At 40.5% G+C, this 72089-nt stretch overlaps 1 pseudogene; it reads right to left on the reverse strand.

Moving 5' to 3' along the window:
* Positions 1-21686: 21686 nt before the first annotated feature.
* On the reverse strand, positions 21687-22286 carry LOC114023463 (annotated as a pseudogene).
* Between the last annotated feature and the right edge of the window lie 49803 nt (positions 22287-72089).

Genomic DNA, 72089 nt, shown 5'->3' on the forward strand with positions numbered 1-72089 from the left:
TACAATGCTTCCATTAAGTAGTAAAAAAGAGAAAAGGCAACTAAGAGAAGGAGGCCAAGAAGGGGTAGGAAGAGAAGCAGGTGGAAAACCAAGAGAATGCAGTGTCATGCAAACCAAGAGAAGGGAGCTCATGGAGGAGGTAAGTGTCAAATGCTTCAGAGAGGTCAAGTCATATAAAATAACCAGGGGAAAAATGATGTCAACCAAAGCCAGGGCTTCTTAAACTTTTTTATTTCCTTGATCTCTCTGGCAATCTGGGGGAGCCTATGAACCCCTTCTTAAAATAATATTTTAAAGTGTATAAAATAAAGGGCAGCTAGCACCAGCCCCAGAGTCAGGAGGACCTGAATTCAAATCTGACTTACTAACTGTGTGACCCTGGGCAAGGCACTTAACCCGACTACCTCCAAAAAAGATGTATAAAATAAAATATGTAGGACTGCAAAAGAAACAAACTGTATGGAAATAAAGTGATCAAAACGTTTTTTAAAACAATTTCACAGATCCCTGGTTAAGAGCCCCTAATAAACAACAATGTCTTTGTTCAATTATTAAACCATTCCAAAAATATTTTGTTATCTTCAGTTTCATAAGAACATGTCAATCTTTCCACCTAAAATTAAGCCTTTTTTCAGCTCTGAAATTGGAATGTTATGATATATCTCTCATATCTTTCCATTTTCTTTCAGCGTTTCTCTTTTCATTACTGGAAGTAACTGACTTTCACTAGATGGCAGCATTAGATTATGAATATTAAAAAAAGTTTCCCAACTACTTTTTTGTAACTTGTAATAGCAATATTAATGCATTTTCCTCCCAGGCATATTTCACAATTATTTTTCATAGCATGTACATGAGAATGTTTGATTTTATTTTTTAAATTTCACCCAATTGCTCCAACTTTTTTTCCCCCAGACTAGTGAGTTATTTTAGACTTTCCACATTTTAATTGTCCTATTTTAAAATGTTTTTTTAAACCCTCCATTTTAACCTGCTTATCTTGAAGAGATTCCTCTGGAAATGTTCATGTATTAAAGTGATACTTGGAAGAGAGCTGTGACTCTCCATGGTACTTCCTAGCTGCCGATTCATGGGCTGGAGAACACAAATTTGGTTAATTCACAGAGGGAGAAAGATGCAGAAAGGATTCACAGAGGGAGAAGAGGTTCAATCTACACATAGTAAAATGATATTTCCAAATTTAAACAGAAAGACCATTTGTCATAATAGATGAGTCCATTCTATGGTCAAATCTAAGTGTCAAATACAAGTCAAATCAACTGGATTGTCTTTTTTAAAAATGTGTGTACACAGTCTGTCTCTGAAGGAACAGGTACATGGCAAGTAAACTCCAGGAAACAAAGAGTTATAGAATGATCCCAGTCAATCCTGGCTGGGCTTGGAAAAATCAGCAGCCCCGCCATCTCTGGAAGTCAAAATTCCCTTTGAAACACAGGAATCAAGAAAAGCAAAAGCAAACTGACCCAGAGAAAATAAACTCCTCTGGAGCAGCTTCAAAGAAACCAAAACTAAATCAGAGAAAGGCCTGCCCACTGACAAGGAGTGAGGGATTCAGAAGGCAGGTACAAGGTCTAAATAGGTCATCTTGAAGGGCTCAGAGGGAGACGTGGCTGTTCTACTTAGTCTGCTGGCCATTTTGATCAGAGGTATCAAACAAACAGAGTGAGTTATTGAGGTGCTAGCAGCCTACTGACATATGCTTTATTTCATCATCTCCGGTATTTTTTTCTAAAAATCAATTTCACAAGTTAAGGTTGGGAAAAGCATAGTTAAACAATAGCTTGCTTGAAAAAGATCTGAGGGTTTCAGTGGACTACATACTTAATGTGAGTCAGCAGTGTGATGTGGAAGTCAAAGAAGCTAAAGAAATCTTGGGCCTTATTAATTGAGGCATAGCTTCAAGAAACAGGGATGCGCGGAATCCAGACCTCACTTGCAGTATTTTGTACATGTCTGGGAAACATTTAAGAAGGAAGTTGAAAAGCTGGACAAGGTCCAGTGTGAAGACCCTTGAGTCCATGACATGTGGGGATTGGCCAAAAGAACTGGGAATGTTTAGCCTGGAGAAGAAATAACTCAGTGGGACATAACAGCAGGGTTTAGGGATTTGAAAGATTGTCACATGGAGGAGATATTAGATTTGTACTGTTTGGTTCCAGAGAGACAAATCAAGGCTTGAGGTTAAAAACAAAAACAAAAACAAAAAAATACAAACAAAAACCTCCAATAATTTCCTAACAATTAGAGCTATCCCTAACTATCAATTGGGGAATGACTGAACAAGTTCTAGTACATGAATGTGATGGAATACCATTGTAATGTAACAAATGATGAAGGGAAAAGTTTCAGAAAAACCTGGGAAGATATATAAGCTGATGCAAAGCGAAGTGAGCAGAACTAGGAGAACATTGTACACACAGTCAGTAATATTATAATCATAATCAACTGTGAATAACTACTCTGATCAATATAATGACCCATAATCTCAAAGGATTCATAATTTAAAAGAAACCCTATCTACCTCCAGAGAGAGAATTGATGGACTGCAAGTGCAAATTGAAGCATTTTTTCTTTATTTTTCTTGTGGTTTTTTTTTGGTAACATGGCTAATGTGAAAATAAGCTTTACATGACTTCATATATATATACATATAGGTATATAAGTATCTTATTTCTTGTCTTCTCATTGGGTGGGGGATAGAGAGAACTTGGAACTGAAAATAAATTTTTAAAACCTCCTCAAAATGAAAAAAGCACAATTAGAGTTACCCCAAAGAAGAATGATATGTTTTAGGAGAGAAACCTTCATTAGAGGTCTTCAAACAGAAGCTAGGGGTCCACTTGTTGGATATGGAGTCATGGAACCTAAGTTCAAATTCTGGCTCTTACCACTGTAAGACTGTGTGACCTTATCTGTGTGACCTTAGACAAGTAATCTAATTTCTCTGGGCCTCAGCTGTCTCATCTGTAAATGAGGGGCTTGGACTAAAGCAGTGGAGTCAAACTCAAATAGAAATAGGGCCCACTAACATAATAAGGATCCCTGCAGGCCATGGATTGACTTGCTTTAAAATGCAAAGTTACCTATGTTTCACTGTATTTTTATTTATTTTGTTCAATATTACCCACTTAAATTTTAATCTGGCATGGGCACACTCAATGCCCATATGACCATGTGTTTGACATCTCTGAGGTCCCTTCCAGCTCTCGATCTGTGAGCCTATGACCTAAGATGGGCAATGAATGGAGAGACAGCAGTTTGTCTGAAAAACATCTGGGTGTTTCCACAGACTGCAGTTTCAGCACAAGTAAACAGCATGACATGGCCACCAAAAAGGCTTGTCTCATCTTACTTTGCATTCCCAGAAGGGTGTTGGCCATGTCACACTGTGTGTGGTGGCTCCTTTCCTGGTCAGAGTACACATGCACTATCCCATCATACTGTATACCATTCTGGGTGCTGCGATATTCTAAGAACACTCTTGATTGGGTGGAAAGCTCCAGAGGAGAGCAATCAGAGGAGAGAAGGACCTCAAGCTCTTGCTCTATGAGGACTGTCTGAAGAAAGTGGAAAACCTAGAGAAGACAAGGGTGGAGTGACTGGACAAGGGAGTGAGAAACATGAATCATGCAGATCTTCCTAACCAAAAGGATTCTTTACCGCAGAAATTCCTCACCTTTTCTGTGCTATGGACTGCCCCTCACCCCATTGGCAGTCTGGGGGATTCCTTCTCAGTATCATGGCTTTAAATGCATAAAATAAAATACAAATGATCACAAAGGAAATCAATTATATTGAAATACTATTACCATTTTTTTTTAAGTTCACGGACTCCAGGTTAAAGACCTTTGCTTTATGCAGATTTAGGTTCTGGCTACAAACACAAGCCATGGTTGATGTTTTGGCTGGCATGACCAATTGAAGTAGTCAAAGAACTTATTTGTGTTTATCTTTTTTTGTTTGTTTGTTTTTGCTAGGCAATGGGGTTAAGTGACTTGCCCAGGGTCACACAGCTAGTGTCAAGTGTCTGAAGCCAAATTTGAACTCAGGTCCTCCTGACTCCAGGGCCGGTGCTCTATCCACTGTGCCACCTAGCTGTCCCCAACAACTTATTTGACTTTTTAAAGTAACCTGACTAGCTTTCAGCCTTGACAGGGCCCACTAGTGAAAACGTTTTGTGCCTAAGGACAGAATTCTGGGATAGATTGACTAAGTAAGATTTCCCTTAGACTTAGACCCTCACAATAATATCTAAAATTAAGGCCTAAGAAGTAGCTAAACCTATGATATGCTGAGGGCCTATCTACATGGTTGCCCTCCCCATTTGACTGGAGAAGAAAGTTAAAATAACGGCCAAGATTGTTTAGAAAACCCATCATGACGATAATTATATTAATAGCTGTGGACTCTGAGTTAATAATATGTGGACTGCATAGGCTTCCTAATGCCTCCTCCCCTAAGAATTCAGTGTCATCTTGATGGTTACAGAACATTTATTTTGAAATACAGCGATTGCTCATAATTTATACTGTAGAAATAATAAGATTTAATAAGCATTTATTACTGGCTAATTATTCTCCATAGCATGTAAACTGACACTGGAAATTGGAGCATCATGTGATCTAAGGATATGGAATCTGATCCCTCATTTGGTTAAATGGTAGCTACCACTCCTTTTTTACATCATGAAAACATCCATTTTTTATGACTGAGCTGTCTTCAATCAACTACAAATTTGTTAGTCACTTTGTTTTTCTTATTATATGAATCAAAGCAACCCAATCATGAGGGCTCATTAGACAAGCAAATATTCTGTGTATATTCAAGCAAGAAATGTGTCCATAAATCATGTTGATAGGTCAAAATTCTCTCTGGGGTCAAATATGCTTAATGAGCACTTCGGAGATTCATTGCACAATGAATCGGGTTACACTGGGGGGGACTCAACCCTCAAGCTAACAAATAGCAATGGATATCCAGTTCCTTGCCCCTTCTACTACTGTACCACCATCCCCACTAGCCTGTTTTTGAGTTTCTAAACCACCAAATAGTTTGTTTCTACATTGCATAGCAAAGTTATATTTGCAGACTAGAAATCAAGATTCAAAATCTAGGATATATTCATTGGCCATCATGAATGTCATGAAATGGGCTCAATGGTGGTGCCCTTCTCAATTGTGTACCACTGTGTCAGAAGATCCCAAGTAGTGACAATATTTTCTCTTGGTCTTCTGTTCCTACCATTTTGCAATTTGTTGGCTTATGCTTAAACTCGAGAAAGAGATGAAATATTTGTAGATCTTTTTTTGCTCCAAGGGTAGCAGCAGGTTTGGAAGTTGGAAGACTTAAATTGATGGAGGTTGGACCTGGTTGTAGATTTCACTTTCCTCCAAATGCCATATGTAATTGAAGCTGTTTATACCTGCCAGGCAGGTTGAGAGAAGAGGAGAAGGTTAAATATATTCAATCAGTTGGTTATTTTGAAACTCACCAATTAGTAACCAGTAGTTTGATTTCATTTGTTCCAAAGGAGACCATGAAGCAGTGGTTGGTACAGAACTAGGGGAAAAAAGTATTCAGATCCCTTGAGAATGGTAATGCAACATTCACTGCTGTCATCAGGATGTGGGCGTGCTTCAAATTGGCAATGAAGGAAAGTGAGAATGTTTTAAAATTAAAACCAACTTTAATTTAAAAGATAAAATGACAGCATTCCTGCAGCACTGTGCACTCAAGAAGTGGAATCAATGTTAAATTTCCATAATGATATGAAATGGTATTTAGAATAGCCATCAATTTAGAAAAACAATGGCCACTAAAATTATATTCAATGCATAATTTAAAATCTATGGCTATTTTTTTAAATCAATTAAAATTTTAAAAGATGACAGTATCCCCAAGCCTGGGGAATCCATAAAATGATTGCTTTTTTATATATGTACGCAGTTTTTGATATCCTACCAAACCCACATCTGTTTGTTCTTTTGAAAAATATCACTAGCCAACACTTTAACGTTCCAAGTTAATGCTCCAAGGAGCTGTGATTTTGTTAGTTAGGGCCCACCCTCCACTGATGTAGACTTTGATCCCCCTTCTAATTTAGTAGGTGGCCTTTGAGGTTTGCTGTGACCAATATATAGATAGATAGATAGATATAGATATATACACACATACATACATATATACATATATACACATACATATGTATATATACGTGTGTGTGTGTGTGTGTGTGTGTGTGTGTGTGTATATATATATATATATACACACACATATGTATGTATATATATCTCCAATAGCTAACCTGGTGGTGAGACTCTCTGAGGTTCCCCAGATGACAGACATAGAGTCTATTATATCACTAGACCCGCAACTGAAGCCTTTGCATCCTTGCAGTACCGGTCTGAGCTTGCACTCCACTGACATAACCTTTGAGAATCCAAGGTTACCTTCATGCCATGTGATGTAGCTTTTATAACTGGTAGCATGTACTTGATGAAAGAACAGGTCCAATCCAGTATAATCCAACCAGACTTTATTAAGTACCATCTAGTCCAACACATTACCTGAAGAGGACTCTTCACTACAACAGTGACAACAAGCAGTTAAGACCTCCAGTAAAGGGAAACCCGCGTCCTCTTGAGGCAGTCCATCTCACTTTAGAAGAGTTCATATTGTTGGGAGGTTTTTCTTGACATCAGGTCTAAAGTTGTCCCTCTGCAATTTCCCCCCAGTGCTCTTAGCTCTGTCCTCCAGGACAAAGAAAACCAAATGTAATTCCTTTTGCAGATGGCAGCCTTTCAAGTACTTGAAGACAGTCATCATGTTCCCCAGCTTTCTCTTCTCCAGGCTAAACATCCCTAGTTCCTTCAACTTATCCTCATATAGCCTGGATTCAGGGCTTTGCTTTCCAGCTTGTGAATGTCCCTTCTAAAGTATGGAGCCCAGAACTCAACAGCAGACACCGTGTACCAGATGTGGGTTTGACCAAAGCAGAGCACATCGGGACTTTTATCTCCTTGTTCTTGGAAGCAATACCTCTGTTAATGCAGACTGAGATCCCATTAGCTTTTTTCACTGCCACATCACAGCGCTTATACTGAGTTTGCAGTTCACTAAAACCCCCAGACCCTTTTGCAGAGAAACTGTCACATAACTGGGCCTTCCCCTTCTTGTACTCATGAAGTTGATTTCTTGAACTCAGTGCAAGGCTTGACATTTATCACTATTAAACGTCATCTTATTAGATTTTACCCCATTTTCCTAGCACTTTCTAGTTTATATTAAAGCCCTATTCTAAAATCCGTAGAAATGTGACTGAAAAGTTAGATTGCTAAGGATGGGGAAGAGAAACAAAGAGGCTGACAAATAGGAGTTAACACAGGCCTGCAAGGGAGGAATATCCTCCCAGGACCCAACAGAGAATAGCAAAGATGGGTATCACTCTGATTCAGTAGCCATTGTCGTCTCTTCTGAGCCATTTCCAATTTCAGTTTCATTTGTAGCTGAACTATGAGCGTTTAAAAGCAAGAATGTCTTAGAAGCAGAACTGCTGTCTGCCAAACTGACTTCCTTAAGGCTCTGAAAAGTGGTCCCATCTTTAGAGATTTCTAATCTAGTGACTCCAGACTGAAAAGTAATTATACTCTTTCTTCATGCAATTTGAATTCACTGATTTGAATGTGATTTATATTTCAGAATCGACTTTTTATCTTGCCTCAAGATAACCATTGTCCTTTGTTTCCAGAAAATCTTTTTCATTATTTTATTGGCAGGTCTAGTTTATCCTTGACACACACATGAAACGTGCATTACTCTTTCAAGGAATTATGGACATGCCTCCTTGTCATCTAGTTTGCAAAAGGAGTGAAAAGACAAGCATTTGAATTATTGCCTGGTGGTGTATTTCACCTTGTGTGCATTTGAGGTTGATATCATTCTTGCTGATCATTTAAATGAATTAAGTTTTTATTTGCTCACTCTGCTATGTTTAAAAAAGATGTACTGGCAACTTCAATCAGTCTTCTAAGGTATTTTTAAAAACCCCAATACTCCCAGATAACTCTGAAAAATCAAGCAATATATTTATTGATGGAATGAAAACATCTGGCTCTGATGATTTTCTACTTGTGATCAATTCTGAGCAAAGGCTGTTGACTGCATCAGAGCAGATAAAAATAACAGGTATAAATTTCCCTGAGGTTTTGTAAGTTGAAGAAATTGTACTATCACATACCAACTCTCATTTCCATTTATTTTGGAATTGTTCTAGAAAGAAAATCAATAGCTTAAATAAAAATAAGATATAAATAGCTGACTTTAGAATAATTACAAAGTCTAGGAAGTTCATTTGTTATTGACTTATAAGCATATATACATAGTCAGTGAATCTCAGAATTTCAGGGTTTGGTTGGAAGACGTTCAGCTGCCATCTAGTCTAGCCCATACATGGAATAACAGCCCTACTGTACCTCTAGACGGGTGGTCATCTAGTCTCTTCTAAACACTTCTCCTGAGGGGAATCCTACTGTTTCCTGAGGCAGCCCACTACACTTTCAGAAAGCTCTAATTGTTAGGAACTTTTCCTCTGACAACAAGCCTAAAGTTGTATCTTTGCAACTTTCACCCGATGTTTTTGCTTCTATACTCTCAGGTCAAATGGAGCAATTCTAACCTTTCTTCCAAATGACAACCTTTCAAATAAGACAACTTTCTCTTCTCCAGGTTAAACATTCCTAGTCCCTTTGATTAATCCTCATGTAGAATGAACTCAAAGGCTCTTCACCATCCTGGCTGACCTGCTCTGGATGCTGGCCACTTTATCAACATCCTTTCTAAACTGCGGTGCACAGAACTTAACATGGTTCCTACTCCAAATAAGATCTGATAAAACCAAGTTTTAGGGGAACTATTGTTACCTTATTCCTGGAAACTGTGTCTATGTTAATTCAAACCAAGATCACGTTAGTTTTTTTGGCTGCCACATCATACTACTGACTCACATTGAGCTTACAGTCAACTAAAACTCCCACATCTTTTTCAAAATGCTATCTAACCATACCTCCCCTCCCATCTTGTAGTTGCAAAGTTGATTTGTTTTACCCAAATGTAAGATTTTACCCTTATTTCTACTGAATTTCATCTTGTTAGATTCATCCTAGTGCTCTAGTCTGTCAATATCCTTTTGGATCCTGACTCTATCATTCAATACGCCAGCTGTCCTTCCTAGCTTGGTATAATCTGCAGATTTGATAAGTATACCAATCTTGCCTTCACCCACGTCACTGATAAAAATGTTAAAAAGAATAAGTCCAAGGATAGATCCTTGGCTATTTCCACGAGGATCTGGGGATGCCCACCTTGAAAGGAAGAAAGATGATTGTGGAAAGCAAAAGCAGTTGACAATTTCCTACCTGCTAATTACTCCCCCAGGATATTAAGGATATGTAATAATGGGGAAGTTCCACCATCCAGACATTTGTTGGAGTGTTTATGCTTCCAAAATTAGAGCCAGTGATAAATCTGAGCTGCTTTAACGATATGTCCTCCTTCAGAAGGTAGAAGAAGCAAAGAGGAGAACTGTTGTCATAGGCCTAACTCTTACCAACCGAGAGGAATAAGTTGCTGAAATAGGAACCATAGGGATGGGAATACTGGACCAGCAACCACTCCATTAGGAAGTTTATGAGAAAGAGAGAGCCAAACGCTGGACAGAGCCTGACAGACTGAAATGTGGAGATGATTTCATCAGAACAACTCAGATTTTGAAAGTACCGACACAGAAGGTAGAAGTAATGCCAAATTAATGAGGATGAATTCCAAAGAATAACATGTTTCAGTGGAGCTAACATTTGGAACAAGGTGAGGCTGATAAAGAGAGCTAAGGCTGACAAGACAGGGGAAAGGAGGAGGGACTGGCTGGTGACTTCAGGTAGACAGGACAGTGATAATGGGTGAGAGAAGGAAAATAGAGCTGCTCCGATCTGATTTTGTTTTAGTTTTCTCTGTCCAGGAGAATGATGTGTGGAAAGGGCAGAACAAAAATGGATAACAGGAAGTTGAAATGTGGGATGAATATGGAACTGAACGTATGGTCCAGTATGGCTGGACCACAGGGTCCCTGGAAGGGAATAACATATTAAAGACTGGAAAGATAGGATAGGGCCAATTTGTAACGCACTTTAAACGCCAAATAGAGGAGTTTATATTAGGTCCTACAGTAATAGCGAGCCACTTGTGTTTATTGAGTAGGAAGATGACATGGTCAAGCCTGCACTTTAGGAAAATCATTTCATTTTTGCAGCCACGTGGAAAATGGATTGGAGATAGGAAGGACTTGAGACAGGGACACCAATTAGAAACCTATTACAATAGTTCAAGCAAGAGGTGATAAGGGCCTGACCTAGCATAGCATGATGCTGTGTGAGTACAGAGGGGAGGATATATGTAAGAGATGTTGGAGAGCAAGAAATATCAAGTCTAAATTACAATATACAAGCCAAATCAATACAGAGTGCAATTAGAAGAGAAATAGTTAATTGGCAAAAAAAATCTTTGGAGCAATTTCTCCAATAAAGGTCTCATATTCAAGGTATATAAGGAACCATTCCAAATATGTGAGATCTAGAATGATGAATGGTTAAAGGATATAAACAAGAATTTTTCAAAAGAAAGGCAAGCTATTCACAACCACTTAAGAAAAAGCTACAAATCATTCATAAAAAGTGAAATGATAATTAAAATAACTCTGAGGTTCTACCTCATACTCATTAGATTAGCAATGCTGACAAAAAGAGCAGGGCTGTTGTGAGGTTCAGATGAGATAGTGAGTGTAAAGCACACCTTGCAGTGCTATACAAATGCTAATTATTATTATCATTATTATTATTATTAGCCTACAGTCACTAGGTCTTCATTCTGGTGAGGACTTCATTCTCCGAGCCTTTCACTGCACTCCTGCTGAGTTCAAGCAATGTTTCCAGAGCAAAAAAGAGGTATGCTGGTAAGTGTTTAAAAACCAGGCTCTCCGGGAAAAATGCAGGTACATACACTTTTAAGTTCCATCTGCATTACTAATATTTTCTTATTTTCAGACAATCAACAAAACAATAAATCAAACCCTGATTTGTAGTGATTTCTGAGGTATAAAGGCTCACACTGAAAATTTAACAGTCAGCTCTTACAAGCCAGTGAGAGCTGGCTCCAGCACATCCCAGCAAAAGAAGAAAATGACAATTGTTGGAGGGGCTATGAGAGAACAGATAAAATAATGCACTCTCAGTGAAGCTGTAATTTGATCTAACTATTCTGTTTTGTTTTTTTTTAAGGCAGTTGGGGTTAAGTGACTTGCCCAGGGTCACACAGTTAGTAAGTGTCAAGTGTTTGGTCTGAGGTCACATTTGAACGCAGGTCCTCCTGACTTCAGGGCTGGTGCTCTATCCACTGCGCCACCTAGCTGCCCCGTTTTTGTTTTTTTTTTTTTCTTGTTTTGTTTTGTTTTTTTGTTTTTGTTAAAGGATTTGTTCTTTTTTTTCTTTTTTTAAAGCAATTGGGGTTAAGTGACTTGCCCAGAGTCACACAGCTAGTAAGTGTCAAGTGTGTGGTCTGAGGCCGGATGTGAACTCAGGTCCTCCTGACTTCAGGGCCGGTGCTCTAACCACTGCGCCATCTAGCTGCCCCGATCTAACTATTCTGAAAAGCAGTTCGAAATAATATTTTACTCAGCTGTGTATGCCTTTCAACTCAGTGATAGCAGCACCAGGGATATACCTGGATTGTATTCCTGATGATTGAAATGATCAGTGTTCTAAATCACTTAACCTCTCTGACCTTCAGTTTCTTCATCTTTAAAATGGAGGTAATAGTACATAAAATTCCTACCTGATGGGGATGATATGAGATGATATAATAGTCCTAACTCTATTTGTAAGATAACGATATAGATGCACTTTGCAAACCTTAAAGAGATATGTAAATGTCAGGCATTAATATTATTGTTATTGCTTCCCTGTGAGCAAAATTCCAACCAGTCAATGGTATGAGAAAAGCTGCTCTCCACTCCTTTTCTTCACACCTGAAAAATTGAGTCCTGTGGCTTAGAAATACTGTCCTGGTGGATTTCTGTACCCAGTAGTTCCCCAAACCACTTGCTTCCCAGCTTTTTCTTTTCTGTTATGCTAATAGATACAAATAGTTTCTTTCTTTCTCTTCCCAACAAGTTTGAGAAGTAGGAGAGCATTGAAACCACTCACCTATTCCATTTCAGGGCAGCTAAGTGGTGCAGTGGATAGAGCACCAGACCTGGAGTCAGGAAGAACTCATCTTCCTGAGTTCCAATCTGGCCTCAGACACTTAGTAGGTGTGTGACCCGGGCAAGTCACTTAACCCTGTCCACCTCAGTTTCCTCATCTGTAAAATGATCGGAGAAGGAAATGGCAAACCACTCCAGTATCTTTGCTAAGAAAACCCCAAATGGAGTCACAAAAATCAGACACGACTGAAGCAACTAAACTAACTCCATTTCAAGTTGTTGATTCAGTCGGCGCTAGGAGCTGTCCACTAAAATTGACACAGCTTTTATGAGAGGCTGGTTTTCTGTGAAGAGGGGAGGCTGCACAAAGAGATAGATAGCTGGTTTCCCCTTTTTTGGGGGGGGGAGTGGTTAAAGGGAACGTCTATATGTGACCTCTACTCCATCAGGTCCTGCCAGTCTTACAAAACTAGTGTTTATAAAACGGTGTTCTTCTCAGTGCTACAAGGAGCAATTTTTTTTTTTTTTACTGAGATCCCAGAAATATTTATGTGACATATTACTATTTAGGAAGAGAAGACCATTCTAGCTTTCCACTAAGTGCCCTTGGGAGTGTATGCCAGGAACAGAGGACAGCTTGCAAAAGCCAGAGATGGAATGTTGAGACAGGGAACAATAACTTGTACCAGTCCGGGTACAAGGCCAGGTTCACACAGCTAATGAGTGTCTGAGGCAGATATGGACCTGAGGTCTTCCTGACTTAGGTCCTGTATTCTATCCACTGTGCCACTGGCCTGAAATAGGATGGAGGTTGTCTGAGTGGAGAGTATAGGATACATGAGAGAAATACCGTAGAAATAGAAATGACAAGATTTGGAAACTGATTGTATAGGTGGGATGATTGAGATTGGGTAGTCAAGGATGACTCCAAGTTTGCAAGCCTGGATAAGTGCAATGATGGTGGTGCCTTCAATAATAATAATAAAGAAGTTCAGAAGAGGGGTCATATAGCATGGTCTTGAAGCTCTTCACCATACCAGCCAGCCATCTCTCGATGCTCTCCAAGTTATCAATATCCTTCCTAAAGTGAAGTACCCATTACTCCACATGTGGTCTGACCAGGATACAGTTTGTACCTTTTTAGTCTTAAATACTAACACCTCCCTCAATGTAGCCCAATGGTTAAGGCTGTCATATCACACTATTGATTTGTATGGAGCTTGCAGTCCACTGAAACCCTCCGATCTTTTCCAGACAAACTTCTATATTTCCAAACTTCTTGTCTTAAGAAGCTGAGTATTCTTTCTTACCCAGGTGTAAGACTTTATATATAGACCTGTATTAAATTTAATCTTATTAAAGTTCTAGTCTGCCAAATCTTTTTGGATTGTGACTTTGCCATTCCATATGTTAGCTCTCCCTCCCAACTTTACGATCACCTATGAATCTTACAAGTAGTCTTTTCCCCCAATAGTATGTAAACACCTTGAGAACAGGATTTGTTTCATTGTTGTCCTTTGTATCATCATTGATTCCCATATGTTTGTTGACTGATTGATCTAGGCCTTCATTCAAGTCACTGGTAAAAACGTTGAACAAAACAAGGCCAAGGTCTGATCCTAGGGAAATTCTAGTAGAAACACACCTTGAAACTGGCATTAATCAGTTACTGATTTCTCTTTGGTTGAGGTGACTCAAACAGTGGCAAACCCAAGTAACTGTACTGTCATATAGCCCATATTTTATCACCTTGGCTACAAAAATAGCATGAAAGACTTTGCCAAATACTTTGCTGAAATCTACAGCATTTCCCTGATCTACCAGTCTAATAATCCTGTCAAAAAAAAAAAAAAAGAAATTAGTCTGGCCTGACCTGTCCTTGAGCACCATTTTCTCTTCTAGAGGTACACAAATCATCCCTTTAATGGTATGTTCTAGAATTTTGCCAGGAAGTGAAGCCAAGTTCTGTGGTCCTGGCAGATATTTGGCAGATCCATCCTCTTTCCTTTTTTGAAAACTGGGACAATATTTGTCCATTTTCAATCCCTGAAGTATTTCTTGTTTTCTCCATGCTCTTTCAAAGATCACTAATAATGGCCTAGCAATCACAATGACCAGTTGCTTCAATATCTAAAAAGTCATTTACCTGGGCCAAGTGACTTAAATTCACTAAGAACTATCAGGTAGTCTTAAGAATGGATGGAATTTGCTTCCTTGCATTATCTTTGCTATCAACTCCCTATTAGCCATTTATGTTTTGGCCTTCCTTGTCCTAAGATCATTCTCCTTCACCAAAGAAATGGGAAGCCACATAGTTTAAAACAATAGCAACAGTAGCAATAAAACTTTTGCCATCCTTTTATTTGCTTCCCAGTCTCAGTTCAGTATACTTGTACTACCTAGCTGAATGGCTTTGGCATTCCTAACTCCAATTTGTCAGGTCTGATGTACTTTTATCCATTCACTATTCATTCACTATTACCTGCCCTTGCTTCCATCTTCTTCGTTTATTTTCAATGAATTCTCTATGCATCCACATTGATCTCTTTAGATCAGAGGTGTCAAACATGCAACTCTGAGTATGGCCTGAACCAAATTAAAATGTAATTGGGAAATATTTAACAAAATAAATAATATTCAATAGAATATAGATAATGTTAATATGTGGTTTTCTCTATCAATATACCTCCTGAAGTGATCCTTATGAATGGGGTACAGTTTAGTGGCCCCCATTTCTATTTCAGTTTGACACGACTGCTTTAGACAACTGACCCTTTTCCTGCTCATTAAATTTTTTTTCTCTTTGTACCTTCAGAATTTAATGCTTGAGAGTTGCTATCCCTCCCAGGCCTACTTTTGAGGCCAGCAGAATCTGCTTAGCCTTTCTCTTAACCCTTAAGCCTACTCCCCTAAAATTAAAGGAGCATGTCAGACTGTGCCTGCCTTTTGTCTTCTCCATTGCAAGCTCTAAGCTGGAGTGTTCACTTCCCTCCAAGGTTCCTATCATTTCCACCCTAACAACTAGTTTCTCTTTATTAATGAGAATCAGATCCAGAAGAGACATGCCCCCCCCAGTTTGCCCCACCTTTTAAAGGATAACAAGATCATTAAGGCGAATCAAGAAATTATTAATTATTTAACCTTGGTTGGAGATGGAACTCTAACAGATGACCAAATAATGGGAGTCTCTCATCTTGCCATGGCAGAAATACAGACATTGCCCATACTATCTACATTGCTGCACAACTCTCCTTGATCTACTGGGCCATTTTTCTGTGGAGTTAGTGCTTTTATTATCTTATTATAAAACGAGAATGAGAACTTTTATGGACTTATAAGCCTACTAATTGAGGCAGCTTGGTGACATAATGGGGAGAGTCCTGGACTTGGAGTCAGAAGACATCAGTTCAAATCCTGCCATGTGGCCCTGGGCAAGCTGCCTACCCTCCCAAAGTTTCTGTTTCCTCATTTGTAAAAATGTATTATTATGGATAATGATAAACAAGAGTGCTGTGAGGCTCAAATGGGGTAACATTTACAAAGTGCTTTACAAACCTTAAAGTGATATAGAAATGCTAGCAATTACATATGTGTATTATTATTATTAAGTTCCTTTGCTGCAGAGCCATCTCATTCTCTGCCAAATGTCAAATTTGTATTAGCAGCACCTTGCCAAAACTAATCAAGCATCTGGCCAAGACTGACAGTTCTATCCCTCTAGCCTTTCATCCCCACTACCTACGCAGATTCCTTCCTGAGACTCACTTGGAAGGGAGGACAAGTCTGCTCAAATATTGCAATAATTCTCAGGGCCTCTCCCTCCAAGTGATTCATTGATTCTTGCTCTCTCTCTCTAGCTTCATAATTCCCTACCAGAGTCAAAACATTCTCTGAAACACTATAGCAAAAACATCCCCAGGTCCTAGCAATGATTCAATCTTCCAATTAGCACGACCTTTAAAGATTTTGCCGAAGGACCTTGACATAAATGTGACGCGAAACCCAGGACTAAGTTTTCTTCAGAGAATGGTATTCAGATGCCTGGCAGGAGGACGTGTGAGAGGTTAAGTCTAAAGCTGGTTCCCCTTTAACACCTCCAAACAGCAAGAAAGGCTCCAAATAAGTTAGAACAATGGCAAAGGAAAGAAAAAAAATCTTTACAAGGAAAATGCCAACAGTAAAACTGAAGAAATGAGTAAACAGCCAACCAACTCCTAATAAAATGGCCCAAAGTTAGGTGCTTCTTAGCTCTCTATTTACACTGTTCTAGTCATTATAGCTAGGTTGACTGGTCCCTGGATTCGTCCTTATTGCTGCGGGGTCACTGGGCAGAAATCCACCAGCTGATTTTGAAACTACAAGAATACATTTTTAGAGAAGGAAAAGTGGAAAAGTTATCATGAACAATTGATTCAATTTTTAGAAAAGTTAGAAATGATAAGACTGTTTTCTGAGTGTCTGTCCCTTCTCCACTCTCCAAATTCTAATTAAAACTGTACTGGTGTGACATGCGAGTGACCTAGGTGAGCTACACAGCCTCATTTTAAAACTTGCTAGCCACTCCTTTCCTAAATTCTGCTCCACTGTCTCCCCTGCTCTAATCCAGCCCCCCACTGCTAAAATCATTTTCACAAGACATATATCCCAGCATGTCATTACCCAGCTCCCTAAACCTTCAGTGGCTTCCCATTGCTGACAGGATAAGATCCAGTCTCCCTACATCAACACTTTGGCTTCCTCCTTCCTTTTGGGCTATATTTCACCAACTCTACATTCCATCTACAGTGAACTCTTTGCTACTATCCAACTTGATGTTCTGTTTCTGGCCTCGCTCCATTGCACGTCATCCGCCAAGCTTGGAATGTACTCTCTTCTCATCTCCACTTTGCCAGCTCCTCATTTGCCCTCAAGGCATGGCTCACGTGTAACTTTCTGGAAGCCTTCCCTCATTTTCCCAGCTGTTATTCCCCAGTTTTCCTTACACTGTCCTCACTTATGTTCATGTTGTATCCCGCAACAAAGTATTAGCAGGGATTTGGGGGGAGTCCTTTTGTCTCTAATATCTAGCACAGTGTCTTGTACATTAAATATATGTATATGTTTAAAATTTCTATATATTTAACATATTATTTATATTTCATAAATGTATGTGTATATATCTATGTATACACACACATATATATGTGTGTGTGTATATATATGTATTCCAGACCTGTGATTTCACTGATGGAGAGAACGCCCAGCGAGTAAATTCCCTCTACCAGTACAAATCTGCAAAGTGTAGTCTTAGAAAGTTACCTGAGGGGGCAGCTAGGTGGTGCAGTGGATAGAGCACTGGCCCTGAAGTCAGGAGGGCCTGAGTTCAAATCCATCCTCAGACCAAACACTTGACACTAGCTGCATGACCCTGGGCAAGTCACTTAACCCCAATTGCCTTACTAAAAAAAAATTAAGAAAAGAAAAAGTTATCTGAGACAGAGAGATTAAATGACTTGCCTAGGATGCCACAGCCAGGATGTGTCAGAAGCATTACTTGAACTCAGATCTTCCTGGTTCTCAGGCCAACTCCCTTTTACCCATTATGCCATGCTACCTCTCACCTCATATATAGTAAGTACTCAAGGAATGCTTGCTGACTTAAGAAATGCTTGCTGGTTGAATGATTGATTTGAAGGTTGTATGTTGTTCACTTCATGCCAGTTTCCCTGTTTCCCTGAATTTGTCCTACTTGTCCTTCATTATTGGATAGTACTATTCCCTGTGACATAATTTATGCAGCTGTGTCCTGGGGCACTTATTTGGCTCACATTTTTTTATGATCACAAACAATGCTTCTATGAATATTTTTATACATCTGGGTCTTGTCTTTTCAGTGACACACTTGAGCTATAGTTCACATATGTGATAGGATCTCTTGGTCAAAGGAGATTAACAGTTTTGAAATTTTTCTTCCAAATTGTTTTCCAGGCCAGTTGAACCGGTTCATAGCCCCACCAGAAGTGACTTGGGTTGCCTGTCTTCCCAGAGTCCCTCTAATAATGAATGTTAGCTTATTGTTATGATTGTTAGCTTAGCTAATTGTATGAGTTATAATTTTGCTAATGCTTTGATTGGCATTTCAATAATGATTGAGTACTTGAATCAAGGGATTATTAGTTTTGAACAACTTTGCAGATGATTGTTGTAGTTCTTTTGAAAATTGTTCATATTTCCTTTTCTGTAGTCTCTATTTTTTTCATTTTTCTATCAATACTAGGGTTTGGGGAGAAGAAGGAAGCTTTTTAATTTTATGTAATCAAAATGACAGGCACTATAGTGTAGTGGATAAAGCTGGCCTGAGAGTTAGGAAGACCTCAATTCAAGTAGCACCCTTTATACGTACCATGTGCCTAGTACATAGAAGGTACTCCACAGATGTACTATCTAGATCTATATTTATCTATCTATCCATCCATCCACCCATCCATCCATCTGTCTACTGGTTGGGTAATCCTGGGCATATCACTTAACCTTTTAATGCTCTAGGTTAATGGTGTCAAACTCAAATAGAAAAGGGGGGTGTGTGGGTGAGGGGGGTGGAGGTCGGGGCCTGGTGCTAAACCATATGCAAAGTCCCTGCAGGCTGCATATTGTCTTAGTTTTAAAATGAAATATTATCTCTGTTTTACTGCATTTTATTTTTTTAATAAATTTCCCAATTACATTTGAATCTGGTTCAGGGCACACTTGGGAATGTTGTGGGCTGCATCCTCCAGCAGCTGGGTGTTTGACACCTCCAGTCTAGGCAACTGTCTAAGTTTCAGAGTAGGTGGTGACCCGAACTGATAAAAGGAATTCTCCCATCTAGGAGTTCCCTAAAGCAGTAAAATTACAGGGTCAGTCCTTATTCTTATAATCAAAATAGTCCAGGTTCCCTTTTAAAATTTTCTATTTCGTAGCTGGTTAAGAATCTTTCTCTTCTCCCCAGCTATGGAAGATCTAACCTTCCAAACCACTGTAATTTTAAAAATGGTGTTGTTTTAGTCTTTTGTTTAAACTGTTTTATTCACTTAGAATGTATTGTGGTATATGGTATAAGATAGTTTGAAAAAACAATTACAAATCACTATCCAATTGCTCGTGGATTTGCTTATTTCTGTGAAAATCGTTTTCTAATTGTATTTGTCTAAATTCTTCATGTGTCCTACTAGGTTAACCACTGGATAGTTCATGTATTTGTTGTGCTCTGTAAGGGAATGTCTCTACCTTTTTCTTTCTCCTGCATTTTTAGAGCTATATCCCAAAATGCTGTCTTGTAGATTTATTTTATATCCTGTTCCTTTATTGAAACTATTTTCTCATTTTTTTTCTGTTGATTCTCTAGGGTTCTTTAAATAAACCATCACATTTTCCACAAGGAGGTAATACTGCCTCCTTTTGCAGCTACTTATTCTTTTTTTTGGCAAATGATAGTAGATGACAAAGGATACCCTTTGTTTCACCTCTGATTTTATTGGGAAAGCTTTCAGTGTTACTCTGTGACAAATAATGTGATGGGTTGATTTTAAATAAATGTTTTTGATCATATTAAGGAAAAGTCCTTTTTATTCCTATGCATTTTAGAATTTGTTGGATAAATTAGTGGTTTTGAAAAAACTAATGACAATCTCAATTTTAAAATTATTTTTCCTATTCGTATATGTATTATGCTAATAATTTTCTTAATCTTAAACCATTTTGCATTTTTATATAAATTGTCTGGTCATAGTGAATCATTTTACAAATATTTTACTGTAACCTCTTCACTAATATTTTATTTGATATTTTTTATAACAATTTCAATAGTGTTCTTGGTCATTAGTTTTCTATATCTTACCTTCTCTTGGACCATATTTGTCTCTTAGGAGTTGTACCTTCTGTCTCTAATTCTGTAAACACCAGAAGTGGTATTCTTTGGGAGTTTTAATTCATGGCTTGCTAATTTGGACTCTTTTTTTTGAGGAGGAGAAAGGGCTTTGTTTTCCATTTTGTTATTTTAGGTACTTTAAATTTTTAAGAACTATTCATCAACTGTATTTAAGTTTTCAGTCACACTGTGACTATGGGCATTTCTGCAGATGGCGAGGCTGGTTCTTGATGAATAGGTCCATGGTCCATCACTTGGCCCACACTCAAAGCCTTTTCCCAGATTGTTAGGATTTGCTAGGGGCAGGTAGGTGGCATGGTGGATAGAGTACCAGGCCTGGAGTCAGTAAGAGCTGAGTTCAAATCCAGCCTCTGACACTAGTGGTATGACCCTGGGCAAGTCACTTGATCTTGTTTGACTCATTTTTCTCATCTGTAAAATGACCTGGAGAAGGAAATGGCAAACCACTTTGTTATCTTTGCTAGGAAAACCCCACATGGGGCCACAAGGAGTCAGACAGGACTGAAACAACTGAACAAGAGGACTGGCTGAGAACTTGTGCTCTGATGGCCTAACCTTTAAAAACCCAAGGTCACTTACATTCCAAGATGAGGCATCAGAGGAAGATAGTAGTAGAGATATTCTACATTAACCTTGAACAACGACAAAAAAAAAAAAAACCTTTGAAAGTGAACAATGAGACATGTTAAATATCTAGTTGTAGAAGTCAAAAAGAAGATTTTAATAGACAGTTTAGTTGGGGTGCTATAATCAGTACATTTCAATGTGGAAACTTTTTGCAGTGAGGTGTGGCAGAAAGAGTACTGGATTTAGCATCAAGGAACCTGGGTTCAAATTCTAGCTGCTACTTACTAGGTGTGTGATGCTGGACAAGTCACTGCTCTTACCTGGGCCTGTTCCTTCATCTGTAAAATGAGGGATTGGTCAAGAACAGTGATGTCAAATAGAAATGGATCCCTGCTGTCTAAGCATGATGACTTAAAAAGCTACATATTAACATTATATCTATATTCTATTGTATTTTTAAATTTTATTTATTTTGTAAATTTTTTAAAATGTCTTTTGTTAAATATTTCTTTTATTTTGTTAAACATTTCCCAATTACATTTTCATTTGGTTTTGACCTTACTTGAAGGGCCTTTTCACAGGCTGTGTTTGACACCTCTGGTCTTCCCAGCTCTGGATTTATATTGGTTTCTAAAAGGTCTCCAAATGTCAAACACTTACACACTTGGCTCCACATTAGAGTTCCTATTTTAAATAAGGGGAAAAATCACTAAAGAGTCTAGTAACACACTGAACACACTGAGACAACATTTTTCTAACAAGTTATTGCATTTTATTGAGTAAATAGCATTCAGTTAAAGGAAAACGAATCATTAAACAGGAGAGCGGAGGGGCGTCCCCTGGGAGGAAATTGGGGGAATTAAATGAACTAACCAAGAATATGACAAGAGTTGGCCATCTCCTCGGCCACCATCTTGGAGCCCCCCACCGCAGCTGGGCCTCTTAGCAACAACCCCAATATGCCAGCTGCACAGTGTTGATCTTGAAGGCGGGGAACTTCTCGTTGGAAATGGTCGCGCTTCTTATGCGATTCTTGATCTCGGTGGCCATGGTGAGGAAAACTTTCTCGACGTTACTGGCGTTCTTGGCGCTGGTCTCCAGGAAGGTAATGCCGAGGGAATCGGCAAACTTCTTGGCCTCGACGGAGTCCACCATCTTCTCGCTAACAAGGTCGCTCTTGTTGCCCACCAGCAGCTTGTTGGCGCTGTCACCGGCATAGCGCTCCACCTCCTTCAGCCAACGCTTCACGCTGGCATAGGATTTGGGGTTGCTCATATCATACACGAAGATAACGCCGTGGGCCCCACGGTAGTAGCTCGAGGAGATCGTGCTGAAGCGCTCCTGGCCAGCTGTGTCCCAAATCTGTAGCTTAACGGTCTTGCCATCCAGTTGGATTGTGCGGATCTTGAAGTCCACTCCGATAGTAGTGATGCAATTCTCACTGTAGGTGTTGTCTGTGAAGCGCAGCAGGAGGCAGGATTTGCCCACGCCCGAATCCCCTATCAGCAGCAGCTTAAACAGGTAATCATACTCAGGGTCCATTGTGGCAGAGGTTCAGTCTCAAGAATTGGGGGGCTTAGTGAAACTCAGGCCTGGCTTTGGCTCTGCCTCCGCCTCGAAAATGGCACTGGTTCTGCCTTCTCTCAGGCTCCGCCCCCAGGCTGCTGTTAAGGGCAACGGCATCTTTGGAATCCTCGCATCTCCAAGGAGCTCAAAGGGGTTAGAACAGGCCTTTGACCACCGCTTATGGATTGGTAGAATCTTATGAGGTCAGAGGCCTGACGATCCTGGATCTGGAACTGAAAGGGGCCTTAAAGGTCATCCAATCCAACCCCTTATTTTACAGATAGAAAAATTGAGGCCCAGGGAGATTGCTTAACTAGTACTATATACAGGAATAGAGTGTTAAGTATGTGGACCCCATATGTGTAGAGAGGCCCACCTATATCGAGGATTCAATCATGTGTGGCTCAAAGGAAGGCCCAATGGATATCTCTAGCTTCTTCTCCCCATACCCTTTCCCACGGGAGACTTTCATTCCTGCCAGACTAGGAAATAGGAGGTTGGGGCCCAAGGCCACTACTCTGCTCTCCTCAAAGAGTAAGGGGTACTGGGCTAGAATTATATCTTTCTGCTCCCTTAAATATTGTTTATCTAGTGGATATGATCGGGTTCCAATCAACTTTTGAGCACTTTGTCATTTTGGGGGGAAGGAGGACCCCCAAGTTCTATATCCAAGGCTTTTCCCACCCAATACCAATTCTACAATGATCACACAAAGAGAATAGCAAAGAAACCCATTTATCCAAGCCAATAACAAAACAGCCATCATAGAAGGTATACATAGGAGGATATATACCAGACAATAGAGTGAAGGAGCTCTGCCATTAAGAATGAGTTAACTCAGCTCAACCAAGAGAGAGTCCTGGATCTCCCCCAAGGGGAAACTCCCTGAAGTCTCTAGAGTAGCAAGCTGGAAAAAGACATGATGGAGACTGCCAGCTCCTCTCATGTCTTCCCAAAATCATTTCCTTCAGCAGGGGTTGAAGTGGGATTGCCCTCTTCTGTCTTCTCTCTGGAAGAGCTCACTTGTAGAGTCCCAAAGGGGGACTCCTACTTGAAGAGTCCCCAGAGGGGAATGGCTGAGAACTGAAACTTTTGCCTCTAGACAACTCCCCCCGCTTCCCCGCCTCCTTACCCTATGCAGGGCCACCAATTCATCTCTACCAAGGAGCATCTTACACCATTGGGCTTTGGGACAGGGGTTACACATATAAGGTCATCCAGTCCAACCCCCTCATTTTACACATGACAAAACCAAGGCCCACAGAGATTACATAACTAGGACTCAGGTCATCCCGTTTAACCCTCTTATTTTAAGTTTAAGGAAACTGAGGGTCAGAGACAGGAAAAGTCTTGCCCATAGTCACAAGGATAGCAACAAAACCACCACTTAACCCCCAGGCCTCTTATTCCACACCCAGAGTTCTTTCCACTAGGCCACACGACAGAATTCCAATGGTTTTGCTTATCCTTGTTACACAGAAGAAAAAAAAGACTGAAGCTACTTACCTCAACTGAATTGCTGGAACTGTGGCATCAATTATAATTCTTGTACTATCAACAACAATAAAAGAAGCATTTCTTAAAAAACAAAACAGGAAAAGTGGAAAAGTTATCATTAGCAATTGATTCATTTATTTTTCCTTTGATTTTGGACATGAAATTTCATTGGTATAGGGAACTTGCATCCATAACTTAGTTCTCTGGGTCCCTCAGAGGTTAAGTGACTTGTCCAGGGTCACACAAGTAGTATGTGTCAGAGGCAGGACTTGAGCTCGGTTTTCCCTGAATCCGAGACTGGCTATAATGTCCATAGTGTCTTTCAGGCTCTAATTAGTGCACCTAATTACAGACCACAGTTAGACTAGGGTTAAACTAGAGGGATAAGATGGCCTAATGGAATAAGGTCAGAACTTGGAGTCAGAAGACCTGGATTTCAATCTTACCTCACATACCAATTATATGACCATGGTATAGGTCACTATACTATGGTATAGTCATCCCTGGCTCCCAGTTTCCTTATTTGTAAAAGGTAGATAACGTATACTTGTACTACCTAGCTCATGATGCCAGTCATGGAGAATGGGCTTTGCAAACTTTGATGTGTTTAAGAAATGTGAGGTAAATATTATAATTGTATTCCTCAAAACACAATTCTATACAGAGATGTTATTTTAACCTTTAAGATCACTATTAAAAGGAGATTTCTTTTTTTAAAATTTTTTGTTTTGTTTTGTTTTGCTGGAATCTCTACAGAATGTCTAAGAAACTCCTGTATTTTGGAAAGTAGTACATTGGTTGGGGGAAAATCAGGAAAGAACAAAAGACTGACAGTCATGAGATCCAAGTCCTAATCCTGGTTCTGGGATCTTAGACTATCTACTTCCCCTCTCCAGGACTCGGTTTCTTCATCTGTAAAATGGAAAGGGGGGTATTTGTTGAGTTCATGGAACAGTGGCTAAAGAATGTGTTAATTGGAGCCAGAAGATCTGGGCTGAAATCACAGCTTTGCCACCTTCTACCTGTGTGACCTTGGGCAACTCACTTCTCTTTGGACCTCAATTTCTTCATCTGTAAAATAAGAGAGTTGGAATAGATAACCTCTACAGGCTCTTCCCACTCAGTCTGTGACCCTGTTTGAAGGCCACTTCTCTGGCTCTGATATTATGTGGCTGTCTGGATTCCACAACTTTTACCACCATGTGCTAGCCAGAAAATCAGATTGTTCTGCTTATTCTCAAATTTTAAAAAACAGCACACCAAGTGATACTCTTTGATCTACTTTGAAAATACTGTCTTTGTCGACCTTAAACCTCATGCTTGAGAAATTCCAGCCATCTCTCAGGTAACAGGAGCTAAGCTAGAGAGAAAAGCAGCCCTCAAACAGTAGTAACAGCACATGACATACAGAAGTTGCTGAGAACAGTCTTGTAGGCTGACAGGACAGCTTGGCATTCACTTCTTGGAGGCTGAGATGCAGTTCTGTGATTGCAGGTGCTTTCTTGGTTAACCTCTCTGGCAGACCACCCCACCACTCTATCACTGTCTTGCATGATAAGATGCTAAGTTCAACCACAGGGATTTATGTTACCCGGCGTTATCTCTCCTCTTCCTTGCTACTTTACTGTGGTGAAATATTGTTATACGTAGTGAGAAGAAAAAATAGAGAGAAACAAGTGACTCACTCCTTACCTAATTGTTGTGTTGTGCCAAACACTAACTGCTGTATAACCTAGTATGGAAACTTCCTTCACATATGCAGATCAGCAGCTTAATAGTCTTAGATACCTAGGGCACAAAGGCATTACATGACTGGCCCATGATCACATATCTAATATGTGTCAGGCAGGACTCGAATTCAAGACATCCTGCTTCTAAGGCCAGCTCTCCATCCACTACAGGTATACCTCGGAGATATTATGAGTTCCATTCCAGACAACTGAAATCAAGCAAATATCACAATAAAGCAAGTAACACAGTTTTTTTTTTGAGTTCCCAGTGCATATAAAAGTTATATTTACATTATGCTGTAGTCTGTTAAGCATGCAGTAGTATATCTAAAAAAAAATGTATGTACCTTAAAGAATACTTTATTGCTAAAAACTGCTACTCATCATCTGAGCCTTCAGTAAGTCAATCTTTTTGCTAGCTAAGAGTTGAGCCTCCATGTTGATGGCTACTGACTGATCAGGGTGGTGGTTGCTGAAGGTTGGGTTTATTGTGCCAGTTTCTTCAACTAAGACAACAATGAAGTTTGCCTCATCAATTGACTCCTTTTTCACTTGAACACTTAAAGGCCATTGTAGGGTTATTAATTGGCCTACTTTCAATAACGTTGTGTCTCAGTAAGACTAGGGAGGCCAAAGGAGAGGGAGATAGGGAACAGCTGGGCAGTGGAGCAGTCAGAACACACACAACATTTACCAATTAAGTTTGCCATCTTATATGAACAAGGTTAATGGTGCCCCAAAACAATTCCAATAGTAACATCAAAGATCACTGAGCACAAATGACTGTAACAGATAGGATGATAATGAAAAAGTTTGAATATTGTGAGAATTACCAAAATGTGACACAGAGACAAGATGTGAACACATACTGTTGGAAAAATGGTACCAACAGACTTGCTCAAGGCAGGGGTGTCACAGACCTTCAATTTGTTTTAAAAAAATGCACAGGGCAGCTAGGTGGCACAGTGGATAGAGCACCAGCCCTGGATTCAGGAGGACCTGAGTTCAAATCCGGTCTCAGCCACATAATACTTACTAGCTGTGTGACCCTGGGCCAAAATATAAATAAATAAACGAATGAATGAATGAATGAATGAATAATTTAAAAAATGCAGTATCTGCAAAGCACAAGAAAATGAAGCATAATAAAATGAGTTATGTCTGTACTCCACATTGCCCCTCTATACTGTTAATATGATTCAGTTAACCTAAATAACCCATGAGATTTGACCATTTCCATTGGGACCATCATGTAGGATCAGCCACCCATCAATCTCAACAATTATTTAGCAATTGTCTCTCTAGACATAGCCATATACCCTAAAATATGCTGCCAAAGCTTTATGATGTCAAGGACTTCTGGCCAAAAGGACCCTTTTACAGACATGTTTGATCAATGGAATCTAGTGCTTTGTTCACATATGTCAGGCCTGCACAACATATAGCCTGTGGGCCGCTTGTGGCCCTGCTAAAGGATTTCAGGCAGCCTGAGAAAAATATAGAGGACATAAAAGAAAGTAAAGAGGCAATGAGTGCTTTGTCCATGCCCCGCTCAACCCGCCTTCCACTAGTGACGACTGTGCCCATCATGTAACTTGGCGAGTAGCCACTACACACTCTCTCCTACTTGTCACGTGACCTGCAGCAATCAACCATTGTCAGTCTGTCTCTAGTCTGAGAGGAGCAATTTCATGATAAATAAAGAATTTTAAGTAATAAGTATAATTAATTGATATTAATTGAAATTTCCCTTTTTAAAGTATGGTTTATTTGCAAAATAGTTCAATCATTAATTATACCTTTACTTGAAAAGTGAGCCGCTAAAAATCTATCTGCAGCCTGAAGAAGTTTAGCCTATTTTAATTTTGGCCCCTGCCTACTGCCAAGTTGTGCAGGCCTGACATATGTAGAAGTCTCATAGGAAGCTAGTGCTTGCTTCAGGAGGTAGGAAAGCTTCACTGTGTTTTAAGCACCAGCCTAGTGGGGATCACTGACTGAAAAGAGGACCAAGCATGGAATGAATGGCCTGCAGCTTCTTCCAGATTCAAAGAAATGACAGAGGGGGAGAGCTGACCCACTGGGCACACAGCATGGTCCCACATCAGAGACTGGAATCACAGTCATGCTACTTTTCTCAATGTCAGGCTGCTATTCAGCTCTCTGTCAACAACGATTTCATATTATTCCAAGAAACAGGCACACCACTACCGAGCTAATGTGTAATCCAATGGAATTCACCATTTATATGGGAGGTAACATGATGGAGAGGAGACCTGACTCATATTCCTGACTCTGTTACTTACTGTAGACCATTGGGTAATCATAATAGCTGACATTTAAATAGCCCTTTAAGGTTTGTACAGTGCTTTGATATACCTTTTCTTGTTTCAGTCCCATGACTACCCTGTGAGACATGTATTAGAGACAGTATCATGTCCATTTTACAGATGAAGAAACCAAGGTTCAAAAAGGTTAAGCGACTTTACCTCGGTCAAATCTCTAGTGAGCGCTAAAGGCAGAATTTCAAACCAGGTCTCTCCTGACTCCAAGTCTGGCCTTCCATCCACTGCACCTCACTGCTTCCAGATATAAAGACAATTCACAATTATATAGCACTTTAAAGTTGACTAGGTTCATTCCTCCTAGTGACAACCTTGTATTACAAGTATTATGACCTTTACTTTACAGGTGAGGAAACTGAGGCTCAGAAAGGTCATGACTTGCCTACTGTCATACGGCAAGTAAGTGTCAAACCTAGGATGTAAATGTGTCTGCTGACTGCATGTCCAGCAGCACTCTTTCCTGCCTCTTTAAATGGTTGAAAGTGCTGTCAGGAGCCCTCTAAATTTTGGTGCCCTCCAGCAGAGCTCCAGTTGCCCCAACCTAGTTACAGCTCTGCCTCGGACAGGAATTCACTAGTCTGGACTGGTTCACTGGTTCTCAACTATCTGTGCAGGTGTCTAGTATGAGGAATAAAATCAGAGTTATGTCTAGTATGAGGAAAAATTCAGAGTTATGCTACATCCCAACTGGAATTAAAACAAAATACGTTGTAAAAATGAGTTCAGTTGTAGTTGACGGCATTACCTAGACCCGTTAAAAGAGTGACTAGGCTAATTGTTATCAAGATATGAGAGAATGTATTCTTAGCCCCCCCTTTTTTTTATAGAATGAGGTTTTTTCCCCCCAAGGTGGAAAAGTACTGAGTATTTTCAAAAACCTATTCTTTTCTTCTATACCATCACCATACGAGTCCAACAAAAGCTAAGATTTACAGGCATTCTTCCATTTTTTTTCCTCCCCCGGGCTCAGCCTGGTGTAACCCCTTGACAGACAGTTACTTTTTGTTCCCTGAGTTTCACTGTAGATAACAAATAAGGACAAATCATTCATAGGCAGGAACATGCAGAGAGGGAAATAAATTTTGGTATCATGAAGAAAGAGAAATAACTAAGATCAAAAGCCTGAGAACCTAGCAATTCCCAGAATAATAAAGTGAGTTCCTGGGGCCTTGAAATTCCCAAACCAAAAAACAATTTTAGAGCAAAGTCAAAAAGCACATAGACAGGAAAGAACTGGGGCTGTCAGAGAGGGACAAAGGTGATTGGTGAATATTTCAATATACACAAACCAAATAAAAGCAAAATAATCCACTATGAATATGAAATAAACTTGTAAAAGTTAAATTGGGGAGCTGGTTGGTAAAGTGGATAGGGTACTGGTCTTGGGGTTACCAAGACCTGAGTTCAAATGCAGCCTCAGACATTTACTAGCTGTGTGACCCTGGGTAAGTCACTTAACCTGCTTAAGCCTCAGTTTCCTCATTTGTAAAATAGAGATGATAATAGCACCTATCCCTTTAGGATTGTTGTGAGGATCAAATGAGAAGATATTTTTGCAGCTTTGCAAACCTTAAAATGCTATATAACTGTTAGTTATTATTATTAAAATTTTGCATTGCATTGTGATTTTGGGAGCCCTCTTTCCTTCAGACACCATAACTGCAGGTGCTGGTCCTCAAAAAGTATGGAGGTGCCACACAACTGGAGTGACAGTTATAAAGGGTGCGGTGAAGGGGAGCCTGGCTTTCCCAGCATTCACCTGGATCTCAGGTAGTTCCACTCTCTCCTTATCTGATGTGATCCACCAAGTGAGAGAACCCTTCTGATCAGAATTCTGCTGAAAGATAAGAGATAATGGCCTCCACAGAAACCCAGGGAGCTCAGGTATTCTACTTGGAATCGATGCTCCAGGCAGCAAGAGAGCCTCTACCGTACCTAGGTACCCTTTCTTCCTTGCACGCTCTCCAAAGCAGCCTTTCTCCTCTAGTCCTCTAGAGCCCTCCCTTCTTGGCTTTTTTCTTAATACCTTCAGTTCAACTTGGTGTGTTTCACAGTGAGATCACAGCATTCCTGACAAGTTAACTCGCGCTAAATACAAAAGAAAAGCTAATCAAAACTTTTTTTGATAAAAAAAAGGAATGAATATATAGTGCTGTTTGACTCAGCAAATTGGATTGATGCTTACTAGCTGTGTGACTCTAGACAAGTCACTTAACCACTCATCCTCAATTTCCTTATCTATAAAATGGGGATAACTAGGATAACACCTTAGGGTCCTTCTTGTGAGGATCAAAAGAGATAATATTTATGAGGCACTTTGCAAGCCATAACATGCTATATGTGTCAGCCATTATTATTGGTGGTGGCGGTAGGAGTGTATTCCATTTTCTGCGGGCCTTTTTTGAATGTCAGCTCTCAGACCACAGGACTCTATTCTTTGGGTTTCAAACGGGAAGAGCATTCAAAATGGAAGAACTCTCCAATGTGGAGAGAAGCCTCCAGAATAAAAGTTTGTCCTTTAGTCATCTACCATTTTTTTCTCTTAACTGGGTATCATTTCACTTTAGAGAAAGAAAATATTCATCCCTATGTTTTAAAAAAATATCCTTTGAATCCCCCCCCCAAAGTGAATTCTGCCTACAGTGTTTCCTTAGCTCCAAGGCTAGTTGGCCTCATTTTGCCTATCTACTCACCGACTTACAAACACAATCACACAGTCCTTTAGGTACTAGTTAAATGTCTGTTCTCTTCTGTCCCTTACCCACCCAGCTAAAATTGAATTTAAATTATACTATGTCAAATAAGTTTAAATAACAAGATACCAAAATGGGATCTCATTATTCCAAGAGAGGCAGTGTGATATACTGGATAGTGCAGTGGACTTAGAATGAGGAAGACCAGGGTTCAAATACTGCTTCTGATACATACTGGCTGTGTGACCTGGGGCAGATCACTTAATCTCTCTGAGCCTCCGTTTCTTTAATAATAAAACAAGAATAGGATAATAAGAGCACCTATCTCTTAATTTTATTTTATTTTATTTTAGGCAATTGGGGTTAAGTGACTTGCCCAGGGTCACACAGCTAGTAAGTGTTAAGTGTTTGGTCTGAGGCCAGATTTGAACTCAGGTCCTCCTGACTTCAGGGCCAGCACTCTATTCACTGCGCCACCTAGCTGCCTCCAGAGCACCTATCTCACAAAGTCATTGTGAGGATCAAATGAAATATTAGATTCAAAATGCTTTGCAAACCTTGAAAATGCTATAGAAATACTTTGTTATTAATAATACATATTTATTATTTATTCATTAGAAATAATAATACAAGGAACCATATTGTTAGCTACAGAGCTGGCATCAGAGCCAGGAAGGCATGGGTTCAAGTCCTGCCTCTGACTGTCTGAGTGACAATGGGCAAGTCACATACACATACTCTTAATGTCCTAGACAGCTAAGACCATAAATAGTTACAGAGAAGGTGCTGGCCTGCACTGCGTTAAGTAGAGCAGAATGTTCCCTCATCCAGGAGGTCATATGCTAATAAAATCATAGGTCCATCCATATCCCTATTATTATTGCTGAGAAATACTTCCCTACAAAGAAGGGAAAGGAAGGGGAATGAGCATTTCCATAGCACCTACTATGCGCCAGACACTATGCTAAGCACTTCACAAATATCATCAACAGTCATTTTCATATTCCAAAGGTTTTATACTGTCATTTATCTGTGTTATTTATATTGATTAGTATTATTACCAGAATTGTTCTTAGCCTGAGACTTAATAACATGCTCCATATAGGCTCTACTAAGTCATGGGATATGATTACTGTGCTCTGCCTTCTCTTAAGAAGCGATTACCATTTTTCCCTCTCACAAATCCCCTTATTTCAGCTAATTCAATAATCACCTATTTTCTCTTTATGAAAACAGCCTTTGATTCATCTTCTGAATAGTTATAAATTGTTTCAGAGTTTATACAGCTTAAATGATTTATTTCCAAATTGAAATTCACAAAATGAGTCTTTGGCATTAGAATTTTGCCATTAATATTCACAAGCATCCAAGTTTGTTTATAATATTGCTTAGCCCTAATAAAGGCAAATTCCATCTTGTGGATTAAGTAGACATATGGAGTAATTAATTAAGATGCTTCTGCTATAACTTAGAACAGTAATATGGCATTTCTGTCACTCAGCTTGACAAAGGTGAGGAGCTCAATGTAGTGGGAGCAAATTGAATTAAACTTGAGTTATACTGAATTATATTTCCAAACTCTTTTGACAATCCTAGTATTTCAAATGAGAAAGAACCTTAGAGATCATCTAGCCCGAAGGTTCTTAACCTTTTTTGCGCCTCGGACCCCTATGTCACTCTGAGGAAGCCTATGGACTTCTTTCCAGAATAATGTTTTAAATGCCTAAAATAAAATGCATAGGACTGCAAAGGAAACCAAAGAATAGCAAAAATAAAGATGTCATCTTTTTTCCCATCCAAGTTCATAGAATCCCTAAGATCTGTCCACAGAGGGTCCATTGACCCTAGGTTAAAAAGCATGGATCTAGTCTCACCTCTCATTTTACAGAGGTGGAAACTGAGGCCCAGAGAATGAAAGTGATGGTCCATGGTCCCCAAAATAGTAAAAAGTAAAACTTAGTTTCAAACCAGTGTCATCCAATTTCAGAGCTAGGGTTTTTTTCCACCATATCAGGATGTCTCCCCTTTTTCTCTGAATAAATAGGTCCAAACTTTTAGATGTTTATGTGAAACATGGAAAGAGACCATTTGCTGAGAGGTGCTCCTTCCTGTAGCTGGCACAGGGCAGTTGAGACCTGGCATTAAACTGAGCAGAGTATCTTTGTGGTTTTAAATTCTTTTAAACTCAATATTAAACATCAATGTGGCTAAAGCATTTGCTTAATAACTTTTCACATTTCAATTAATTAATTTCAACACATGAAATACTGTCATTTTTCCATCCCTCCCTCTAGGTTTCCATCAAGAAATCTTTGTCCGTTTTTTCATATCTGTTTATGCTCTCATAAACAGTGTCCCAAAAATCTTAGTGCCATTTAAAGCCTTAATAGCTTAGAATTGCACTGAGATTTTGTGGACACCCTGCATTCGAAATGAGTGTCTACTCCATGCTTCTGGCTCTGCTTTTTTTGAGTTGCTTTATTTGACAAACTCCTTTACATATTTCTTTATATTCTCTATGTTTGTCAGTCACTTGCTTTACCATTCCATTCCATTAACATCCCATGATTTATTTAACCCTTCTCCTGTGATTGGACATCTAGGTTATAGTTGAGGCTATATACTACAATGGAATATGGATTTGCCATCAGAGAACCTGGGTTCAAATCCTAATTCTGTCATGGGACTAACTATGTGACTTTGCTTAGGCTATAAGCGTTGGTTTCCTCATTTGTACAATGAAAGAGTTGGACTAAAAACATTTGAGGTCCTTTCTAGCTCTAATAAAAAAAATCTATGATATTTAATTAGTCAAGATGGTCAAACTGTGCTTTGCTACACGGTCTTGATACTAGTATTTATTAGAGACATCCATTCTCATAGACTAGGCATTAATTATTCACAAAGAACTAGAGGACCTGGATTCTAGTCTAATCTATGTGCAATCAATGTTAGCTGATGATTAAGACCTGGGTTCTAGTCCTGGCTCTATCTTTGAATTAAACAAGAGCTTAGTAAGGGCCTACTACATGCCCAGCACTGTGCTAGCTGTGGTCATTAACTATGGGACCTTTATGCGGGCCTCAGGTGCCTGCTCTGTAAAATAAGCGTTTGGACATAGGATCACTAAAGTCACTTTGAGCTCTAACATCCGGGGCAGACAGGTGTACAGCTTCTGTCTGAGTCTACCTCAACGTCCAGCTGGCCCAAGCAGCCTCCTGACTCCCAGAGTCCTGGTCACGTATTTTATGGGAGCTGCCTCCACCCGGGGCTTCTGCTCACTGAGCTCTGTGTGTGGCTTGTTCCAGCTCCTGCACAAAGATCAGCCAGAGCTGTGGCCTACTATTCTTCATCTCTTCATCTTATAGCTCTTGCTTCCTTTTTGGATTCATCCAAGGGACAAATTGGAGTCTTAAAAAGGGATCACCTGGACTGGCTACATTTTTGAGTTGGTTTAACGCCTCCTCATCTGGCCCCCTTTCTGTGATTAGATCTGTAAAAGACCAACTCCCTTACATACATATGAGAAAAAGAAGGCCCAGGGAGATTGTGACTTGCCCAAGGTCAAATGGATAATGTGTCAGAAGTTAGATTTGAACTCAGGTCCTCTAGCCCCAGAGTTATAGGTGACTTTCCACTGTACTGCACTGCCCCCTTGGACAGACACTACAAATGGAGAGTGATTTGGTCAGAGTGTCCGTCAGGAGGAGGATCAGAGAATCCTACGTTTACAACCACAGAGGTCATCTGGTCTAACCACTTCATGTTACAGGGGAAGAAGACAGAGCTGGATGGTGTTCTGAGAACTACAGCAGTTTCCTACGATCCTAAACTCTTTGTTGCTCCAAAAGCCCATCTATTTAACACCAGTATTATACCGGTAATGCTACACAACTGCATATCAGGAAACCTGCAATGGCAGAAGAACTGAAATTACAGATATCCTGAAGGACAATGGGAAGAAGCCTAGTTAATGTAAGGAGACTTAAAGCATATTACTAAAGACACCTTGTACATGAGAAGTGGTGTAAAAGGACATGTGTGAGCCCTTAGCAAGAACAACAGAGTGGAGAACCTAAATGGCACTGTCCCGTCCCCCCCACCCCCCACACATACACACACATATACTCTTCCTCCCAATGTTCAAAATGGAAGCTGGATAGTAGGATAGTTAATTCAGCTAGACAGATAAATGGGGTCAGAGATCCTGGCTTCCTGGGGCAACACTCCAAGGAAGGAGAAAGGAAGCCGAGAAGACTGCAGATTAAATCCCAGAGGTCTCACTGATAATGCATCTGATGCTTCCACATCATGTGCTTTCCATCCCTCTGACCAGTTCTGATTGATTCTCATCTTGCTCTACACCTCAACTCTGGTCTGGATCTTCTCATCTCCACTGTCCTCATCCTATGACTGCTAGATGAAAAATAATCATTGGCCATTACTCTGCTCCCTGCTCACGTGTCCCAGCAAGAAGAGAGGGGGACTGTGTCCTGGCCAACATGGATATTTTCTGCCATAGACTTCCAGAGTAGCACTCCTTCCTTCTTCTCTACCTGTCTGTGTGGCCATCTGGCTATTCATGCAGATCTCTCAAGCTTGCTGGGAACCAGACTTCTGGGTTCAACCTAGGATCCTCTAGCCTTAGGTCCTCCACATCTCACTGATAATGTCACTAGAAGGGGGAGGAGGTTACAAAGGTACACAGAAGAAATAATATAGAAAGAATAGTGCTTTTTGTCCCTCTTTTCTCTACATTTTATGCCTCTAAATGATTCTCTTTTATTCTCAGATCCCCATGGCAATGATTTGACTACTTTATATTTTATCTCAGTTGAAAATCTTGACAATCCATTTTAGATATTGACAATTATGATTAGTGATTCAAGAATCTGCAAATTAAAAAATATTAATCAGGGCATACTCTCAATATGGAATCTCTCTCCAGTGAGTTGACAAACTTGGAGGAACTGAAGCATACTCACAAGATGGACTGTTCAAATAGAATACTGGTACCCCAAAATACTAAGAGAAAAGAGAAAGGCCTCAGGTCACTCCTTTATTAAATTTATGGGAAAACAGAATACACTGACCAAAATGTACTAAATGAGTAGCCAAGATGGAGTCAGTCTCAAACTGCATCAATAGAGGGAATATTAGCACTGTTGAAACCAGAGATCTTTCAAGGTAAATAAGATAGATATGTGCATTGTAATTTTTTTCAATTGATTAGGGGGGGCAAATGTTTTAATCTTTAAAATATTGTTCTCTGTGGTTTGCTCAGTTGAAGTCTGAAATCTTAGGAGCATTCTGTATGTTCAGTTTTCTGAAACCACTCAATTCTAGTGATTTGATTTTAGTCATCTGAGAATAATGCTTGTAGTGTTATAATGAGATAACAAGCCACATCTTTTATTATATAAAACAGTTCTGGAATGGATATGAAGAGAGGAGATTAAAAATGGAATACAGAATATTAGCTGCTTATGTAGAAGATGGATTTAAATCTCAAAAGCATTAGATTTTTCCTTCATTGTGACATTCCCTAAATAATGCAATTTAGGAAAAAAGTGAGCACTTGATGTTAGAAATTGAGTACTATTACCGAGAATTGTATAAGCATCACGTAAGGTGATTAGAGGCAATGTTATCTATGGAATAAAATTTTGTAGGGAAAAAAACTGTATTACTCACAGAACAGACACTTTAGTCCATTTTGTCACCAGTGGTTTTCAGCAAGCAATCCAATTTGTATTTATTTCACTGAAGAACTTTGCATTGTACCAAAGAATATTTGAGTCTTATAACTTGAGCTATTGCTTATCAAAAGTGCATAGTCAATGGTCTTTGTTCAAGAGCAATGCAAAAGAACAGGATGAATGACTGAATATTGGGTACCACGATTCCACAAACTACTCAGGGGAAAAGACAGAACTATATCTTAATATGAAGTCCACAGGTACAACCAGTTGTAAGTTAATACATCAGGGCATGAAGCCATGGAACAGGTAAGTACTGACTATACAGCTTGAGAAAATGGACTCCATTAGGCAATGGATTTAAGTGAATTAGACATTTAGGGGTTTAATATGAACATATGGAAGGGGGAAATAGAAGCTGTATATGCTCAACAATAGTATCAAGCAGTCCATCAACAATCATTTATTAAGCACATACTGTGTTCCTGACACCGCAATATACTAAGAATACAAAAACAAAAATGGAAAAGTCCCTGTTCTCAATTAACTTCTATCAGAGGAGAAAACGTGTACATAAATAAGTCCATACAAAATATATCAAATAAATACAAGATAAATGTTTGCAGGAGAGGGTACTAGGAGTCAGAGGGATGAGAAAAGTCTTAATGGAGAAGGTGGCAACTGAGCAGAGTTTTGAAAGGTAACAAAGCAATCTAAGAGGCAGGGGTGAGCTAGCTGCCGAAGACAGCCAGTGAGTACAAAGGTGCAAATGGGGAAATAGAATGGCTCAATGAAGATTGGTAAGAAGGCTACAGAGTGCAGGGAACAAATTATAAACAGGTTGGAAAACTAGGTTGGATGCAGACTGTGAAGGGCTTTAAAAGCCAAAAAGAGGAACTTAAAATTGTTCTTAGAAGCAACAGGGAGCCACTGGAGTTTACTGAGTAGGGAAGTGACATGGTCAGACCTGGACTTTCGGAAATTCACTCTGGCACTTTTGTGTACAATGGATTGGAAAGGGAAGAGTCTTGAGGTAGGGAGACTAAATGGGATGCTTTCACAATAGTCTAAGTGAGAGAGAGAGAGAGAGAGGTGATGAGGTCATGATCTGGAGTAGAGGTTATATGAGTAGAGAGAAGAGGACTGATGTGAGAGATGTGGAGATAGAAATAAGGTCTGGCAACTGTCTAGATATGTGAGGTGAAAGAAGGGAAGGAGTCAAGGACAGCACCTGGGTTGCAATCCTGGGTGACTGGAAGGTTGGCAATGCCCTCAATAGAAATAGGGAAGTTCATGGGAGGACAGGCAGGCAACAAACATTTTGAAGTGCCAAGCACCGTGACAAGGGATGAGGCTACAAATACAAGTGAAGGGGTGAATTTTGGTGGAAAAATGAGCTCATCTGAACAATACGCTGACCAACCATAATGGATGATGAAGCACATTACCCACCTCCCAACTAAGAGGGCTCAGGGTACAGAGTGAAACATATATATGTTTTGGACATGGCCAAGGCAAAAATTTATTTTGTTTGACTATGTTTGTTAAATGGGTTTTGTTATTTTTCCCCCCAATGGAGAAGAGGTAGAGAAAATAGATTTTTGTTTATTGAAAAACAAATTAAATCTACCCACAAAAAGGAGAAACATAATGAGTTTGACTCCAAATCCATTGCTCTTTTCACTATATGATGCTGCCCTCTCCAGTTGACATATATTATTTGAACAGAACAGTCTTCGAAAGGCAGATGGGCAAATTCCCATGATTCCAGGGGCACAGGCTACTGCTACAAAGATAGTTGTTTGCCCATAGACCTGTTTTCTGCAAGACTTGGATTCCAACAGGTTAGAACACCTGATCTTCCAATGACATGCCATGCATTCATTATGCGCTCTCTCTTCTTTACCCAATTCCTGCCATGAGTTGATACATCTACTTTAATTTGTTACATTACAACCACTATACCTCATTCCTTGCCTGCACATCTTTCCATTTCCCCAGCATGATACAATGAAGGAAAAAAAAAACCAAAACTATGGACTTGTAGCCAGAGAACCCGGGTTTCAGAACTGATCAGCAGTTGCTAGATGTCTTTTAGCCACTCTGAATCATCCATTAGATGGTAAACTCCTTGAAGGCAGGGACTGTCTTTTGCCTCTTTTTGTATTACCAGTGCTTAGCACAGTGCCTAGCACAGTAGGTATTTAATAAATGTTTATTGATTGGTTGATTGATTGAATCTCAAGTTCTTCAACTCGAAAATAAAAAGGGTTGTTATCAGAAAGGTCCACTACATATACTGCTTTATGTTACTCCTTTCCTTGTAAATCAACTTCATTCCTATCCACTTTCCTTTTGCATTTAAAGGCGGGGGGGGGGGGGCGTCTTTTCTTTTTTCTTTTTTTTCTTTTGCCTTAAAGTGAATGTTTTTATTAATTTATTTTGATTTATCAATAATCACTTCCATATGCTTTTGAGTTTAAAATTCCCCCCCTTCCTCCCCACCACCCTCCCCAAGATGGCGCACAATCTGATATAGGCTATACATTTACATTCACATTAAACATATTTTCACATTAGTGATATTGTAAGTAAAAATTAAAACCAATAGGAGGAACCTTCAGAAAAAGGAAACAAAGCTCAACAGAAGAGACAAAAAAAATTGCAATTCAACTTCCATAGTTCTTTCTTTGAATGTGGATAGCATTTTCCATCACAAGGCCTCTGGAGATGTCTTAGATCCTTGTATTACCAGGAAGGATTAAGTTTATCAGTATTAGTCATCACACAACGTGGCTGTTATTGTGTACAATGTTCTCTTGGTTCTGCTCACTTCACTCAGCATCAGACCATACAAGTCTTTCCAGGTTTTTCTGAAGTCAGCCTGTTCATCATTTCTTATAGCACAATAGTATTCCATCACATTCATATACCACAAATTACTCAGCCATTCTCCAATTGATGGGCATCCTCTCAATTTCCAGTTCTTTGCTACCCCAAAAAGAGTTGCTATGAATATTTTTGTACATGGGGGTCCTTTTCCCATTTTTATGATCTCTTTGAGATAAAGCCCTAGAAGTGCTATTGCTAGGTCAAAGGGTATGCACATTTTTATAGCCCTTTGGGCATAGTTCCAAATTGCTCTCCAAAATGGTTGGATCATTTCACAACTCCACCAACAATGCATTAGTATTCCAATTTTCCCACATCTTCTCCAACATTTATCATTTTTCTGTTTTGTCATGTTGTCCATTCTGATAGGTGTGAGATGGTACCTCAGAGTTGTTTTGATTTGCATTTCTCTAATCAATAGTGATTTAGAGCATTTTTTCATATGACTGTAGATGGCTTTAATTTCTTCATCTGAGAACTGTCTGTTCATATCCTTTGACCATTTATTAATTGGGGAATGGCTTATATTCTTATAAATTTGACTTAATTCTCTATATATTTTAGAAATGAGGCCCTTATCAGAGAGACTGGTTGTAAAAATTCTTTCCCAATTTTCTACCTTCCTTCTAATCTTAGTTGCATTGGCTTTGGTTGTGCAAAAACTTTTCAATTTAACGTAATCAAAATTATCCATTGGGGGGCGTCTTTTCAATGGAAAAAATTCTTGCTCAACATTATGCCTTCTGGCAACTTTGAACCCCATCTGGTTTCCACTTTCAAGGCCTATGAGCCTGCTGTCTACCCTCTATTCTCCTTTTAATTTTCTCCAGCAAAGCAACTCCATCCTAACAATACAAAATTGATTCTGTGACCTCTTCACAACCAAGTGCAAATAAGCAGTTTTCCAACCTATTGGTTGGTTGGTTGGTTGTTGTCCTTTGTGCTCAAAGAGGACCAAAACGACATCACTTTGTCAGGGTCAAGGTACAGTGTGTCCGACTATGGTTGATCAGACCAAATACAAGCTCAGAAGGCTCTACCACAGGTCATGCACAAATAGTCCATGGGTACATTTGGAGTGACATCTCTAAATTTGCACATCACATGTTTCTTTTGAGCTACTGCAATTCTGCTTTGCTCATAGAGCACAGCGCCTTCTTTGATGCAGGCACACCATGCTGGGTGGTCTTGTGCCAAGTGTTTCCCATGTCTCATAATCACTTCCAAACTTCTTCAGAGACCGTGTGAGCACTTGCCTTTTGTGAGTTTTCCATAAAATAGTCTTTTAGGCAAACATACATTTGGCATGTGAACAGCATGGCCAGCCCATTGGAGTTGCACTCTCTTCAGTAGAGTTTGAATGCTTGGCAGTTCAGCTTAAGAAAGGACCTCAGTGTCCAGTACCTTATCTTGCCAGATGATCTTCAGAATCTTCCTAAGGCAATTGAAATGGAAGTGATTCAGTTTCCTGCCTTGGCGCTGGTATTGTGTCCAGGTTTCACAGGCATACAAGGTCAGCACAACGGCTCTGGAGACCTTCAGTTTGGTAGTCAGTCTAATACTTCTCTCCCACACTTTCCTTTGGAGCCTCCCAAACACTGATCTAGCTCTGATAGTGCGTGTGTCAACCTCATCATCTATGTGTTCATCGCTGGAAAGTATACTGCCAAGGCAAGTGAACTTATCCACGGTATCCAAAACTTCTCCATTTGCTGTAACTGGTGGCTGTTTTATTTGTTTATTGTTGTTCCAGCCTATTACCTGGTATTTGGAGAAAGCAGGCCTTTCTGGTGGGAAGATACCAGTAGCTTTCAAAGACTTTCTTTATTTCCCAACAAAGCTTTCCTTAAGATCCAACCAGTAAGTACCATCTCAAAGCACCAGCTACTGGAAGGGATTCTAGAGAACATCCCATATGGACAACAATGGCATCAAAGCATTTAAGTTTCTTCTTGCCTTCATTTCCCAACATTGCTACTCACTTAAGAATTTGCATGGCCATTCAGTTCAAACACAGCTTGTCCTGGGAGCTAACTAGTTCTCTTTTTAATCATTAAAAGCATCAAATAGAAATAAGAGGTAGGACATTTCCTTCTAATAATACCACCTTACCAACCAACTTGTAGCTCAGTCTTTAAATGAGATTTTTGAGATGTCCCAATTTTCTTTTGACTATACAAAGGCATGGTACTATCAGATAGGTGTTATCCTGGACTCCTCACTCCCTCTCAACCATATCCAAGCTATTGCCAAGGTGTATTGATTGCACCTTTGCAACATCACTCAAATATTCCTCCTTCTCTCCTCCGACACTGCCACCACTCTAGTGTAGGCCCTCATCACAACATGCCTTGATTATTGAAATAGCTGTTGGTGGGTCTGCCTGCCTCAAATCTCTCCCACCTCCAGATCTTTCTCCATTCAGTCACTTAAGTGGTTTTCCTAAAGCACAGATCTGACCATATCGTCCCTCTCACTCCCCACTCCCACCCTCCCAACCCTCACTCAATAAACTCCAGTGAATCCCTATCACCTCCAAGACCAAATACAAAATCCTCTGGCATTCAAAGCCCTCTATAACCAATCCACCATCACCATCACCTTTCTGGTCTTCTTACACCTTACTCCTAAACACCCACTCTTTGACCCAGTGACACTGGCCTCCTGGCTGTTCCATGAACAAGAAGCTCCATCTCTCCTCTCCCTCTACTCTTCTCTGCCTCCTGGCTCTCTAACTTCCTTCAAGTCCCAACTAAAATCCCATCTTCTACAGTAGGCCTTTCCCAACCCCTCTTAATTCTAGTGCCTTCCCTCTTTTATTATTTCCTATATATCTTGTATATAGCCTGTTTGTACATGTGTTTGCTAGTTGTCTCCCCCACTAAATTGTGAGCTCATTAAGGTCAAGGACTGCCTTTTGCGTCTTTTCAAACGCCCAGCACTTAGCACAAAGCCCAGCACGTAGTAGGTGCTTAATACTTACTGACTGTTTGTTTATTGACTGTTTAATAACAAAAACAAAAATTATACTATATCAATAGTTGCATAAAAAGTTTTGACAAAATACAACAACCTTTTATATTAAGAAAAAAACATTTTAAAAGTATAGGAAATAAATGGGTTGTTTCTTTTTTCTTTTTTAATTTTTAAATTTATTTATTTTTAGTTTTCAACATTCACTTCTGTAAGATTTTGAGTTTTAAATTATCTCCCCCTCTCTTCCCTCCCCCCCACAACAGTGTGCAATCTGATATAGGCTCTACTTATACATTCATATTAAGCATATTTTCCCATTAGTCATGATGTAAAGAACAATTAGAACTAATGGTAGGAACCACGAGAAAGAAGAAACAAAACAAAACAACAAAAGAAAAGGAGAGCAAACAGTGTGTTTCGATCTGCATTCAGACTCCATAGTTCTTTCTCTGGATGTGGACAGCATTTTCCATCATGAGACTTTTGGAATTGTCTTAGATTCTTGCACTGCTGAGAAGAGCCAAGTCTATCAAAGTTAGTCATCGCACAATGTGGCTGTTACTGTGTACAATGTTCTCTTGGTTCTGCTCATTTCACTCTGCATCAGTTCATATAGGTCTTTCCAGGTTTTTCTGAAGTCTGCCTGCTCATCATTTCTTATAGCACAATAGTATTCCATTACATTTATATACCACAACTTGTTTAACCATTCCCCAATTGATGGGCATCCCCTCAATTTCCAATTCTTGGCTACCACAAAAAGAGCTGCTATAAATATTTTTGTATCCGTGGGTCTTTTTTTCCCATTTTTATGATCTCTTTGGGATATAGCCCTAGAAGTGGTTAAATGGATTACTTCTTAAGATGATAAGGACTATCTTTTTAAAACCTAAAACTAACATTATTTGTAATATTAGATAAACAACAGCTCCTCCCCCAAAAATGAACACATGACACCTTTTGAACCTTGTTCAGAAGCACAGATGTCTTCTGCAATCCAGTTTTAGAAGGTAGCCCAAAGACCATAATATTTCCTAGTAAAACATGCACTCTCATAAAGACTGTTGCCTGTAGTATTCATCTTCACCAATATAATGTTCAAGCACCAAGCAGTGGCTGGCTTGCCAAATGACCTATTTGGCCATTGGTATTCTGGCCAGTTATCTTAAGAATTGAATTAGATTAACCTTATAGCATCTAATCCTTACCTGAGAATCCACTTTCTAGGAAAGACTGAGTCAATAGACCATTTAGCCAGCTGCCCCGTAAACCCCACCACTACCAGCCAAGATTTCTCCAGCCTGTCTGCCAAGTAACCTGAAATTAGGGTCACCAACATTAGGTTGGCTCCTCAAGACCCTTACATACATGTTAGCTGAGTTAAGGCATAATATTTGAAGGATAACCTAACAGTCTGCTAACATGTTGGTGGGAATTGGTTTATTTGGTTCACTTGGCACTAACCTTTTCCACATCAAGAGTACAGTCCAGTGGGAGTGAAAAATAGGTCAAGGAAATTCTGAGAAAAGGAGTTGGGAGTGGGGATGGGGCATAGAAGTCAGTAGTGTCCCATTCTTCATGACTCTGTATGGGTTTTTCTTGGCAAAGATACTGGAGTGGTTTGCCATTGGATTAAGTCAAAAAGAGGTTAAAGTGACTTGCCCAGGGTCACACAACTAGTGAGTGTCTGAGGCTGGATTTGAACTCAGGTCTTCCTGACTCTAGCCCCAGCACTCTATCCACTGAGTCACCCAGCTGAAATCAGGAACACAAGACCAAGGATATGATGACACCAAGGGATAGGTGTGAGATGACTCCTGGACAGTTTGGGCACTAAGTATATGAAAGTAGAAAAGAGAATGTTGAAAGGGGGTATCAGGGCACCAAAAGCAAAATCATAAGTGAGCCCTCCCTCCTTTCTTTTTTTAAATTTTTTAATTTATTTTTAACATGTGTTTCTAAAACTTTGGGTTACAAATTTTCTCCCTTCCTCCGTCCCCACCCACCCTCATTGAAAAGGCAAGCATCTCGATACAGGTTATAGATGTGTAGTCATGCAAAACACTTCCATAGTAGTCCTGTTGTGAAAAACTAAGTATATTTCCCTTCATCCTTTCCTACCCCCCATTTATTCTATTCTCTCTTTTGATCCTGTCTCTCCTCAGAAGTGTTTGCTTTTGATTATCCCCTCCCTCAATCTGCCCTCCACTCTATCAACCCCCTGCTCTCTTGTCCCCTTCCCCCCTTATTTTCCTGTAGGGTAAGATAGATTTCCATACCCCATTGTGTATGTTATTCCCTCCTTAAGCCAAATCCTATGAGAATAAGATTCACTCATTCCCTTTCACCTTCCCCCATTTCCCCTCCACTGTAAAAGCCTTTTCTTGTCTGTTTCATGTGAGATATCTTACCTCATTCTACCTCTCCCTTTCTCCTTCTCCCAGTATAATCCTCTCTCACCCCTTAATTTTATTTTCCAGATATCACCCCTTCATCTTCAACTCACCCTGTGCCCTCTATCTATCTATCTATACATACATATAATTTTTTCCCTCCCACTACCCTAATACTGACAAAGGACTCATGAGTTACAAATATCATCTTTCCCTGCAGTAATGTAAACAGTTCAACCTTAATAAGTCTCTTATGATTTCTCTTTCCTGTTTACCTCTTTCATGTTTCACTTGAGTCTTGTATTTGAAGGTCAAATTTTCTATTCAGCTCTGGTCTTTTCCACAGGAATGCTTGAAAGTCCCCTATTTCATTGAATGAGCATTTTTTCCCCTGAAGGATTACACTCAGTTTTACTGAGTAGGTGATTCTAGGGTGTAGTCCTAACTCCTTTGCCCTCTGGAATATCATACTCCATGCCCTCCAGACCCTTAATGTAGAAGCTGCTAAATCTTGTGTTATCCTGATTGTGTTTCCACTTGAATTGTTTCCTTCTGGCTGCTTGAAATATCTTCTCCTTTACCTGGGAATTCTGGAATTTGGCTACAACATTCCTAGGAGTTTTCCTTTGGGGATCTCTTTCAGGAGGTGATCAGTGGATTCTTTCAATTTCTATTTTGCCCTCTGGTTCTAAAATATCAGGGCAGTTTTCCTTGATAATTTCTTGAAAGATGATGTCGAGGCTCTTTTTTTGATCATGGCTTTCAGATAGTCCAATCATTTTTAAGTTCTCTCTCCTGGATCTATTTTCCAGGTCAGTTGTTTTTAACATGAGATATTTCACATTCTCTTCTATTTTTTTTCAGTCCTTTGGATTAGTATTACAGTGCCTTGATTTCTTCTTGATTTGTCACTAGCTTCCAATTGCTCTATTCTAATTTTTAAGGAAGTATTTTCTTCAGTAAGCTTTTGGACTTCCTTTTCCATTTGGCCAGTTTTGCTTTTGGGGGTATTCTTCTCCTCATTGGCTTTTTAGACCTCTTTTGCCATTTGGGTTAGGCTATTTTTTTTTTAGACAATTGGGGTTAAGTGACTTGCCCAGGGTCACACAGCTAGTAAGTAAGTGTCAAGTGTTTGGTCTGAGGCCGGATTTGAACTCACGTCCTCCTGACTTCAAGGCTGGTGCTCTATCCACTGTGCCCCCTAGCTGCCCCTAGGCTATTTTTTAAGGTGCTATTTTCTTCAGTATTTTTTTGGGTCTCCTTTAGCATCACTCTCAGTTTTTCCTCTACTTCTCTTACTTGCTTCTCAAATTGCTTTTTGAGCTCTTCCACGGCCTGGGACCAATTCATATTTTTCTTGGAGGTTTTGGATGTAGGAGCTTTGGCTTCGTTGTCTTCTTCTGGTTGTATGTTTTGATCTTCTTTGTCACCAAAGTAAGATGATATAGTCTGACTCTTTCTGCGCTGGTTGCTCATGATCCAGCCAATTATCAAGCATTTCTTAAGTATCTAGTATGGAAATAAGCTACAGGCCTAGGACAAAGAATGATTCAGTCCCTGCCTTCAAGGAGCTGATATTCATGCTGCCTTTCATCTCTCCACGCCTTTCCTCTCCTTCATAGAATTTTCTTTAAAAAAAAAAAAAAAAAAAAGGCCGGCCATAGCACCTCCTCTCAGTAACATCTACTGACTGCCTTCTCCAAACTGTTAGTTTACAGTACATAAGCTATACTTAGTTTATGTTCTTTGGACTATCTCAGGAATGTCTTTCTGTTTTAAGTCATAATACAAGACTAGGCAGGGCCACAAATTTTCTCCAATTTTAACAGCTCCCTGGGTTAGCTTTTGTATGCTGAGTTCTACCTACAACCATTTTTTGCATATTCATAACCCAGAAAAAATAAGATTTGGAATAGAAATTCTGACAGATATTTAACTAGAGCAGCATGAAATCTGACACTATAATTACAGGTGAGACTCTATTACAGTAAACACCTAATTTACGAAGTGTCAAGCAACAAGTCACCTGAATCTGAGGAGAGCTTTGGCACTTTATGGGCAATCAGTCCCACTGACAACATAGCAGAATGACAGCAAACTTCTTAGCCAAAGAAACCAATAAACGTGACAACAACAGATGGTGCGCAGAGGAGCAATATACTGCCTGTCTACTCTCCTTCCTCCTTGGCTGCTTTCTTGGAAAAAAAGCAAACAGAAGACTAGGAAAGACTTGGTGATGAAATTTGGTTGGTGATTTGGCCAATGAATGGTGGCCAAAGTTGAATTAATGTTCATGGCTCTCTTGTGGCTCCAACAATAACATTTTTATATTTCTAGTGAGTATGCTTTTGTTTATCCTCTCAGAGCCAGACTAGCTACATCACTCTCTCAGGGCTCCAGGGGTACTCTGAGGGGTTAGGGTGCCTTTCTCTAACCACTATTGGCTAAAGTCCCCATTCTGGTGTGTTCTCCCCATTGTCAGTCACCAGAGAGTGACTAGAACTCCAGTTCCTTTTAACCAATTAACATCTATTAGTTTTTACAATGGGATATTTATTTCAAAGATAAAGGAAGAATAGGAGTATAAACATTTCCTCCCAGTACCTGGTGGGGCAGGGGGCATACTTCCCACTCTATTGGTCCCACCAAGTTCAGGTCCAGATAAAACATTACTCCACATGGAGTCTTCATCCCAGCTACTGGCTAGGTTCAAAGACAGTTTTCTTTGGCATTTATGCTGGGTTGCCTGCAAACAAACCCAGCTCACCATGCACTTAACTCCTAGATGCCTAGATGCTAAAAATATCTCATTCTCCTGACATTTTGAAACTTGAAAGGTTGTAGCAAGGTCCATTTTTATGGGACCCATATGCCCACCTTGGAGAAAGATGAGGGCCTTTCCCCTTTCAGTATTGTCTCTCACTGGATGCCTGTCAACAAAGGAGTCCAACCAAGAGCCGACATCCCCCCGAAAAGGGAGAGTGAGGCAAACTAAGACCTTCCAAGGTACCCCCAATACTGTTTCTGCAACTGCAGCCAATCAAAGAGGCCACTGTCCACCATGTGGTTAGCAACCTGGAACCATATACAGAATATCTGCACATGCTCCAAAGTCTCTCCAACACATTTCTACTACACATTGGCACAACTCTCCCAGAAAAAGGCTCTCTAGCCTCTTCCACATGGGAAGAAGCATACCAGGTGCTCTGCACATGTATCAGATAGAGGTGGCATGCAGATAAAGGCCAGACACTTATAGCTATGTGACCCTGGGCAAGTCACTTAGCCTCTGTCTGCTGTTTTCTCATCTGTAAAATGGGGATAATGGCACATACCTCTCAGGTTTGTTGTGACATAATATTTGTAAAGCTAGCACAGTGGCTAGAACATGGCAAAAGTTTAATAAATGCACACGTGTGTGTGTGTGTGTGTGTTTGTTTGTATATGTATAAATAAAATGATAACTTAAGGGCATGGTGACTCTTTAGGAGGGCTAACAGAATGAACAGAGAGCAGATTGCAAGCTGCCTTCCTAGGGAAGCAGATTCCACAGAATTTGGCTTATCATCAGGTAAGGGAGGCTCTGGTATTCAAAGAATAGATCCAATGACCTTATGCAGCTTGAAATTTCTAAACATTCTCCTCTAGCTCAGTAAGTGGCAGCAAGTGGATTTCCCTATGTTAACAATCTTTAAAAGATAAAACTGATGACCAAAATGCATCAAGAAAACATTTTTTAAGAAAACATTGCTGGTAACTTTGAAAAGAACATTTCCAAAAGTAGCAATTCTTAGCAACATGGATAAAATTTCATAAAACTAATGTGAGCATGGGAGGTAAGTTTTATGCTTTGTGTCATGAAATGGAGATAAACATTAATAAACCATCTTGCATCTTCAAGGAGCCTTTGTGTGAAGAAGTTTGCATTATATATGTAATATAAGCAAGCTATCAGAGGGCATATTTTCAGCATGTCTCCATTTGCCAATAGGAAACGTGTTGTCCTAATATTGTAAGTGGTTCCTATAGCCTTCTCATAATTGTTAGGAGGTCAATAATGTCAGGAGTGTGCTAGTAAATGATTAACAACTGGCTCTCCCCATGACACACTTTTCAGTTTAATCTGCATGACTACCATTTTCTCCATCACTTACTTATGTCTAGACAATCAACACAACAATGAATTGAGCCCTGACTTGGAGCTTTTTTTCCATTTCTGAGCTGTAAATGCTCACACTGAAAACTGAATAGGCAGCTATTAGAGCTGGCTCCAACATCCCCTTGGCCCTCATTTGACATACAGCTAGGTTCCAATTAGTGCAAATAATGAGTCCCCTGAAGTGGTCGCATGTATTCAAATTCATACTTTTTGAAATTATAATTATGTAAAATATAGTAATTATTACCAGACCAATAAAAATTTGCAGAACAAATATAGACATTTGACGCATTTCTGTCTGTGTCAAAGGCACAGACAGAACCAGAGACTGATGTTGGAAAGTCCCAAAGCAATAACAACAACAACTGACATTTTTATAACCCTTTTGTAAGATTTGCAATGTTCTATAAATTTTCTAGCCACAGAAATGGTTTCCTGACCTCAGTCCATAATACCTCACTGCCTTTTTCAAAATAAACCTTACTAAAATCCATGGTGTGAGTTCATGTGAATTTTGACATGTTGAATTCAAAGCCAACTCCCATTTCCCTAAAAAGTTCAGATTAAACTCTACAGCTTTAGAGAAAAACATGAATGAAAGGGAAGGAAGCATGTGCTATGAAACTCATTTTTCTTACAAATTACAGTGGCTCATGCTGGGCTGATTGCATCAGGATTCATCATTTGAGCTATTCATTGCTGGGAACCCTCCTATACATTCCTCCTGATCTGAAATATAAGGACATCGTCTTGGGCAGATGTGATTACAATATATAAAATTATGTGATCGTGGACCAGATTATTTCAAAGAATTTCCTTAACTGAAGCATAGAATAGTTATTTCTCATCTGACCACAACATTACTGCATAAAAAAAAAGTTTTAATGCCTGAGTCAATATTCTGGGTCATCATTATGAAAAAAAGTTATTTTCCAAATGTTTCTAAGGGACACATATTGCATATGGGAAAGAAACCAACCATACCTAAACATAATATGAATTTTACCGTTATAAAAACAATAACCCTAAATTAAACCAATTGTCTTGTCCCTTTGACTTCAAGGTTCGCTACAATTTTCCATGTAGTAAGTACAATCTCAAAACCTTCCATCTTTCCAGGACATGATGAATGAGTTTAGATTAAAAGTAGCTAAAAGAAGAAAGGCCACTAATGTGTTTTAAACAGTCATTGATCAGTTACCAACATGTAATATTTCATTTTCTTTAAGACATTAAGAGATGTTGTATACCTAGCAACAACAGTACATCTATCATTACATGCATCATAAAAACAAGGAGGACATAAATTCGTTTCTGCCTGTTGAAGTCTAATTATCTGTAAAATCATTACTTGGCACTTTAACAAATTGACACAATCAGGTTAATGATCCTCAACATATTAAATTTTGCAACGCATTTCTGCTTGCTGCTGAAATCTTAGTAAATGTTTAGGGGCGTGGATGACATCATAGGATAAGGAGGATGAGAATTCAGACTTCTTAGGGGAGATAATAGCCTTGCTGTCATTCACAGCATGTGTTATTTAACTCAGTTCTCTATATAGGAAGAGAAATTAAAAACACAAGCCTGGGAGCTTGTCCACTGTTCATTATATTGCTAATTCCTGTGTTAATACAACTTCATTTGAAATTACAATGGATGAAATCGCCAGTGGCCAAAAGGAGTCTTATCATGAAATGGAGCCATCAATTTTGAGAACATGTTCTCAACCATTAGATCCATGTGTTTCCATTAAAAAAGAGAATGAGCCAAAGGGCTACTACTAATAGCAGATTTTTCATGTATGGCTGAGTTAGGCACAGAATGGCCACGTCTAGGTTAGGAGAGAATCTGCTTTTAGCCCTTGGCCATTACAAAATAGATTCGAATCCATTTCACTCTATCAGCTGTTCTGTAATCCACTTGTAAACAGTCAGCCCCATCAACTATATAGAAAGCCTATTTTAGAACACATTTCATACTGCTTCAGAAAGGCCTTTGTTTGTGAACAGCTGTGAAGTGGCTTATGTAGCCTGGATTTCCAGAATCTTTGAGGGGCTATGATATAGTGACCTTGCTTTATTTAAGGGCATTGAAGATGTTGATATTTTTATATTCCTATGAATTCTATGTCATTATGGTGAGGGAGGGAGGGAGGGAGGGAGGAAATATAGGCTGCAGAAGCCACCCTCAAGAGGGAGAAGCCCAGGGTGGAGAGGTCATTCACTTGTAACCTTGAGTCTGAGAAGTGAATGGATCCTTGAGGACAATGGAAAGGGGTCCAGAAAGTGAGGTGCAAGAGGTGAGCAACCCAGGTTCAGAATTAGAGATTATGCTCTTCTAGGGAGGCAGCCATAGGGCACAGAGGCTCAGATTTGAGGGGCTCTGGCCCAGCCAACAGATGTTGGAGGTGGAAGAGATGATGAGTCTAAATCGGCTACAGGACATCAACCATAACAGAGAAATAGGCAAGGTGGCAAGGCCAGAAGTTTCCAAGAGACCAAGAGCATAAAAATCCCTAGATAGGATAAGGAAGGCACCAAAGTCTGAAACCCAGGATGGTGGCATGGAGGCAATGTCTACTGGATTGAGGGCAACCTGTCTCAAGGTGTCCAATTTGGGATCTGCTGGCAAGAAGTCCTGTCTAGTCGTCATGTCTTGTAGTTTATATTGAGGTCTGAGAAGTGGGATCCACAGTGTTGCAAAGGGTGTCTAAGACTAACCAACTCCATGGTCATGAAGCAAGAACTGAACCAATCAGAGACGCATACATTTAGAGCTGGAAAGGACCTTAGAGATCATCTAATCCAAATCTTTCACTTTTCAGAGGAGGAAACTATATTGGGGAATTATTTCTGATTAAGCAAATATGCAAAGGATCTACAATTTCTTAGCATGTGAAACTTCTAATGTGGTAAATCCCTTCACCTGTGCATATCACAATCCCTAGGACTTAGTAGGGAGTTCAGAGAGATGTACCCAAGGTCACAAAGCCAGTAGGTGTCAGAGGTGGGATTTGATCCCAGGTCTTCTTGACTCCAAGCCCAGCACACTACCCACCATAACATCCTACCTCTTATTATTTAGAAACAATTTTATGTCCAACTAAAATACTGAGAGTGATTGTTACCTTTTCCACTTTTGTTATGGAAGAAGTAATTGGTTTGTAAAAGATAGAAAATGTATTAAACCTAACATATAATTTTTAAAAATATAAACTCTATATAGCTGAAGATCAGTTTCACATGCAATCCTTTTTTGTTCTTTGTATATTGAAATGTTTGTATTTTTATAATTATTAGATTGATAATAAAAAAGAAAACAGACTATAAAAGATAATTAGAAATGTTTTAAATTTGCCAATATTATAGAGAAATGAAAATTACAACATAGGTAATGAAGTCACAAAGTGGATAGAGCACTGGACCTGGAGTCAAAGACTTGAGTTCAAATCAATCAATCGAAAATTAAAAATATTTATTAAGTGCCTATGTGCCAAGCACTGAGTTGAATGCTGAAGATACAAAGAGAGGTGACAGTGTCTGCCTTCAAGGAGCTCACAGTCTAATGACGGAGACCACAAACAAATATGTACAAACAAGCTATATATGGATAAATAGGAAATAATTAGAAGAGGGAAGGCACTAGAGTTAAAAGGGGTTGGGAAATCCTTGTTGAAGAAAGTGGGGTTTTAGTTGGGACTTGAAGAAAGCCAAAGAGGTAGAAATGAGGAGAGAGAAAATTCCAGGCATGGAGGACAGCCTGAGAAAATGCTGAGAGCCAAGAGATAGAGTGTCTTATACATGGAACAACAAGGAGGCCACTGTCACTGGATCAAAGAGTATGCGGTAGGGAGTAAGGTGTAATAAAACTAGAAAAGTAGGAAGGAGCTAGGTTATGAAGGGCTTTGAATGACAAGGAGAGGATTTTATATTTGATCCTAGAGACCACTGGAGTTTACTGAGTAGGGGGGAGGGTGGTGAGGTTTGAGATGGTCAAATTTTCGATTTAGGAAAATCACTTTAGTGGCTGAATGGAGGATGGATTGGAGTGGGGAAAGACTTGAGGCAGGCTGACTGACCAGCAGGCTATTACAATAGTCCAAGCACAAGGTGATGAGGACCAGTACCAGAGTGGTGGCAGGGTCAGAGGAGAGAAGGGGGCATATACAAGAGATGTTGCAAAGATGTAATCAACAGATCTCATCAAGAGATTGGATATGAGAGGTGAGAGGTGAGAGGTAATGAGGAGTCCAGGATAACTCCTAGGCTGTAAGCCTGAGGGACTAGGAAGACAGTGCTGCCTTCAACAGTAATAGAGAAGGTAGGAAGGGGGAAAGGTTTAGAGGGAAAGACAGTTCTATTTTTACATGTGCTGAGTTTAAGATGTCTACTAGACATCTAGTTTGAGATGTGTGAAAGGCAGTTGAAGATGGGAGACTAGAAGTCAGCAGAGAGGCTGTGGTAGGAGAGGTAGATTTGAAGGTTGTCAGCATAGAGATGATAAATAAATCCATGGAAGCTTATGAGATCATCAAATGAAGTACTATAGAGGGAGAAGAGAAGAGTACCCAGGACAGAACCCTGAGGGACACCTACCTCTTCGTACTTCAGACACTGTGTGATCCTGGATAAGTCACAACCATTGTCTGCCTTAGTTTCCTCATCTATAAAAATGAGTTTAATAACAGCACCTACCTCCCAGGATTCTTGTGAGGATTAAATGAGATAATACTTGTGAAGTTCTCTTTGCAAGCCTTAAAGCCCTATATAAATGCTTGCTATTATTATTTTTATTATACTTAAAATGTAATGAGACAAATCTCTTTTCTGTGCATTAAAAAGGTACCTCTCTACCACATCACTCCTATCAGATTGGCTAACATGACAAAAGAGGAAAATGACAGAGAAGATGTGGGAAAATTAGAACACTAATGCACTGTTGGTGGAGTTGTGAATTGATCCAACCATTTTGGAGAGCAATTTGGAACTATGCCCAAAGGGCTATAAAAATGTACATACCCTTTGACTCAGCAGTAGCACTTCTAGGGCTGTAACCCAAAGAGATCATACAAATGGGAAAAGGACCCACATGTACAAAAATACTTATAGCAGCTCTTTTTGTGGTAGCCAAGAATTGGAAATTGAAGGGATGCCCATCAACTGGGGAATATGCTAAACAAGTTGTGATATATGAATGTAATGGCATACTATTGTGCTATAAGAAATGATGAGTAGGTGGACTTTAGAAAAACCTGGAAAGACTTGTATGGACTGATGCTGAGTGAAGTGAGCAGAACCAGGAGAACATTATACACAGTAACAGTCATGTTGTGCGATGACTAACTTTGAAAGACTTAGCTCTTCTCAGCAATGTAAGAATCTAAGACATCTCTAAAAGACTCATGATGGAAAATGCTATCCACATCCAAAGAAAGAACTATGGAGCCTGAATGCAGATCCAAGCATACTATTCGCTCTTTTTTTTTCCCCTTCTGTTTTGTTTTGTTTCTTCTTTCTTGTGGTTCCTCCTATTGGTTCTAATTCTTCTTTACAACATGACTAATGTGAAACATGTTTAACAGGAGTATATATGTAGAGCCTATATCAGATTGCACACCATCTTGCGGAGGGAGGAGGGGAGGGAAAAGGAGAAAATTTAAAAGTCAAAAGCTTATGGAAGTGAATATGAAAACTAAAAATAAATAAATATTTTTAAAGTACCTCTCAATTTTACACAGCTGCAGGTGTCTGAGATGTTTCATGATTTCACAAATACTTTCTTGCACAATAGCAAATACTGAGAAAATTGTGAGAATTGTATGAGCCAAACTGCATTTTGAGACCCAAGTTTCATTTCCCTGTAAATTCCACCTACTTGCTAGTCATGGGAATTGAGTGATACCCAATTTCATATCTGGAAAAGTCCACCTGCTCAGTCTCCTCCCTCCCAAATCTCAAAACTCACTCACCTCCCCTACAAACCTTTATTTCCTTCAATTAGAAATCAGATTACCTAATCTTGTATCCTGGCTTGTATCCCGCTAATTGTTTTCTTTTAATACTTAAAAAAAAATCTATCTCCCCCTGTATGTAGGGTGTAGTGCTAAACTAAGAGGCCTGGTCCTGATTTGTTATGCAATTGGCACTCACTGCTTAATAAATCCATATGCTCGGAAACTCAAACCTTTGTTTCCTCGGTTATTTCAGATTTTACCTGTCACAATGCCATATACCAATAAGACACCAAAAATTAAAATGTTATACTCACCTAAAAGTTAGACAGATGTTTCTCTGTCAAAAGAGAAAAAGAAGAGAGAAAGCATGATTATACATAAGATTACAAAGATTGGACAATTTTTCTCTCTTATTCTCTCCCATTACCTTGTACTTATACTAAAGACTTAGCCAGAAACAAGAAAAATGGGTCAGGAAAAGGCATGCTTGCTATCTTAAAAAAAAAAAAATTAAGGTCCAATTTTCCCTGACAGAGAACTGTGATTTTTGTATTAACCATTTTGTAGCTATTAAGAAAAACTGATGTGCTATCTCAGAGAAGAAGGAATTGAAATTTTTCATAAGACTTATTTTGCAGGAGTCTATGGTCTGAAAGGTAAAGGCATCTAAGCTATGCTGCCATTAGCAACTGAAACAAACAAAAAGAGTTTCTGATTCCTGCTACATTTATCTAAAGTAATGAATGAAGTTTTGTTATGTGATAGTTACACACACACACACACACACACATATATATCTACATAAAATATATATGTATTATATGGAATGTGCTAAAATAAACATTGTTAATTGTAGAAGCTCATGTGCAGTTACCAAAACGCTACTCCTAATACAAAACTGGTCAAGCACATTGCTACTTTCAGGTGGGGACCTCTCATTAGATTGTAAACTCCTTGAGGGCAGGGACTGTCTTTTGCCTCTGTTTGTAGCCCCAGTGCTTAGCACAGTGCTTGGCACATAATAGGTACTTAATAAATGTGTATTGACAAATGAGAGAGATTGAGGAAATTTTTTTTTTAAATAAGAACAATCCAAGAAAAACAAAAAGATTATGAAAAGAAAGTTAACCAACTAGAAAAGGAGATCCAGAATCTTAAGGAAGAAAACCCCAACTCCTTGAAAATTAGAATCAGGCCAGGGGAAGCCAGGAAAGTTAAAAGAGACTAAGAAATAATAAAACAAAATATAAAGAATGAAAAAATAGAAAAGAATGTGAAACATCTTAGAAGAAAACAACATAAGAATAATCGGACTACCTGAAAGGTACAATCAAAAAAGAATCTTGATACAATAATACAAGGAATAATTAAAGAAAATTGTCCTGAAGTATTAGAACAAGAGGGGAAAGTAGAAATAGAAAAAATCCGCTAATCATCACCTGAAAGAGATCCTGTGAGGAAAACCTACAGGAATAGCATAGCTAAATTCTGAAACCCCCAACTCAAGGAGAAAATATTATGAGAAACAAGAAAAAAATTCAAATATAGCAAAGCCCCAATTAGAATCACAAAAGACCTAGTAATGGCTACATTAAAAGATTGCAGATCTTGGAACACTATTATGGAACAGCAAAAGAACTGAGGTTGCAGCATAATACTGACCAAAAAAAAAAAAAATGGACATTCAATGACTTGCCAGACTTTCAGGATTTTATTGCAAAAAGATCTGAACTAAATAGAAAATTTGACATAAATAGAAAGATCCAAGAGAAATATAAGGTAAACATCAAAGACTAATTACAAGGGGTTCAATAAGGACAGACTCTTTACTTTTTATATGAGGAAATGTAAATTCTATGTCTAAGACAGTAATCAGTAATTGGGTAGTTCAAAAGAAAGTTAGGGTAGAGCTGAGTATGATGTGATTCCAAAAAGTAATATTATCTAGGACAAGGTAAAAAGAATAATTATCTTATTCAAATGAGGTGTGAGAGGAAAAAATGACACAGGAATTAGATGGGGGAGGAGGGTTGGTATTTCTGCAACCCTACTCTCATCAGGAATGGGTTAAAAAAGGAACAGTACACATATATCTAGAAGGGTATAAAAGTCTTCTAAATTCAGAAAGAAATAAAAGGCTAGGATAGGAAGAGGGGAGGGATTTTTAGAGGGAACCCTACTCACGTCAACTCTGGGTTAAAAGAGAGAACAATATATACATTTAGAAGTGAATAAAAGTCTTCTAAGTTTATAATGAAATAAGAGGGTGAGGGAATAGGATGGGGGGTATAGAAGGGTTTCTAGATTAATGGGAATGGGTTAAAGAGGGAAGAACATATATACTTGGAAGGCTATAAAAGTCTTCTAAATTCAGATAGAAACAAGAGGACAAGGAGAAAGGGTGTTGGGGGGGAGAGGATAAGAGAGGGATCCTTGGAGAGGGGTAAGTTAAGTAATAGGAGGGCAAAGTAGAGAGAGAAGTAAAGTAGAGGAGTCAGGAGGATTAGGAAATAAGAGAGACACACAAATATAAAGTAAAGATCAGGAGTAGAATGTATTTATTTATTTATTTATTTTAGGAGTAGAATTTATTAGGGAAAAAAAAGCAGGGGTAGTAATCATGATGTCAGACATAGTTAAAGCTAAAAGACTTAATCAAAAGAGAAAAATAGGGAAGCTACACTATATGTCAGCCATATGAATCAACATTGTTTTAGATTACTTAAAATAACTAGACAGTATAAGGTTGGACTATTGCTGTGGTGTAGAAAATGATAAGTTGGTGGATTTAGAAAAATACGGAAAAACTTGGACTTATGAAGGAAGATGTCATCCACCTTCAGAGAAACACAGCACAAACAAGTATAGTATGGTCTTACACAGATGCATATGAATATATATGTATGATTATAGATATCTATGTATATGTATGTAAGTATATGTGGTATATACACATATGTACATGCATACACACATACATACATATATATCCTTGCTTAATTGTAGCCTTCTGGGGGGAAGGAAGGGGAGGGAAAAGAACAAGGTAAAAAGTGCACAGCAGAGAACAAAATAAAGCCTACAAAGAAGTAAAGAAAAGACGGACAGCTTTGAACATAATGGGTAGTATTTATCATATAGGCTTTCTTGAAATGGAAATCTATTGCTTTGTATTTTGAATCCTCTCATGTTCTGCTGTGCACATGGCAATGTTTCTTTTTTCTTATTTTGTATTTAAGTTTAAAATAAAAAAATTCACACAAAAAATTTTTTTTAAAGTGTATTGAGTCTTCTACCCTCCCAAACCCCACTCCAAGTAGTCCCTGAAGTACTGGGTTTTTTTTAGGGGGTTTTGGCTACTGACATCAGGCAAGTATTACTACGCCCTAGTTCCCAGATTCAATTACCCTTTGGGCTCCAGGATCCTCCCACTGTCCAACACTTGGTAGCCATTTAATGAGTGAAATTGGAAATTCATATTCTGTAAGTAGAGAAAGCTTGTGGGAGGCTTCTTATAGTTCAACAAAATTGGTTCAGATGCACTAATGTTTTTACAGATCAGGTGTGAAGAGAAGCATTTGTTTTGAGAAATAACCAAAGAAACTGGTACTGATAATGGTAGACCTAGGAAGCAGAGTGCCATAGTAGAAAGACTGGATCTGTTAGAATGTAAGAGTTTGGATCCTGGCTCTGACACTCATTGCCTATGTGATTCTTCACCTCTCAAAGACTCAGTTTCCTCAACTGCAAAATGGGGATAATAATGCATGTGCTACCTATCTCACTGGGTCCGGGTGAGAAAAGTGCTTTGTAAACCTTAAAGCACTACAGAAATACGTGCTCTTATAGTTCATGTCACTGCTGGACACTGATAGAAAGTTGTTGGAATTCCTCCTCCTCCTCCAGCCTCAGTCACAGTCACGGGGCTCTTCCTCCCCCCCCCATCTCCCCCCCGTGGGGTAGGCAGGGGCTGGATGGGCCGGGAGGGGCCCAGGCTCTGGGCCCTCTGCTGCCCCCCGGGGAGCGGGGCACGGCGGGGCACGGCTGGCCCGCTCCTTGCTGCTTCATCTGCACCAGCCCCTCAAGGGACTTGGAGTGAACAGAGACCCCAGCCCCACCCAGGTCTTCAGGGGATCCCTGAGGCAGCAGCCTCCCGCCCCCAGGTGAGAGCCTGGGGGTCCACGCCCACCCCCCCAACCCCCACCTCGGGCCTCTGGTTCCTCCACGCCAAAACCCACCTCACCTGTTTCTAGGGAGAAGAGCAGGACAAAGCTTCCCTCACTCCCAACCCCCCTCTATTGACCTTATCTTGGAACAACAGGAAAGGGAGAAGCCTCTGGGCCCCGGGCGTGGAGAACGCAACCCTCGTGACCCCAGTCTGACGCCATCTTGAGGAGGTCATCCTGTCGAAAGTTAGGCGGGCTGCGCTGCCACATCCCTAACATTTATGAAGGGGGGGGCGCGTTAGAGGGGAAGGGAGGGAGTATGGCCGGGCAAGCTGTGGATTGGCCCTTCTGAAACAGTTGTGGGAGCCCATTGGTTCAAAGTGGCCCACGTGACTATTCCAACCGGACGGCGTGGTTGTTAGGTTCACATATGGAACGGCTCCCTCCTGAGGACGCTAAAGCCCGGTTTCTGGGCAGTGACTTCTGCTCGTGTAATTGCAGCCTCTGTGCTGTTGCTGAAGTGATGCCGTCTCAGTAATTACAGGGGAAGAGGGGGTGGGGAATAGTATAATCCTAACGGTATATATGTCTATTTACGTGCATGTGTACATATATGTATATATACATATACACACACGCATATGTACATATATATGCACATATACATGTATATACGATACACACATACATCAGAGGAAAAGCTATCCAAGATGCAGTTTGGGGAAAAAAACATGGGGGCAGCTAGATGGCGCAGTAGAGAGAGTACTGGCCCTAGAGTCAGGAGGACCTGAGTTCAAATGTGACCTCAGACACTTGACACTAGCTATGTGACCCTGGGCAAGTCACTTAACCCCAAACGCCTCACCAAAAAGAAAAAAAAGAAAAAAAAAACATCAGCCTTGGGAGGAAGATCTATTGACACAGAGAGACATGGGAGGTCTCTACACACACTCACTCATGCTCCTCCTGCTGCTGTTGGCCTGGGTAACAGGCTGAATGGGAGTAAGGCCTGTTCCACTATGCCCAAAGGGGTCTCAGATATTCCTGCTGACCCCTGGCTGTCCTGGCCACACTAACTGGCCACTTCCAGATTCCAGGTAGTTTGCTGTGTGCTGATAGCTTCCTGAGGACAACCAGTGGACACATCTGAATCCAGCTATAGTTAGCAGGTAGGGCTCCTAGAGATCAGTAGACATATCTGAGGTCCTCGTTTCCCTAGAAGGCCTGGACCTTTCCTCATCTTGTCACCTGAGCCAAAGTGAGCAGAGCCTGAGCAGGTGTGTGTGGTGACCTTTAATATCGACCTTATCCTGTGTCTACTAATCCCCCACATAGTCCACCTTCACAAATATGATCAGAAGACACAGGCAGAGCTAGACCCAATAGGATTCCCAGCACACAGGTATGTAGCTGGTGCAAATAACCAAGGCCTACACATAGGACAAGCCTTTTCACTAGAAATGTGTCTCAGATACAATTTCTGATACTGGGGAAAACCAGCTGCTGACCTGAGTAGGTCTGTGGGTATGGTGCGTGGGTTCCTGTGGGTTCTGGGGGATAGATGAATAGACAGAGGGAGAGACAAGCGTTGAAGGTCACCACCCACCGCCTCTCAGGCTACCGCTGCCACAGCAACGGCTGATCGAATTCTCCTGGGTGACAAAGAGGAAAAGGTCCTACCCCTCTCCGGCTGTATGTGCTTCCAATATTTCTCCTGATCTCAAGGTGCCCTGCTGGCTGAGCAGAGCACTAGCTGGGCCTGTAGTGCTGACGCTTCAGAGATTGTTCAAGATGATCAGAAGAAACAGGGAGAGTCAGGCCTAGCAGGTCACTTCACATCCCCCATCATGCTACTATTACTGCTGATGTGCCATCACTAAGACCCTGGCACAGAAATTCTGAAGCTGCTGACCTCAGTCAGCCTGGAGGGTATTTTGATTTATTTCAACTAGTGGAGTCTGTGCTTCAGATATTGCTGCTGATCTCAAGGCGCCCTGCTGGCTGACCAGAGCCCTTACCCTGGGGGCATGGTGCTGGCCATTCAGAGATTATTCCAGAAGCTCAGTAAACTCAGGAAGTGCCAGAAATGAGAGGTCACTACACATCTGAGCTTCCTGCTGCTCTGACTGGTGACTCTGACCACCTCTAAGGCCCTGCTCATTCAATGACAGATATACGTCAGAGACAACTTCTGATGTTAGGCTTCCCTGGCTGTAGACTTCAACAGCCTCTGGGTATATGTGGGTTGGTCCCAGTAGGTTTTGGAGGGTGGAGGTATAGATAAAGAGAGACGGGCATTGAAGGTCACTCCTCATACCTACTAATGAAGCTGCTGCTGCTGCTGCTCAAATTCTCCTCAGTGACAAATTAAAGAAGGGAAAGGCTGGTTCCTGGACAGTTGTGAGTGCCCTTCCCTGCTGTTGCTACTAAGGGGGATTGTCTGAGTAGTTACTGGGATGAGGGAGGGGGTTTGGGAAGAAGAAGGTTTCAAGTTGTTGTTCAGTCATTTCATCTGACTCTTCTTGACCCCATTTGGGATTTTCTTGGCAGAGATACTGAACCAGTTTGCCATCTTTTTTTATCTAGCTCATTTTACAGATGAGGAAACTGAGGCAAACAGGGTGAAGTGACTTGCTCAGGATCACACAGCTAGAAGTGTCTGAGGCCAGATTTGAACTCAGGAAGATGAGTGTGTCTTCCTGACTCCAGGCCTAGACCTGCACCACCTAGCCGCCCAAATGCTGTTTAGGTAATAAGATTGTGTCATTGGCAAATTTAACTCCTTTTGATTCAGATACTGTGAAATTATTAATTAAGTTATTAGAGGCTATTGTTATAATGTTAAAACTTATGAAGCATTTAATTGGGTATATTTTAAAAGGGAAAAATAATATTTGCTTACTTTATGGAAAGGGAAAGAGGGAGAGAAACCTTATAAAATATCCTTCTTTGTAAATTTACCAGGTGGGACCACCTGCTTGAGCAAGGTCATAAAATCTTATCAGGCCTGTGAAAGTACTGGTGAATTGGTTTATTGAGAAAATGGGATCCCCTTTTGTATTATAAACATTCCATGACAAAGGGGGAGGGTTTACAAGTTTGTTTATTATAAAAATTATTAAGTTGTACCTGGAAACATATACACATATATGTATATATGTGTGTATATATATCTGTCTATATACACATACGCATATACGTGCGTGTGTATGTGTATGTGTGTGTGTGTGTGTGTGTGTGTGTGTGTGCTACATCTTGAACCAACTTAGTTTTAACAGACTCCAGTCTTACGGATTTCATTTTGCTTAAGGGGTTAATATACAAAATCTTAAAAGATGGATATCTGTTAAGTCTGGAGATTTGCAGTAATTAGCCAGTGTTTTTCTGGGCAGGGCGGGGGTGGGGTTGAGTGAGCGATCATATATTCGCTATCTATGTGGAATTCCAGAATGTAATTATTTTCTTCATTTCTAATGACTGATTTTTACACCAGGATAAGTTTAAACTGGGGAAGAAGAATAAAAAGGACTAAAGGATGTTAAGTGAAGTTTTGTGTGTGTATTTGAGGTCTGATAAAACTTGATTACTAACTATCCTGTTACAATAACATGAGAGTAATAACTGTATCCAGCCCTGAGCTAAATTAGCGGAACTTTGCTGTTTAAGGTTAAATCTCTGGGGACTGTCAACTTTGTTTTTGAGCTTTATTTTCAGGTATGTTTGTGGCATTAAGCTACTGCTTCAAGAAAAATGCTCACAGCTCAACAAGAGTGACACCTGTGAACTGCTACTGGTGCATATCTGTCCCTGGGGAATAGTTGGGGGGCGGGGCGGTTTGGAAAGACTAAGGTTATGACCGTAGTCATACTCAGTTTCCCAGAAAAGAAAGTTTCCCATCTGGTTAATTCTAAGCCTGGCTGTGATATCCCGTCATACAGTTGGCTGCCTATATGACTCTTGCCTGGAATTAACAAAAGGCTGGGGAACAGCTTTCCCTTGCTATAACTATATCCCCCTTTTTCCTTTTCTAGCAAATTTCTATCATTGGGGCAGGTGGTCGGTAGAAGATATGCGCACAACACTTATTCCATTATTTAATAGATTAATACTGAAACACATCTAAGTGACTATAATAGGATGCAAGTATGTGAGATCTTATGTTTTCAACCTGAAATTATAGTCATTTCCTAATAACTAAGTAGTCCTATATATAATAAACTATAGTCTTAAATAACTGAATAGATTGAGTACTTGGGCTTGTAATCTGCCTACTAATAGTTATAAAATCATGTGTGAACTTAATTGGGGGTGGGGAACCTGCAGCCTTGAGGTCACATGTGGCCTTCTATGTCCTTTTGACTGAGTCCAAGTTTTACAGAACAAATCCTTTTATTAAGGGGATTTGGATTCAGTCAAAGGGCAGTACTTGAGGACCTAGAGGGCCCCATGTGGCCTCAAGCTGCAGGTTCCTCACCCCTGGTTAGGTCATCGTATGTACAGCATGCTCTGAAATGCAAGCATATTATGTAAGAGTTACCTTAAATATGTCCCCGTGGTTTAGAGGGTATTTAAGAGCACTGGTCTATGTGTGTATGATATCTTTTCCATTTGAACGTGGTTAACAACTGAATATGTTTTAATATAGACAACTCATTTGATACACACTGTTCTCTGTATACAATTTGGAATTAATAACTTAGTATATTTACATAACCCATCCCAGGTCCTTTGTTATAATTAGAGTAAAACTAGCATCTTTTAAGTAAATTCATTTTTGTAGCTGTGTGGGACAAAAGACCCCCACCCAAATTTGAATCAGAGTCTTGACAAGAATTGCAAAAAGGAAAGTTGCTTTATTGGCTTTCTCAAGAAAGGACACCCCCTGTCGCCCAAAATGGCGTCAGCCACACAGTGCAAGAGTGCTTTGTTCAAAATAGGTTTATATAGATCCTAGCGCAATAGCCCACCCTAACCCCCTCCCTTTGGCCCATTGGCTGAGCCTCAGCCCTCAGGGGCACAATCTATTCGCGTAAATCTTCCCCAGCAATGAAGAGAACAAAGGAGTAGAGTAACCACAACAGGTTCCCCTTTTGGGGCCTTATGACTTCAGTCTACTACCCAAGGTCATGTAGCTAGAAGATGAGAAAAACAGAATACGTTATAGTTCAGGAATTTCTGCTTACACAACTAAAGAAAAGAAAAGGGGGGGGGGGGGGGAATCATGTCCTGAGGAGTCTTCACTGATACTGGTACCCACGTACCACTCACAGCCATCGAACCAAAGCATAGAAGACATTTAGTCACAAAGAGTGTTGTTACCTATGTGTTCATGTATAGGATTGGATCCTTAACAGCATCTTATCCTCCTAAGGGAGGAATTAATTGGAGTGGAAATTTTTGAGAAAGCAATAAGATTAAACAATCATATGTATCAAATGTAAATTACTCTAGTGGGATATACAGGCCTTGAGCATGTTCTAATAATTAGTTCTAAAAACTGGGTTCAGGATTTTATATATAAAATTGTATTATTTACTCTCTGCATAAACCAGGCATTTAAAAATGTTTAGGTTCTGGTTTCTTAGTAGTTATTTGAATTTCTTGAATATATCAACATAACAATTTGCTAACATATCACAGCACAATTATAAGTAGTAAAAATGAAGTTTTTTCCCTTTGTGAAGCTTAAGTCTGAGATAAAGAATGAAGCGGATGAACATTAGTCTTAAGGAGCTGAATGATAGTGGAGTTGATGCCAATCTTTAACCAGAAGGGCTGATTTTACAAGTCAGATCCTCATAGATTCTTTTTAAGATCTTTCCTTCAACCTGTTGGTGGCAGTGTTTATATCAGGTACAGGGTTTCAGGAAGATAGCAACTGCCAGGGGTATGTAAAAACTTAAATTCTCTGAAGTTTCAAATGAACTATGGGTGTGTCTTATAGCTTTCCTAATCTATAGGATTAGGGCCATAAGGTTTGAGCTAGTTTTCACCACATGACCAAGTTACTGGAAAAGTAAAATTTAAGAGGCTGTACTAAATTGTATTGAAATCTGTTCTGCAAAAGATTTTAGAAGAAACATCTAAGAACCTGAACCAGAGAAATAGATCTAGGAGAAGCTCTTCCCTTCAGAGCTGCTTTGAGAACAGACCCATTACAGAATGCCCAAGAAGAGATGTTTAACAAAAAAACAAAAACAAAAACAAAAACAAAAACCCAGATGATTATGTGAGACATCTGAGCCCTGAGTTATGATGTGCTGATAAAATGGACATTGGGAATGGATTACTAAGAAACATACTGAATGTTCATCCTTCCCTCTTATTCTTTCCCCATGCACTACTGTCTCTATAAGGCCTGCTTATCAAAGGGGACTGCCCCCCATGGACCCTGTCAATGTGTTGGTCAATCTCCTCTCTCTCTCTCATCACAATAGAACAACTAGGCCTCTTAATTAACCATCCTTAATGAAGTGTTTTAGTGCCTTTAGGTCTTTTTGTATCCTGGTGAGTCCATCCTGATAGTCGGATAGACTTGATGTCATTTGACAATTGACACATCAGTTAGTGATTCCTTGAGGAACTGGTACTCATTGAATCAAAGGGGGGAATTGAAAATATCAAGCATAAGATTATCTCTAGATTCTACTGCATAAGTTTGACTGATTTTATGCTGTATTAATTTTATGATTGAATCAGCTTTTTCTTTGAGTTAAAGTCACAAGGTAACTTGTTATCATCCACAGAAGGTATATTTTCCATCCTATCCGGTCCTTGTACAATTAAGGATGGTCTTAGCTCCTTAACAAACCCTTCTAAGCACCAAGGAGTCTGCTAACTCAGGTCCACTAACAAGGTCTACAGGATGAGGATGGGTCACATAAATCAATCAGGCATTCCTTCATGACAGAGAGCAGTGGTTACTGGCACCATGTGAAGGGTGCTAGCCTGCTCTTCTTGGTGTGACAGATCATGTTGTCCTAATTCCCATAATACTGTCTACTCTGTATCCAATGGCATTGTCTTTTCCCCCTGTATTCCCAAAAACTATATTAAGGGTGGTAATCCCTACCTCAGGGTCTTTGGTCATTGAGAGAGACCACTGACCTAATTTATTGGTTACTGATAGTCTAACTAACTTCATCATGCTCAGAACCATTGTCTCTCTGTTTACCTTAATTTTCAAATGTAACTGAACTGAGTATTTCCCATCAACAGTGACGCTTTCTAAGTAATTTTATTCATATTCTTTAAGTCATTTTTAAGACACTTTGGACATTTCCAACAGTAGCTTCTGCTCCTAAATGTGATGCCTAAAAGGCTATAAGCTGTTGAGGACCATGAGTGAGTACCCGTGATAACCTTTGAAGGTCAAGAACTTCATGCAGGGGTCTAAAGGGCCCTTCCCAAGGCCTGTACATACCTAAGTCCCAGCTGTTTTTATGTGAGACTTTCTGACCACCCTCATCAAGAACCCTTGTTACAGGCAGTGGACACAGAGGGCAAGACATAGATGGGCCTAGGATCCTACAGTCTGAGCTGGGAGGGACCTCTCAGAGGTGGTCTAGCCCAATTTCCCCTCAAAGATGGGGAAATAGGCTTCATAGAGGTCATTGGACTTACCCAAAGTCACCTAGTGATAGGTGATAGAGCTTGATTTTTGACCTGATGTCCCCTGGCTCCTAATCTAACCCTCTTTCTACTGCACTCACCATGTGGTTTCTCTCCCTAGAAGCCAATGAAAGGATTTGCTGAAAAATGAAGTTAGGTTGGAGGAAGTTGGAATGGGGAATGGGGAAGGGGCAAGAAGCCTTCATTAGGGGCCTGTCTCAAGCTCAGTGAAGCTGCTCCAAGGCTCCTGGACATGTGGAAGCCAGAGCTGTGTGGAAACTGTTACAGGTGACCTCTCATTAGAGAGGTTTGAGGCTCCCTGCATCTCACAGAGAACTGGTCCCCAGAATCTATCTACAAGTCCTTGGAATGGTTGTTACGGCCTTCCTCTTATGGGTACATCCTACTAATTAGTGCTTCTTTTGCCACCCAAAGAGAGCAGTCCTTTTGATTTGTTTACTTTTACAAATTTTTATAATTTGTCCCTACCCAAGTCCTGGCTAATTAAAACCCATCCTCTTCATCATTTCTTATGACAAATTAGGATTCCATTAAATTCCTATACCACAATTTATCCAACCATTCCCCAATTCATGGAACCCCTCCCTCCTTAACTTTCAGCTGTTTGCTTCTACAAAATGAGCTACTAAAACAACATTTCTAAAGGGACCCGTCTTGCCTGCTAGGTCTACCCCTTCTCAAAGTTCTTTCTGCTAAAAGCAACCCCATCCTTCCAGTGTGGAATCTGCTGGAGAGAGAGGGGACCGAGGTTTTTGTATAGACTGTCCCCGGTCATGGTGCCTGTCATGGAAGGATTTATACTGGCTGGTAGGGGTCGAAACATGTGCTTCAGACCTTTCCATCAGCCAGGCCCTTGTGGGCCACGTTTGACCTCTGACCGGCTTCATGTGTATAATGGGATCTGTCCATGGAAGTCCAAGGGCCAGGCCCTGAGCACCCATGGGGGCCTTCGACACTGTTACTACTGTATTGCGTGAGTAGTTACTGGAATTGGGGCTGGGGGTGGGAAGGGGAGGGTTTCAAGTACCAGAGGGAAAACCGTCCAAGTTTCACACACACCCCCCCCCCCAAGGCTCTCCCATCATCCTCAATACACAGCTGCAGCCTGGCATCCCCTCTCCCAGTGGGCCCATAATGTCTGCTACCAGGAAGGTGGCATCAGGACTCTCCCTTCTCCCACCCTTGCAAACCTGACTGGCCTGGGCCGCAGCACACCTGTACTGAGGACGTGACCCTTAACTTTTAATACAAGTCTAAGAAGCTTGCCGCCTTTTCTCCTTTGGCTCCTCTCACAGCAGCAACTCCATGATGGCACTGTGCCTTGAGGAACATTTTGGGTGAGGCTGATGCTGACCTCCTGGGTTCAGGGAATGGAAATATCTTAGCCCTCTGAGGGGGAGAAAGGTGAGTGAGGAGGCATGGTGTTTAGGGGAAGCTTTTCTGAACAAGATGACCCGTGCCTGGAGCCATCTTCTTCTCAAGGTCTGTGATACCCTCTTGATAAGGGGGGAGTGAAAGGATGAGAAAGAGAAGGGAGGGAAAGTTGCTGATTGTCCCAGTGACCCCATAAATTCTTATGGGGGCCCAGTGGTTGGGAGTAGTGCATATGACTGACCCAAGAGGAAGGACTTGATTGAGAAGTGGGGAGTAAGGGTGTGTACTTCCTCCTCCATTCCCCACCCATGTCCCAGGACAGGGCTGGGCCAAGGCCTTTAAGACACAGGTCTAGGGGCATGATACCCCTCCCCTAACATACCTATGAAATCTGCTTCAAAGTACATAATGCTGCAGTGTAAGGTTTAGGGGACTGCTGGCTTCCAGGAGATGTGTACTGAACTCAGCTTAGGCCAACCTCCTTGGTTGATACCTGGTAAATCCCAAGAGCAGAGACTTTGAGCAGGGCCTCCTTCCCCAGATCCCTGGTATCGCCGGGACAGCTGTCTGAAAGCTTCCCACCCACCCACATCACCACCAGTTTAGAACAGAGGGAGATCTGCCTCTTGGATCTCACCCCCTGGGCAATATGGAAGAAAGACTGCCTCAATGCCAGTTTTGGTTATCACTCTCAGATTCTGGACATCCCTAAGCTCTTTCCTTCCAAGCAGGTTACTCATGGGAGTTTGCAAAGACAGTGACCGACTTCTTGGATCCCTCCCCTTCAGGAAGACTTGGGCCCTCCCTAGGCAGGCCTCACTCTGGCCTTGCCCTCCATGCCTGCTTCACCTCAGGTTCACTGCCCACCCCCCAAACCCACTCCTGCATTGTCAGTTCCAGGTCAGGATGGGCAGGGCATGCCCTACTGAGTTTTTCCTCCTGTTGAAAGGGATGAGCACAGAGCTTACTGAATACACTTGAGAATACTCTTTGGAGTAAGGGGCTTCTGCAGCCTCCTTGCTGATCAAGAGATGAGAGGCAAACTCCCCGCTTCTACCTCAACACACAGTTGCAGCCTGGGCCTCCTCCCTCAATGGACCCCTAAAGTCAGCTACCAGGGAGGTGGTATCAGGGTAAGCTATAACTCCATTCTCCTGATGGCTCTGTCTTGTAGCAGGCCCCTTTGCCAGGGAAAAGCTGGCAAACTGACCCATCTCAAAAGACAGTGGAACCCTACTGGCTGAAAATGATGCACCAGAGTGGCTGAGGATTCTCCTCAACATTTGCCCTGCTTCTCAGTCGTCTTCTCTAAAAACTTCAGGGGATTTCTCTTTGGATGAACTTGGGGCCTTTCTCTTGGTACAGCTGAAATCACTCTCGTGTATTTTCTAGCATGTTGTAATCTGTAGAACTGTTTTCTGCTTGCTATTCTGCTGGGACAAATGGCTTTACTCACTGTTCACTATTTGTAATGGTCGTTTATGGTGTAACCAGAGTTTGAAGGGAAGTAAGCAAACTGGTAAAGTGTAAGCTATGGCCCAATCTTTCCCGTTTAAGGGACAGAAGCCAGGGCAGTGGCACTGTTATGAACAGATGTTCCCATAGTGTCACAGGATTCATTGGGAATGGTGCTCTGCCACGTTAAGGTTCCTCCCTGTGGGGAGTTGAGGGTCACAGTCTGTTGTATGAAAGCAAGGAAGTCTTAACTGACCTCTTCTTTGTGGACATGCAGCAATCATGACTGGCTCGGCCCTCCTCTGACTGGTTGAGCACCTCCCTGCATGCCCCGGACACACCCTGGACCTGAGGCTTTCAGTGGAGTGGGATAGCTAGGACTGGCTGTAGGGCTCTGATCATATGATCCCAAGGTGCCTTGAGGGCTATAAAGGTCACACCTAGCTAACAATAAACAGGAGCTTCTGCCATCTTGCTGTCTCCCGCCTCATCCATGTGTCTCCGGGTTACTGAGCATTGAGCTGGTCTCATGTTCTCCACTGCAGCGGCTGCGACACCATAGACCAGCAAAATCTGGGGTTGGGGGCAGAGTATGTCTATGTCAAGAGTTTGGGTCCCATTTGTTTGAGGAAGAAATGACGGAGGACACAGGCTCTGGAAACCTCCTCTTTGAATTTCCTCACAGCCTAGTCTCTGGCATTTGTCTGAGGCATCGACCCTTCCCAGTTAATTAACTGCCCTTTTATGATCTGCACCTGGCCCCACCCTAGACCTCCACTCCTAGATCCTATATAGATCCTACCTAGACACCACCCCCTCTTTGACCACGTGGTCCAGGTCCCTGGCACCCCAACTACTTGGCCACTCCTAGATCCCTCCAACAGTCTTTCTGTATATAAGATCCATCTTGTCTCCATTAAGGTGCTCAGATTCAATCTAGCCCACTTATCAATACAAGCATCACAAATGTTCAGATTCCTTAAGTCTGGCCAATATGGCAGATCTTTAATAAAGCTTGTCTTTGGCTGAAAGAAGGTTTGGGTCGAATTTATTTGGGCAGGACCTGTGTATTTGGGGTCCCAGCACCCCTAAACCTCAACATTTTTGGTTCCCTGACCAGGAATCGAACCCGGGCCACAGCAATGAAAGTGCCATATCCTAACCACTAGACCACATCTAATATAAGCATGTCCAAATAGGTTGTGTCAATGTGGCTCATGAGCAGCAATGCCAGAATTTTATCTAAGGGGCAAAGGTCTCAGCTTGGGCCTGTACCCCGTTCACCACTGCTCCCTGTATGTTGGTGTGCCTTTGTCAAGAGGATTGTCCAGTAGAAATCAATTCAAGTCAACAAGCTCTTATTAAGTGCTTACCAAAGCTCATTTCCTACTGTAGGCAAATATGCTCATGGTTCCTCCATCCTGAAAAAAACCCTAATTTGACCCTTCCATCCCTACCAACTATTGTCAGATTTTTCTTCTGCCCTGTATTGCTTAGATCCTTGAAAAGGCCACCTACTCTCCCCCCCTTTCCTCCTCTTACTCTCTTCTTAACCCCTTCTAATCTGGCTCTCAGCCTCATCATTCCAATGAAACTACTCTCACCCAAGTTTCTAATGATCTTTAAGTTGCCAAATCCATAGTTCTTTTCTCAATCCTCAGTGTCCTCATTCTCTCTGCAGCCTGTGACACTGTTGAGCATTCTCTCTACCTGGATACTCTCTTCTCTCTAGGTTTTTGGGACACACCTCTCCTGGTCGTCCTCTACCTAGCAGATAGCTCCTTTTCTCTCTTTTGCTGGATCCTCCTTCAGCTCATGTCCTCTAACCATAGGTTAAGTGACCCTCAGGGTTCGGTCCAGGACCCTCTTCTCCCTCTACACTAAGTACTTCACTTGGGGATCTCATGGATTTAATTACCATCTCTATACTAATGAATTTCAAACTGACCTTTCCTGCCCTAGCCTCTAGCTAACCTCCAGTCTCGACTCTCCAGCTGTCTTTTAGACAGGTCAAACTGAATGTCCAGTAGACATCTTAAAATAAACTTGTCCAAAACAGAGCTCATTATCTTTCCCTCCAAACCCTCTTCCCACCACCTTCCCATTACTGTCAAGGAGAATACTAATCTCCCAATCCCTCAGGCTTACAACCTAGGGGTCATCCTGGATTCCTCACCATCTCTTAACCCCCTATGTCCAAGCTGTTGCTAAGGTCTCTTGATTTCACCCTTATACCATCTCTCCAATACACCCCCCTTTCCTCCTCTGACTCTGTGACCCCCCAGTGCAGTCCCTCATCCCTTCACACCTAGACTATTGTAATAGGGGGCTGGGGGGGTCTGTCTACCTTAAGTCTCTCCTCACTCCAATCCATCCATGCTCCATCCAGCCACCAAAGTGATTTTCCTAAAGCTTAGGTCTGATTATGTCACATCCCTTACTCAACAAACTCTAGTGGCTTCCTATTGCCTCCAGGAGCAAATCAAAATGTTCACAGGCCTTCATAACCTAGCCTATTTCGACCTTCTCAGTCTTATAAACCTTACTCCCCAACACATAATATTCAATCCAGTGACAGTAGCCTCCTGGCTGTTCCACTAAGAAGACTTATACAGTGTCATACCAATTACACTACCAAATGGTTATTTTATAGAGCTAGAAAAAATAAATAATGAAATCATCTAAATGAAGAAATGGCAAAGAATCTCAGTTGGAATAATGAAGAAAAGTGGGAAAGATGGGAGGCATCTGAAGGCCACTTTGTAGCTAGACTGGAAACAACTCCATCCACAAGAGGGGGCATTCTCATGTAGTTATC

Source organism: Vombatus ursinus, unplaced genomic scaffold (assembly GCF_900497805.2).
Source record: "Vombatus ursinus unplaced genomic scaffold, bare-nosed wombat genome assembly UNPS02004428.1, whole genome shotgun sequence".
NCBI classification, from domain to species: Eukaryota; Metazoa; Chordata; class Mammalia; order Diprotodontia; family Vombatidae; genus Vombatus; species Vombatus ursinus.